The sequence below is a fragment of the Astatotilapia calliptera genome, chromosome 6, assembly GCF_900246225.1.
Source record: "Astatotilapia calliptera chromosome 6, fAstCal1.2, whole genome shotgun sequence".
Classification (NCBI taxonomy): Eukaryota; Metazoa; Chordata; class Actinopteri; order Cichliformes; family Cichlidae; genus Astatotilapia; species Astatotilapia calliptera.
In genome coordinates, this window is record NC_039307.1 from 9,236,871 (window position 1) to 9,308,565 (window position 71,695).

The 71,695-nt window shown below is 39.3% G+C and overlaps 4 protein-coding genes across 4 annotated transcripts; 1 reads left to right on the forward strand and 3 right to left on the reverse strand.

Moving 5' to 3' along the window:
- Window positions 1-12,652: 12,652 nt before the first annotated feature.
- poll (polymerase (DNA directed), lambda) lies at window positions 12,653-18,411 on the reverse strand. Its single transcript, XM_026170101.1, has 9 exons — window positions 18,362-18,411; window positions 17,061-17,204; window positions 16,571-16,868; window positions 16,269-16,377; window positions 15,775-16,113; window positions 15,449-15,622; window positions 13,992-14,120; window positions 13,169-13,337; window positions 12,653-13,064 (listed from the first exon to the last, which is right to left on the reverse strand). The coding sequence occupies exons 2-9, from the start codon at window positions 17,173-17,175 to the stop codon at window positions 12,703-12,705; spliced, it is 1,695 nt and encodes a 564-aa protein (XP_026025886.1). The 5' UTR covers window positions 17,176-17,204; window positions 18,362-18,411; the 3' UTR covers window positions 12,653-12,702.
- A 123-nt stretch (window positions 18,412-18,534) lies between these two features.
- On the forward strand, window positions 18,535-23,089 carry dpcd (deleted in primary ciliary dyskinesia homolog (mouse)). The gene is made up of 6 exons (XM_026170103.1): window positions 18,535-18,714; window positions 20,683-20,763; window positions 20,867-20,991; window positions 21,068-21,201; window positions 21,353-21,455; window positions 22,040-23,089. The coding sequence occupies exons 1-6, from the start codon at window positions 18,651-18,653 to the stop codon at window positions 22,142-22,144; spliced, it is 612 nt and encodes a 203-aa protein (XP_026025888.1). The 5' UTR covers window positions 18,535-18,650; the 3' UTR covers window positions 22,145-23,089.
- Window positions 23,090-24,147: 1,058 nt separating this feature from the next.
- fgf8b (fibroblast growth factor 8b) lies at window positions 24,148-28,378 on the reverse strand. Its single transcript, XM_026170102.1, has 5 exons — window positions 27,670-28,378; window positions 27,538-27,574; window positions 26,804-26,984; window positions 25,244-25,350; window positions 24,148-25,005 (listed from the first exon to the last, which is right to left on the reverse strand). The coding sequence occupies exons 1-5, from the start codon at window positions 27,726-27,728 to the stop codon at window positions 24,709-24,711; spliced, it is 681 nt and encodes a 226-aa protein (XP_026025887.1). The 5' UTR covers window positions 27,729-28,378; the 3' UTR covers window positions 24,148-24,708.
- Window positions 28,379-54,904: 26,526 nt separating this feature from the next.
- slc2a15b (solute carrier family 2 member 15b) lies at window positions 54,905-69,192 on the reverse strand. Its single transcript, XM_026170104.1, has 12 exons — window positions 68,965-69,192; window positions 67,761-67,859; window positions 64,563-64,723; window positions 64,327-64,451; window positions 63,902-64,047; window positions 61,841-61,973; window positions 61,470-61,657; window positions 59,107-59,217; window positions 58,187-58,288; window positions 57,479-57,554; window positions 56,164-56,291; window positions 54,905-55,307 (listed from the first exon to the last, which is right to left on the reverse strand). Exons 1-12 carry the CDS (start codon window positions 69,007-69,009, stop codon window positions 55,080-55,082), a joined length of 1,542 nt encoding a protein of 513 aa, XP_026025889.1. The 5' UTR covers window positions 69,010-69,192; the 3' UTR covers window positions 54,905-55,079.
- Between the last annotated feature and the right edge of the window lie 2,503 nt (window positions 69,193-71,695).

The window sequence follows — 71,695 nt, forward strand, 5'->3', positions numbered from 1 at the left end:
TAATTAATGCTGTAATATAATTCCCTCTATTTTCACAGGGAGCCCACACCAATTGCTATACCTCACTTTTGCCCTTGAGGCAACCTTTTTGTAACTGCGGCTAGGCAAGACTTCAACAACAGTTTCACCATTACATAATTTGTAGATTTATGAGAGCTGATAAGCCATTTTTATTACCCAGCTGAGTGCATGCCATGGTTAAAAAAAAGCTTTGAGTACCTATTAAGAATCTTTATGTGAAGAAAACAACAACAATTTAATTTAAACATTAGTATTCCCCAGTGTAACACTGTACAGGAAATTCTCAATAAAGCACAAGCTTCACTATGTTTTTAATGGTGATATTCTTGTATCTGCTACTTATCTTAACAGCAGTCCCTGCCATGATATCACAATGTTGATTACATTGCACTCAGAGAGTTCCTGCAAATCTGTGACCTCTGACTACAGAGAGCTAAGACTAAAACTACACAGGTGCGCCTAAAATATAATAGAATTGAGATGATGAATGCTGAATATGCATTTAGACATAGTAATAATAAACAAGTTAAACTGCTAATGAAACAAGGCAGCCCCTATAGATTTTATAACTGGACTCACTCATTATGCCAGCGTTGCACCCTTTCATCCTTGTCTGTCCTCTTGCCCTTTATTTCTATTAAGCACTTTTTCCAGCATCCCAAATTTTCCCCTTATAAATACTTTAACCTGGTGAACATGATCTGCTCCATCTGACCATGAGCGTTTGCTCACTGTTGCTGGCAGTCTTAGTTTAAGAACAAAATGTAAATTTAATTCTGAGGATGACACTCCACTTCGAGACATCTAATCTTGTTTTGTAAGGTTGCTTAAACTACAATTTTTTTTGTTTTACAAAAAAGCATCACAATTTATGTGTCCCAGTCTTGTTTCGGTACTAAGTGTATTTATCCCATTACTCTTTCAGTCCTTATTACAATGCATCAGCTTAATATTACAATGATTGATTTTGTCATACCTTATCTTTTAGTGCCTGTCACAGAGTGAAAGGTTTAAGAATTAGGATCAAACACACAAGAAGAAAATTAGACTTACACCAAAGCTCATAGTAGTAACTGCAGCACTGAGATTCCCCACAGCAATGTCCAGACTCACAGATGTAGCTCTGGTTGTTAACACCTTCACAGTGCAGCAGGCTCTACAAAACAAGTAAAGAAATGCAGTCACTTGTTAGTAGCTACGTCCAATAACAAAGACAAAATAAAAATTATCTGAGCCTATAACACGACAAAAAAAGTCTACAAAATGAAACTGGTTTGAACAACATGGTCGTCACTGCCACCGACAGGAGTATTATGTTCTTTAAGTTCTCCATACTTATGGATATAAATACAATTTTAGTCAGCTTACTAAAGCATACACCTTATCTGGGGTTTTGTTAATCTTTCTGAACATTTGGTTGACATAGGTTAATTATCCCCATATTTGTGACACAAAGAAAAAAGAAATATCAAAATCAATTACTTATTTTCACTTGCCAACAGAACAATGACATGTACATCTACTTTAAATCTGATATCAGCCAATATTATCTTCTTAGAGTAAAGTGGTGATACAGAATCCTGATACTTTAATATGAGAAAGAATTCAGAAGATTTAAAACAAACAAACAAACAAAATACAAACAACAAACAAATCAAAACACACACACACACACACACACACACACACACACACACACACACCTAACCTTGATTTGTCATTGTGAATATTAATAATAACACTGCAGATAATGTAGAAGCCATACATTTATACTTGTTCTGAACTGAACATGTCGTAATCACTTATGCTTGGAAACTACTAGAATTTCACTAATGTTTAAGACACATATCAAGTGTAAATGTATGAATCACAGCCAGCACAAAAACCACCCAGTATGCTTCCCAGAACAGTGAAAAAGAAAAGAAATTTAAATTCAAACTTCAGCTAAGGCCAAATGAGAATGAGGAAAATGTCAAAAATAAATAGGGCACTTGTCTCCACTTCAAGCACGTGGTTGCTTGTTTTAACAGTCAATATAGCAAACTAGCAGCGTGGTCAACAGTTAACGTTACAAAACATGTTAGTGAGCTGACTGCTACCAAACCTGTAAAAACTTCCATTGTGAAATAAACAGAGAAGACAGGTCGCTATAGAAAAAAAAAAAAAAAGGAGAGAGCATTGTAATCAAAAACCTTGAGACAGCTTTACAAACTTTTCCAAGTAGATCAGTTATTCTAGATTAGCTTAATGATTAGCTAACCAAAGTTCTATAACTGGATTTTCTATCTCTCTGTAGATTACCAGTGCAGGTCCCCGACTGAGAGGCATGATGATCATGGGTCCACAAATCCTAGACAGGTTTCCTCTACCACATGGGTCATTAAAGTCAAACAGCTCTCAAGCATACTCTCACCCTCTCACACAGCCTTCCTCTCCGTCTTTGTAGACCATACACACACACACCCCTCCCACACTCCCTCGGCCCACTCCAATCCAGGCCCAAACAGTGGACAAGGATTGCTTTACGGAAATTTCCAAGCAGCAGTGGAGAGCGAGCTGCTAGCTGAGACACTGCATGAAAATAAGTTGTGCAGAGTGGTGAGAAGTGTGTTAAGTATGAGGGAGGGAGAGAACGAAAGAAAATCAAAGAAACTCCAGACACACAAAAATGATTTGTCACACAAGAAACACCAGATCAGCACAAAACAAACTGCTGACATAAAATTATAGCCCCGATTTCAAATCTGATGGACTGTCAGCCGTTTCGGCTTCATCAACATGACATTTTTTAAAATTCAGTTCCACAGCTTTAATTCTCTGTAATAATTACTGGATGTTCTGTTCCTTAAGTTTGTTTTTTGATAACATCAGCTGTTTTCACTGACTCACAAGCCAATCTCAACCATATGCTGTGCTCCTTTGGGGTTGGGCTTTTTATTGCAATTCAGTAGAGATAACCATCTAGTTTGTTTGGGTCTTCAGCACTGAGTGTTCAGTCATCAGTGCTGCATGCAAAGAATGGGGTAATGAATGGGGAGGGGGCTTCAAGATTTTACAAAACAGTTTAACAGGAAAAAGTACTATAGTTAAGTCTTTAACATGAACATGCATGAACTAATCTGTTTTGCCGAAAAAAAGATCAGGTGATTACCACTAACTAGACCTAAAAAAAACCCCACACATCTGAGAGCACTCCCAGTTCTTACTTTTTAGTCACCCTAAGAGACTGTGAGCGAGCAAAGAATCTGGACTAGTGAGATTCCCCTGTCTCTAATCCAAGCAATCAACAGAGACAATCCACCTCTCTTATGCCACACTTGCAGATTAAAGGCAGATTTGGTTACTGTTTCTGAGATTACTGTTGCATCAGAAAATAAATTAAGCTTATTAATGAGAACTTGCTGAAATGACCAGTTCAAACATCTGCTGGTGACAATCAGACACTGTTACTGGAGATACAAGGCAGCAGTTCTTTCTTAAGTCTTGACTGCACAATCAGAGTTGACCCACTTAGCTCAGGCCAGTAGAACTTGGCAAGTCAGACGATGCATGCAAGGACCTCGCTGCCCTTTTATTAATCTGTCCTACAACAAAGAAAGGCACCCTTTCATAGTCATGAAGGTTATGCATAACAAAAAACTCCTGCAGCAACCGTAAATGCTATGAATGCACCCGAGAAAGGTGCGGCAGCTTAGGAGGAGAGTATAGTAAACCAGAGTTGCTGAATTTTATCTCCAAGTTAACAAACAGTATGTTCACAGCAGCTAAAGCTTTGCCTCAAGAGAAAACATTTATACAACAGTTTTGGCTGTTTAAGAGGTTGTTAATTTCTAAAATTACAAACTGGATTATCTATGATTGGCTTTACATCTGATGTCTTCCAATATAGCGTAAGCTACACTTTGCAACATTACCATGTCAGAAACTTCTCCTTTTATACAGTGCAGAGGTATTACTGATGCTAATTCTTTCTGAAGAGTCCCATGGCTAGGGAAGACCTTTTAAGCTTTTGAGGCTGATGTTTTTTTTGTTGTTTTTAAAACCTGATGATCGTGTTTCCACTGTTAGGAAATTATTTTACTGAAAAAAGGGAAGGCAAAACAAACATTTCAGGGTGCTTATGTGTGTGAAGAAAGCAAGAGATGGACGGGGACAAGGATCCTAGTCTCAAAGGCTGCCCTTACTTTACCCTATGATTGAGAGGGACTGCAGGATTTAGGGCCAGTTTGAAAAGGCTTTAAGTCAAAATAGCAGTGAAAAGCCAAACCATGTGCCTTTTTAGCCTTTTGTTTCTCCTACTCCTTTAAACGGTTAAGTAAAGAAACAAAGAATCGCAGACTTTTAGCAGTGATGAATACCAACCTACCACCCATTAAAACATCAGAGTGACAGCTCATGCAGGTCAAGCTTAAAGTTTTAGCTTTGTCTTTCACTACCCTGGGAAGTCTTTTTTTCGCTTTTTTTTTTGTAATTTTAATGTGTGAATGGACCTTTTTTCAAACTTACATTGTATAATGAAGAGAATAACTCTTATTATGAACCGCTGCCAAATGGTAATCAACATAATCACTTATTATAATAACATGAAACCGATACAATATACCTGAAATCACTATATTAAGTTTTGGAGGTGTGAAAGCACATGGCACATATAGTCGGGATCTTGTGCTGCATCTATTGCATCTACTAAGTTTATACTTCTGTTGTCAGCAAATTACCTGCAGACACGTGCACTGATAACATAAAGACATAAAGCATGTGACATTACATTGATAATAGTAGTCATCTGTAATTACTTTACTCCCAAAGTGCTGAACTTACTCATAATCTATTACACTACACATGTCAAAACTTGTGAAGAATTTAACCTAAATTAAGTATTAAAGCCAGTAGGATAATAATTTTCCCTTTCTTCTTTTTTCTTGCCAGTACTGAGTACAAAAAACCCTTCCTGGAAGTGTTACTGGACATAAGCAACGAGTTAACGATTCTGGTCACACAGGAATGCCCATTAAATTCAAACTTCACATTTAGTGCTCACATTATGTTGTCACATTGCTCCTGATTAATAAAACTTTGCTAGGCTCTAGCCAGCCTTTCTGTGATTGGTTGTTGAGTTGTTAGTTGGGTGAAGACTGTTTGTAACACTGTTAAATTTCAATGAAAATAAAAAACAAATATTTCCTTCATCAGCTTTTCTTGTAAGTACACAAGTGAACTGTAGCTTTCACTTGGTGAGACTTCTCACTGTGTGAAGCAAATCCAGTTGACTCCTACCTGACAGCAGCTCAAATCACTCACAAGGTAATGGGAAAAAGAATTACAGCAGACCATTGTTCCATCCATCCATCCATTCACTTCCGCTTATCCTTTTCAGGGTCCATTGTTCCTTCAGATATTTTTTTTTGAATAATCAACAACATACAAGTCCAACAGAGCACCAACATTAGCTGGCACTTTCAAACCAGTCAAGCCTGCTGTCAAAAACAGACTTCTGAAACAGAGTACCGTAAATGTCGGGCTATAAGCCGCTACTTTTTGCACAAGCTTTGAACCCTGCGGCTTTTAGTCAGGTGCGGCTTTTCTATGGATTGTCCGTGATTTTTGTCATATCGTAAGACGATTTGTTTTGTGTGTTCCGCTGTTGTACGGCACTACGTTGCCTGGCGGAAGGATCGGGGTTCAAGAGTGGTATGTTAGTCACATGTCCGTCCGCCAGGCAACGTAGTGCCGTACGAAGTAGCGCGAAAAACAAACTTCAAAGTAGCGCTACGCGTTCAGCGGGAGTCGTGGATGATGAGCGGCGATAAACTTGCAAGTTATGCCCAAAAAGCAAGTTATGCCCAACTCCACCGGTGGATTCTGACAGCGTGGAAAAGTGTGAAAACATCCACGATCACCAACGGATTTTGAAGGGCTGGACTGCTGCATGATGGAGAGGAGGACACCGCCACGGCCCTTCTGAGGGTGTTCGACTCTGACACTGACAACGAGGATTTCTTTGGTTTTGAAAGTGACAACGAAGGAGAGAAGAAGAGTGGATGACGAAGCCATCATGAGCCTGTTTGTATCCGACACTGGAGAAGAGGACTTTGGTGGTTTTAGAGCGCAGGAAGAAGAGAAAGATGGTGAATGACTGACTTTTCTTCTTGTTAAAGCTGTGTCACTGCACCTGAGCCTAAAAGGTAGGCCGAATCTATTTTTCTGGTGTGCTGTAGGCTACTGTTATGTACTACATGTGCAAATATGTACCCATAACTTGTTTTTCAAAATATTAATAAAAGTGATGTCTCCAAACAGCCATCTCTTTCCTGACAATTCCCTTTGTGCATATTCTCTTACATATGATAAGTCAACATTGAAACACCTGCGGCTTTTGGTCAGGTGCGGCTAATGTATGTACAAAACAGGATTTTCCCCTGATTTTAGCTTGTGCGGCTAATATTTAGGTGCGCTTTGTAGTCCGGGAAATACGGTATACGTTTCCAAAACAATTTCACTTACTTCCAAGATGCACAAAAACAAAAATCTGAAGAAGTTAGAGCTCCAGCACCACTTGTACTCTACAGAACAATTTCATATCTGACGAACATGTTTTTGGCTGGTGGCCTTAATCCCCACAGGGCTTAACTGCTTTGAAAACTAGTCTGTCAAACAGAGCAAGTTTCATATAAAGCTGAATACTCAATTGGGACAAATACATTCATGTTTACTTTCTGAAAAGACTTATTAATAACTGACATTGTCCTGAAAAACAAAACAAAACATACCAATAAGCTAATTTTTACAGTGACAGTTGCAGTATGTTGCTCTGGTGAAACGGGCTAGAGCAGTACAGGATATATCAAAGATAGGGTAAACCTAGACTACAAAGAGGTCCATAGGATTGTTTGAAAATAAATAACAATACATTTGCATACATTTTGCATGTGTATACCACCATGGTAGGGCTGTTCGATATAACGATATATATTGGATGACGATATAAAAACGTCTATCGTTTCATTTTACGCTATCGTTTGTTTCGTGGTGTCGCAAAATAAACTGTTTACGGCAATATTTTGTCATCGTTTTGATGGTCACTGTTGTGGCTATATTCATTTCTTAAAGTTCTCTCTTTCTTTTATATTTAATATAACCACACTACAGACGGACAAGCGCCTGTTTTTATGCTTTGTGGTTAGCAACAACAACGGTAACACCATCGCGTGTCCGCTTGTTTATGTTCCACATAAACCTTTCACAATAAAGCTCAAGATCCCGTTGAGACTTTTCAAAATAAACTGAATCACGTGAAAGAGCAGATTATTTATGAATGAGAAGTAAAAAAGAGCCGCCAGGTGCTAAAAAATAAACCTTAGACTCAAACGTTAGAACAGGCTTTTCCCCGCAGCATGCCGTGTAATAAATAGAATAGAATAGAATAGAATTCAACTTTATTGTCATTGCACATGCACAGGTACAGGGCAACGAAATGCAGTTTGCATCCATCCAGAAGTGCTTTAGTGATATAGATATATTACAATATATATTAGCAATAATATAGATATGTGAGTATATTACAGAAATGGGTCTATTATGGTATGTTATAATGTACACGGTATGAAGTATGTTGTGAATATTCTATAACTATAAGTATGTACAGGCTGTAGTGAGTACAAGCTATGTACAGGATATGAACAGGATATAAATATGAAAAACTATACAGAATATGAAATGAAATAACTTTACATAATAAATACTCACAAAGAAAACAGCGGCTGTTACAACTTATGTCTAAAAATGTATCGTTTCATGCATCGTAGGGCTGCTCGATTATGGCAAAAATGATAATCACGATTATTTTCACTGAAATTGAGATCACGATTATTTGACGATATTTATTTAACCCTTTAAGACCTACTATAGAACCAAGTCCACCAGAGCTTATATTATTTTTTTACATGCTGTAGTGCCATTTGTGGGAGCATTTCAAGTTGCTATACATCAATACAACTGTTATAGCCCATATTTTAATAATATGTATGCATTAAGTCCATAGTAATTACATAAATTGCAAAAAAGTGCAATAAACTACAAAAAAAATTGAAAATCGCTTTTGTTTTGTTTACATATATTTCTACTTGGAGAAATTTAAGAGGTTTATCCCTCAAAACTTTAAATACAATAAAGTTGCAAAAAATAGTTTCCCACCACAGGAAATTTATTTTGAGTGTCTTCATAGTTTTATTTTGGAGATACAGCAATTTTTATATACTGCAGGAAAAACAAAAAACAATCCTATGATGCAAATTTGCAAAGAAAACAGCAGGTGCATCATTTCACTGTGGGAAGTGTTACGAACAGCTGATCGGATCGGCAAAGCGTGTTTCTGGAATATTATGTTTTTGTTCCTGCAAGCGCTTTTTATGCAATTTTTGCAAAGCTATATGTGGAACGAAACCGTGACCGAGGACAAGCTGATGGCATAAGATGTAAGTACAACTCCTCCGGTTTCATATGCAAAACAAATTATTGCGCTATAGCTTACACGGTCCAGGTTCTACAGGAATTTAACAATAGTTACGCAAAACGGAGCATGCAGCTCTGACCGGCTTTAAAGGGTTAACAATGACTTTTAAAAAATAATGTAAAATGGTGTGCAACACCACTGAAGTTTTTTTTTTTTTAAACTCTCTTTTCAACCAACGGCAGTCACTCTCCAAATAACTTCTGCTTAGCTTTCCAAGCTTCCCTCGGGTCCTCTTAATCAGCGGTCTCCAACCTTTTTTGCGCCAAGGACCGGTTTATGCCCGACAATATTTTCACGGACCGGCCTTTAAGGTGTCGCGGATAAATGAGGGAGGGACTAATAATCGGCTCAGTCATTTTTAATGATCGTTGAAAGCCCAGATCGTAATCGTGATTAAAATTCGATTAATTGAGCAGCCCTAATGCATCGGTTATAACACTCGACTCCAGCTACATGACACGCAGCTGGAAACACTTCCCGCAAGACGAGCTGCCCGAGATTCACAGAATTTACAGAAAATGTTACATTTGTGTGATTTATATCGTTATCAGGACGATAGAATTCTTATAACGGGATATGAGATTTTGGTCATATCGCACAGCCCTACACCATGGTATATTTTAAATAAAACAACTAAAGTGGGGATACTTTAAATATTTAATTAACTGTTTGGAAAATACATTTTTATAAATACTCCCCCCATTTTTAGACTTAAGTAATGAAACAAAGTAACAACTTTAAATACTTGAGTAAAAGTACTTGTTGCTTGTCTGTGTCTCTCTCTGCCTATTTTTTTTTTTTAATTCTGTAACTAAAAGCACATTAAAGAATTTCCCATTTTTCTCTCTTAGGGAACTTCTGGGTTGCTTTTGCATTATGTTTTAGATGACTGACCTTTTGGATCACTTTTAAAGCATTTAACTGAATCTGAGCTGAGAATATAGTGTTGTAAACTTCCGAATTCATCATGATACGTCTATCAGCAGTGATATCATTAATAAAAACTAGTAACCCAGCTCCACTTGCAGCCATACATGCTGACAGTGGCCTCCACACCGTTTGACAGATAATATTGTAAGTTTCAGATAATGAACCTCTTTCACCACGTCTGCCTTCCCATTATTGTGGTAGAAGTTAATCTTGGTTTAATCTTTCCAGTGTTTTTTCTATTCTTTTTTCATTACTGGACAGGTGCTTGTCAAACCAAATCTGGCCATCATGTTCTGGATTGTAGACTTTGACAATAATACACCTTCCTCCATGTCTAGATGTTTTTAACGGCATATCCTGGCCAGCACAAAGAGTACTACAATCACCCGCTTTAGTCATTTTCTGTGGTCTTTCATTTCTTCTGGGGTTGCTGAGCTGGCTGGTGCATTCCTTCTTCTTAAGAATGAACTGTTGATTTGGCCACTCCTTCAGTTTTTACTGTCTCTAGAATAGTTTTATTTTGATTTTACAGCCCAATAATGTCCTCCTACACTTGTATCAAGATCTCTTTGGACTTTGTTTGAAAGTTGCAGCGAACAGCTACCAAATGCAGTTCAGTTCAAGCTCGTGAAGATGCATTTCTGGTGTGTCCATGACACTATGCAATGCATTATAGACCTCAGCTTTGGCGTCCCAACACACCAAGGGTTCTCTTTACGTTTTTATCTTACCACTGAAAAGTCATATGTTCAAGGCCAATTTTGTTTCTAAATATGTTGTGTGTCACAGAAAATACAACAATATGGTTTAATACAGCATGCCTCCAGAAGTGGGGGGAAAGTACCATTAATGTAATCTAGAACAAGGACTAATACATTTAAAACATCACCCCTGACCCCCTTTAGAGTAATAAGCCTTCTTATTGAGGATATACAGTTCATGTATGTTCATGTAATTAAAAAAAAAAATCACTGCCGATTTTATACTGTATGTGTTAAAACTGTACATCACTGTTTACGTAAAAACGAAGAAACTTAAGAATCCAGTTCTGTTCTGTTCACGAAGCTACTCCCAATGTTTTACATTCATTTTTGTAAAAGGAAAACATCAAGGCCCAAAGACTGAAATAATGGGAGCAGACTACCACGAAGCCAAGACAGTGATAATAATATATAGCTCTTCGACACAAATTAATTACAGAGTGAAGTTCACACGAGCTATTTTTATGTTGCTGGTAACTACACCGCTCTTGATCCAAGTCAGACGATTTTGTTCTGTTTACTGCTATGGCAGCAGTCAGGCATGAAGAACTGCTTTTGCTAATCGTGCTACTCACTTCTGGCTAAAATGTCAACCGCCTATCATAAAGAAAACAGACCAAGGCCCTGACTCACTGATCTTTGTGTTTTTTACTTCAACGGTGCGTTAGCTGCCGAAGCTAGCAGCCGAAGTTAGCTAGCAAACAGGCAGCTAACGTATTTCCTGACAACACGGTAAGAGTTGCAGCAGGCAAATATCAACGACAGCAGATTTATAAAAATGTATCAAAGACTAGGCGAGCTTGTTATAAAGCAGAATAAAATTCCCTATTCGGATAGTCGTCTACCTTAGCCCGGTATCTATCTAGCTAGCTATCTGAGAAAGCCTTGTTTTTGAGTGAGCAACCTTACCGTGTCGGCTGCTGCGGACTCGGTGGGGGTGACAGAGCCAACAGCGTGCAAAAACAATCCCATTTTAAGACCCGAACATTCGCCTCTCATTCCTCCAAAGGGGGCTCTGACTACAACAGAAACATAGGCATGCAAAACACTTGTTTTCATAAACTGTGTTCGACTATCTTTAAGTATTTCTCGGCCCGTATCGCGTTGCGAGGCCGCTGTAAGCACCGCCTCCTTTGCGTACTGGGCATTACAAAAAAACGATGCTAACGCAACTGGTTGCTGTCGGTGCCACTGACTGATACAGCTGTTATACAAGCCGTTCCCTAGCTCAGGCACTCCGCTTCGGTCACCTGGGTGTGGCGTGGTCACCTCTATAAGTTGCATGTGCGCAACGTGATGGGCGTTCGGTGCTGTGGATCATAACTGGTTTTGCGGATTGACCAGCGATTGGACAGTCCCAGCCAGATGGGAAGAGTCTGGCCAATCACTAATCGGTGCGTCTCCCGTGCATGGGGTTGTTATGATCCTGGGTTAACGTCTCAGTTTCGTGGGAACATACCTTCGGAACAGCCAAGTTCTTCTCAACAGCAAAATAAAAACGTCTGTGTTTTTGTTAGTCGTTTCCTTTATTTGGCCTTTTTGAAGTGATAAAAGTGATGGGAGAGAGGTTCTACGTTGTAACAAAGTTCAAAAACTCTACAACACTTAACTAGTGAATACTCTAACCAGGACTTCTTAGTTCTAAAATAAATAAATATATATGTTAAAGAAAGAAAGACAGACAAACAAGTCATGTAATCTTTTATTACATTCTGTTATCATCTGTAATATTTAAAAAAAAAATACTTAAAACATTCAACATCCTCCTGACATGAACTGAAGGTCACTTCACTCACTTAGTGACACTTATCCCACATTTCTTTTCTGAATTTACAAGCCTCTAAAACCTCTTCTGCCAGTATTAGATCACCGTTGTTGTTTAAATTTCACACTTTTAAGTTACCACTGCTACCTCACACCAAAAACATTCCTGGTTCAAACAAGAATATTCAATTTTGTGCAGTAGCCACAGACATTTTGGAGCTAAACACAGGCAACAAACAAGCTTTAGCTTTTTATAAGGTTGGACTACCACCATTCTTTAATTTGCAAAATATGAATTAGCATTCAAGTCAAATAGGGCTCTTGTATAATCTAAGGACCTGTAAAATATACTTAAAATTGTTTGAGTCCAATAATCATTATTCCTTATCATCCATCCATTCGCTACCGCTTATCCTTTTCAGGGTCGTGGGGGGTGCTGGAGCCAATCCCAGCTGTCATAGGGCGAGAGGCGGGACAGGTCGCCAGTCTGTCGCAGGGCCAACGGTGGGAGGAAGCCGGAGTACCCAGAGGGAACCCACGCAGACATGGGGAGAACATGCAAACTCCACACAGAAAGACCCCGGCCTGATGGTGGAATTGAACTCAGGACCTTCTTGCTGTGCGGCAACAGTGCTAACCACCGTGCCACCGTGCTGCCTATTCCTTATCATCATAATTATTTTTCTATAAAACCATAAGCTAATCGTCAAATCATCACCAGTCCCTTTCATGGGGATCTCTGTAGGGTATGCCCAAAAGGCTAAAAACATCTTTCTCTGTCAGTGTGGGAAGTGGAGTGCCACCATGCACCTTCACACTTCCTTGACGTACCACATCTTTGTTCAGGGAGTGCTCTGATAGGCTCATTCTTTTTGTCTTTGCCAAGGCTCTCATTGAACGGTTAAAGTGTGCCGAACCAGTGAAATACATCAGAGCACAAGCAAACTCATTGTAGGGCACTATGATGATATCCAGCCTGCGATGGCGTTGGTCATGCCCCAGCAAACGGCACACACCCATGTATTTCTTCTGCTCACCGTTCTCCTCGTGGCTCACCAGGTCATCAGTTAAAAACCCTTAAAGTAAACAGGTCAGAAATAAAGAGATTTTTATTAAAAAAAAAAAAAAATAAAATAAAATACATGCTTAAGTTTTTCCCATCAACAAAAATGATGCTTACCACTGTCACGGAGTGTCTGTAAGACTTTAGTAAAAATGCCCCTGTGGGACCTGCCATCAGGGTGAGATATAAGTACATCAACATCTCCACATGTGGCTTTTCCCCGACGATAGGAGCCACATGCTATTGCCACTAGGCCAGGGTCGATGGCTTGTGCAGCATCCCTCACCTGCACATGCATGGAAAAGACCGTTAATAAAGCACAAACGCTGTTACCTGCAAAAACATTCCACTTCTTATTGGCATGCTGATATTTTTGTGTGTTGTTTTTTTCACATTTGCTTGTTTTTGTATGTTTACTGGCAAAAAAAGAAAGTTTTTACCTGTTCCCAGCCAAATACTGGGAGGTAGCCTTGCTAAGGCATCGCATATAATTTTGACAAGCTCAAGGGAGCACACATGCTTTAGCCATCTATCTAATATGCACGCTCTATCTGGCAGCTTTGTAGGAAAAAGAAAATCTAAGTAATACAATATGAAAACAACTAGCGTTGTACTTAACGCTCTGGAGCGAACAGGTATCTGGCTAACTTAAGATGCAGCAAGTTTAAGGATTTACTTTTCCCCTTTGGGATGCTCTACTTCGTGAAAAGGCAGTCTGGTTTTTCCATCATCAAGCAGTCAAGGAAAGCTGACACAAGCTTTTTCCTTCTTCAGACCCTCTTTCTACATTTCTGATGGTTAAAGAAGCAAATCTTATTCAGATATCTCAACTCTGTTTAAACTTGACTAAACATATTAGAGTGGTGAAAGAAATAAAGATATTTCAGTCATCATCACTAAATTATACATGCTCTTAATGTGACAGATGAAGATGCATTACCACTTTTTCTATGGCTCCTGCTTCTTCTCTGGGCATTCGGTCTAGAAAGTCATTGTAGTGCTTGAGTCCTATTTTCTGAGTGTTTGTCAGGTGGGCTTTTGTATGGATATCCTCCAAAGTACGAAATCCCTGAAAGGCAAAATGACATTTTTAAGAAAAAAAAACTGTTATGTTGGCATTTGCTTACTGATTTTTTAAAATTCTAATTATTAATAAAATTAGAATAAACTAGAATAAAATTAAAGACATTCACAGCCAAGAATGAAAGTGGCTTGAGATTCAGTGTTTCCTGGAACCTTGTTCCGGTAAAATTGATTCATGAGTCATTAAATCTGATATTATTTTGAATCCTGGCACACCTTCCAGCTGAAGTCATGGAAGCAGATAAACAATCACATGGTCTCACCTGGATACAACTGTTTTTTCCCCCTCAGTCAGATCAAAATGCTGTAGTTTAGTAAACGTATTAGCGGTAAGCAAGATAGTGAACAACAGTTGCATTCAGTTGTTTTGATAAACAAGAAACTTCAAACTCACAGGCAATGTCAGAATACATGTTAGATCAGACAGTGGATCTAAATACGATGTGTCCTTGAGGCTATCTGTTATTTCCTATTTAAATATCACTTCATTTATTTAATATTTGTGGATTGCTGGCTGAATCCAGAAAGAACGGTTAACCTCGGTGCCACAGCAGCATGCAGCTTGTCCACAAAGAAAATAAGCTTACAATTGAATCTATGACTTATTTCTTAGTAACTAATTTCAACCCACTGTACTGTTACATCAGAGTTTAGGATGAACCCACTTGAATTCCTAGTCACAGCTGTACCTTTAATAAATATCGTATGGAGGAGTAAAATGATACGGATTTCATTTGACTGAAGCTGCTAATTATACAGAGTCCAGAGTATAGCCAGGGAGAATTTTTAAAAGAGCTTTGGCGTAGTAAAACTGACATCTCATAAGTGAGTAATTTTACAGTTTAGAAAACCCAATAATGGTATAACAATACATATTGTAGCTCACATTTTCACCAGAATTTGTTATTTTATTAACAGATTTATGAGAAAATGCAATGACTGTGTTGTTGAAAAATAAATTCCAAAGCTCTTTGTAGACAAACTGTCTAATGGCAACACTGTTTTTACATTATCTTAAATCTTCTGTAGTTCTGCACTGCAATCAGTCAATATGTGCAGCAATACCAGTGCGGCAGAAATTTTACCACCATATCAGTCAGGTTGTTTCATTTTTCAGGCTATAGCCCAAAATTTCAATCTTAAACGCCTTTCTGTTACCTTATATTTCATGAAATAGAAGTCAATATCATATCACTGTGTTGTAAAACATATTGTAAGACAGAAAAGACACAGACAACATAATTCACTAACAACTTTTTGTGCGGGGTACAATCTTTGTACTTCAATCTCCTATACTAATATGTGAGTTTTCACCTGTTGGTACCACAGTTGTGCAGTTTTAGTTCCAGCACCCCAGATGTTCATGAAAAGCTCCAGCACTGGCACAGCCTCACCGATGTGATCAAGCTTCCGCAAATGACCGCTCTCCATAATCTCTTCAATTTTGTCAGCCATGCGTTTTCCTATTCCTGGGATCTGACAAGCTTCCTGAGACCAATGGGAAAAAATGTAATTAAAAAAAAAAAAAAAAGCTAGACAGTCCTTGTATTATCACAGAAGATAAAACTTACAGTACACAATGACATATGCAGGTAATCAGCAATCTAAACATTGCATTTAAAGTATCTGGGTAAGGCTACCTGATATGATGTAACGGGTTTATGGTAGCTTTTCAGTGCGTTGACAGCCTTGGAGTAGCCCAGCGCCCTCCACTTGTCCCCCTGATGCGTGTAGGCCTTGGCCAGCAATTCAAGTTTGTCTGTGATGTGCTTGTTGAAGTTATTACTTTTGGACTGAGAGGACTGGGCACAGACCCACTTCCCCGATACTGGCTTCTGAGCAGCAGTATCTGGACCAAGGGAGAGGCTGGGGCCAGGAGTCTCCTCTTTGGGGTGCTGGCCAGTGATGAGAGCTTCCAGATCACTCTGAGAGACGCCGTCTTCTTCTCCCCGCACTTCCTCTTTGCTGTCTGGGACTGTCTGAGGGCAGGATGTAATGTAAAATAACTGTTTCTGTTTCTTGCGTTTGGGGTCTAAACTTTTTCCCCTGACTGCTCCAAATGATTACTAACTGAAAGACTGAAATGCACCAAGAAGCTGCAAAACAATGTTTTCAACATGATCTGGAAGTTTACCATTTCTGTGTTCTCCTCTTGATCAGTCACTGGCTCGATCAGAGTTTCTGCATCAGGTTTGATATTTAGTGACTCTTTTTTAATTTCTTCGTGCTTTGTTTCAGAGTCACTAAGTGGATAGAACATAAAATGTCATTACAATACAAAGCTTAAAACATATATTACTGTCAACGAGGTAAATGTAAAGTACAAATAAGCTGATACACATTTTCTAATGTTTGTGAGAATATCTTGGGATATTCATGCAGCAGGAGTACAATTTTACCTTTAACTTTCAAAGAAAGCATTTTTAGATCACAAACCTCTTGGGTGACAGAAGGCTGTAGCTGGCTATATCTAGCAGCTGTTTCTCACTAATGCACAAGCTCAGCCAGGTACATTTTACCAGTTGGACTCCAGAGGGCATACAATTTACTTTCAGCAGGCGCAGAGCCCTTTCGCTGTCCACATTGTCGTCCACAACAACATGAGTGACACCGGGACACAGTGAACTCTCTGTTCGTCCCCCATTCTGCTGAATTTGTCTTTGGAAAATCTGGCATCTGGCATTTCCTATTCCAGCAGGCAGAAGGTACACCGTCACTCCATTAAAAGAGTTTCCTGAGGCAGAAAATGTTAAAACAATCCCAGTAAACAAATATTTTGCATTCTGGCACAGTATTCATTTCTCTCTTAATGTAATGCAGCCTTATTTATATTTTTTCTATGTTGTGCTCCATTTAAAAAAAATAAAAAAATAAAAAAATCACTCTTTCTGTAATGTGGACGCATGCGTGCAAACACTGTAACCACCTGTGACATCACAGTCATCTGCTGTCTTCTTCAGTGGGGGTGCATCCTTCCCCTGTAGCACTTTTGCCCTTTTGACTTTAGAAAAAGCTTTCATGATCCCATGACGAGGCTCCATCTTTTCTGGTGATAGGAGGAGCAAGTGGCCTGTGACGTAAGAGAGAATTATAACACTGCAGTCTAAAGCTGGGAAACAAACACATATTTGGAAAAAAAGTAAAGTAAAATAATTTTAACAGTGATTCAGTCCAGTTTGCTGACATGAGAAAATGGACTTAATTTAGTGTGTGGAAATGTCAAGTAATTTATTGTTCCCTTAACATGTCCTTTAGTGGAATGTATAACCCATCTAAAAATGTTGCAATTATGAGAGACATTTAAGTAATTTTCTAATATTTTGAATTTAACAGCAATTTTAGAGCAATTAGTTTGATGGTACACATTTCACAAAGCCTGCTGTCTGAGTTATCAGTACTGGCATTTATAAAAGCCAATAAATGATCATTTCAGAAGAAGACACTTTAAAAGCACCCTTCACTCATGAGTGATGATAGTGTGTCGTTTGTTCTCCAGAGGACACTGCAACTTCCTCGTTGACAGCACACTTGTTTGGAATCCCACAAACAACAACCCTTTAGAGTCAGGCAGAGTGTATACTGCACATAAATACACAAAAATGTTAGGGAAATCTATTCAGATTTCATGTGTCTGAAAGAAAACAAATATTGCTTCATATAACAGGATGCAGAAATTTTAAATCTTATTCTGGTCAGAACTTTTTGTTAAAGAGATCTTAATGATGCATTGGTGTGTGAGACACATTTAAAGGGTTAAGCTCAAGGGTTTGGTAGGATGAACTTTCAGCTATGTAGCAGTTTAATAGCATTATAATCTCACATAGATTTTATACAGTACAATGCTTCACTCTGAAATGCAAAGTAGCATATAATACTCCAGTGAGAAGACATCTGTCCCCCATTACTTTGTCGCGTTACACTACTGCTATTTGACTGGTGTGTCAATTTTCTTAACCCCTACTACGAAAATAAATTTTTCTTACAGTTACTGCTTTAAAACTACTCTCTGTACAATGGATACTCTTGACAGATAGTCTGCAAATCGTACACTATCTTTAGCTGAAGCTGACGTTAGCAATAGCCAAGAAATCAGTATTTAGATTATTACAATTGTAGTATTATCTCAATATATATAAACTAAATTAAAAAAAAATCTAAAGTTTCCCTGCATAAGTGCATGTTTAAAGTTGTTTTAAACGCTTGAAACTCTAATGTTTTGGATCTTACCCCTGATCGCATGGAACCATACATACAGGAACGTCAAAAGACGGACAACGTTCAATTTAAACGTTTTACTTCCGGTTCATCGAGTATTTAAATTTTGTTAAAATGTATCATAATCCCCGAAGTGACATATTATGTTTTGATTGAAAAAAATAATTGATTCCAGTAAATTCATTGATAATTTTTTACCTATTATATAAATACTTTTATAATTTGCTTAATGTACTTATCGCGGTTGCTTTGGTTACGGGTTGAATCCGGAAGTGGCTCTATAGAAACATTTGTTTGAAACATGGCTGTGCAGAGCTGGAGTGATATCCTAAAATCGTCAAAGAAAACGGCTTTAATACATGATGGTAAGTGCAAGAAGTAAAATGTGTTTTTAATACAGAGACCTGTTTTTCTCGTTCCCCCAGAATTACTTTCATTTTAAGCATTTTAACTCAGTCATCTCAACTTCGCACACAGCGGTACCGCTAACATGTAATATAAGTAGGTAACAAGAGGTGGTACAGGTGGTATTGAACTCCATTGAGGTTGTTTTTGCTTTAAAATTACAAGAAATGGGTGTCTTTTTAGTAAAACAGCTAGGCTCCAAATTGTAAAAAATTACGATAATATGTCCAAAGTAAATACGTGCTTTTCTCTAGATGTCAACGGCAAGCTAGTCAGGCATTTGCACTGCGCACATTGTTACTTCTCTTTCTTAAGTGAGTTCACCTGCTTGACTATTTAAGCCTGTTGTTCTTATTTGTAAATTACGGTTTGATCCTAAATTTGTAAGGAAAATATACACACACCGGATACTTCCCCTTACCCCCTTACTGGCAGAACTGCCTCAATTCTTCATGCCACAGATTACATAAAGTGCTAAAAGCAGTTCTTAAAGATCTAGGTCCATATTTACATGAGAGCATCGCACAGTTGTGCAGTTTTGCTGACTGCACATCCATGAAGTTCTATCACATCCCTTAGGTGGTCTATTGGACTGAGATCTGGTCACTGTAAAAGCCATTTTAGTACAGTGAACTCATTATCACGTTCAAGAAACCAATATGAGATTACCTGAGGTTTATGACATGATGTGTTATCCTGCTGGAAACAGACATCAGAGGATGCAGCATTGTTACAAAGAGATGGACACGGTCAGCAACAACAGTCTGCTTTTAAATGATGCTCAGTTGGTACCAAAGGGCCCAAAGTATACAAGGAAAATATCCCCTACAACATTACCCCACCATCTGCAGCACAAACCGTTGATACAGGGCATGATGCTTCTATGCTTTCATGCGTTTGAACCCACATTCTGTTTCTGTTATCCGAATTACACTGCCCTTATCTGAACCTCAATGCTCTCTTGTCCAATTTTTCTGAGTCTGTATGGATTATAACCTCAGTGTCTTGTTCTTACAAGAATGACATGCACCATGGTCTTCTGCAAGTTTCAACATGCTGTGTTCAGAGATGTTCTTCTGAATATGTTGGTCGTAACAAGTGGTCATTTGAGTTACTGTGACCTGCTTGGCTATTCTCTTCTAACCTCGAACATCAACAAGCCATTTTAATGCTGAGAACTGCTGCTCAGTGGATATTTTCTCTGGATTCTCTCTAAACCCTAGAAATGTATGTGTGAGAAAATCCCAGTAGATCAGCAGTTTGTGAAAATGCTCAGATCAGCCTGTCTGGCACAGATAACCGTGCAACTTTTGAAGTCACTTAAATCACCTTTCTTCCTCATTGCGAAGCTAGGTTTGAACTTCAGCAACTCATCTTGACCATGTCTACATGCTTAAATACACCGAGCTGCTGCCATGTGATTAACTGATTGGATATTGACATTGAAAGGCAGGTGTACCTATGGAGTGGCCAGTGAGAGTATATTTTACATATATCATGACAATGATCAAAATTAGAGCTGGGTAAGGACTTAATTTAGTTGGATTTGGCATGATTTCTGTTGTTGTAGTGAGTAGAGAGTAATTTGTTTACTAATACTTAGGAATTCGCCTGTATGTTGGCTGAATGTCGGTATCTGTTGATATTGGTTCTTTTGACTAAAAATCAGTATCACAAATCAGTGTGATGAAGAGCTGATTTTTTTTTAAAAACAGGTCAATTATTTATTTAGATTTAATATATTGGTGTTCCTGGTACAATAGTTGGAAATAAAGAATAAAGAATAAACAACAAAATAAACTGACTGAAAAACAAAGATCTGAATCAGCTATTGGGACAACTGTTTTGCAGCATTGGTATTTGCCTAGAGTTTTGCAATTGATGCATATCTGCTTATATGGCTCAAATTTGACTTCTTTTTTGTGCAGGAAAAAGGAAGATCCACTATCTCTTCACAGATGGAAAAGAAATGGCAGAAGAATATGACTTAAAAACAGATGAGCTCCTCGGTAAGCCACATGTTTTGAGTTATACACAGCTGAATGGTGTTAATTTCTACAGTTTCATGCATTGGATCAGTTTGTGTCTCATAAAGCATTTGATACATTTCAGTGAGAAAATGGCGCCATAAAAGCACGCTTGGAGTTCAGGGCTTGTGGCTGGTGGAGGTTGGGGAGCCCCTTGCAGGTCCTGTTGCATCTTTGGAGTCTGATATGATCAAAGAGAACAGCTCAAATGTAGGTGTTAACGTTTTAATTAGATCTCTACTTTTGACTTACATTTGTGAAGTTCGTCTTCATTTTGTTTGCGCAGCCCATATTCATGCGTAAAGACACAAAGACCAGCTTTCAGTGGAGGATCCGCAACCTTTCCTACCCCAAAGATGTCTTCAGTGTTTCAGTGGATCACTCTGAGAGATGCATCATCATCAAAACCTCAAACAAAAAGTAAATATGCATGAGAACACATCTGTGCACCTATTTCTGTTTTGTTCACTGGTTGCATTGAAGTCCCTGCATTCTCCCTATAGATGGCACTGTTTACAATACGTTTGTCCCGACAGTTCAGCTTTGTGACATCCTTCCCATGTCTTCCCAGGTATTACAAGAAGTTCAGTGTTCCTGATCTCGACCGCAGTCAGCTACCATTAGACAACTCCGCGCTAAGTTTCACTCATGCCAACAACACTTTAATTGTTAGCGTAAGTTTTGCATACCAGCAATTGATATATATATATATATATATATATATATATATGTATGTATGTATGTATGTATGTATGTATGTATGTATGTATGTATGTATGTATGTATGTATGTATGTATGTATGTATGTATGTATGTATGTATGTATGTATGTATGTATATATATATATGTGTGTATGTATGTATGTGTGTGTATTTTATGCAATTTTATCATCAGTTTATGATAAAGTTAAAATTGCTCCAGCCCGAAGAGAATCTATTTAACGAGTATACCTGCACTGTTATTAAAAGAATATATATGTACAAAATATGTTTTTGTCCACACATTCAAAGAAAATGTATCTCTCTCTTTTGCAAAGAGACATAAGAACAGTTTCACTTTATTGTTTAAGCACTATATGCCAATCATGAGAGTGAAGAATTGTTTCTTTTCTTTTTTTTATTTCCCACGTTTATTTTTCGTGCTCACAATAATTGCTTCAATCACTTTGTGTGTTAATTTTTTCAGACTTTTTTATGAAGACACTCAATAATATGCATAAATAAAATCTGTTATTATTATTTTTTCTCTGTTGTCCAGTACGAGAAACCCAAAGAGATCTTAACCCTTGAACAAGAGCTACTGAAGGAGCTGAAAAAGCTGAAGGGGAGTGCTGACGGGGACGTCGACTGCAAAACCCAATGAATTCTGCCTGTGGGAGCCAGGGAATAATTCTGGGTTGCATTTAGAGCAGAACCTCGCAGCATCATTTTCCAGTCACGTATGAGCTCTCATTTATTTCTTCTGTACTTAATCCCTTCATTAAGATTCACTGTGCCTTGTCCCTTAGCTTAATGTCTAATTGTCTTAATTAATTTGGTGGAATTATATGTCTGGAAATGTGTCCAGCCATTTATGTTTGATACAGTGATATTTAGTAAAATATATTATCAGTAGATTTAAAAACTTTGTGGTTTAATTTTTAACCCAAATTCTTTGGCTGACAAAAAATAATGTCAGAATCTGTTTTTGCTTCTTTTTACCAAACCTACTGTGGAGAAGTTTTGTTGGGGGGGGTCACATAACCTACCGGCCTCCTTCCATTGATGTCCTTGTAAAACACTCAAAACACACAAGGCTTCATCCCTGTTCGTTCCGAGGTCACAGTTACGAGGACATCCCATTTGTGTTAAATGAATACCCTCATGTTCCTTGTATGTAGTGGGCCACCCTGAAAGCCATTACTGAAACTTGCGTTACCATTTCCCTTTACAAGAGAAGGCGATTCTGACTTAGTGGTCTATGTCCAAAGTGCCGTAGACATAAGTAAGAATTAGATGCAACTGTTTTTGCAGAGCTTTATTTCAAATTTCTATGAAATTTGTGTTTGTTTGTTTGTTTGTTTAACGTGAAGGAATGTGAAGCTGAGATTTTATATCTTTGAGAAACTGAAATGTTTGTGTATACTGTACGCTGAATGAGGTTTATTAAAGTTGGGTATTTCTCTATTTTTTTTTCTTTAATCCGAGTTCAATTAAAGAAAAATTGAAAAATTGTTGGCTGGTGAGGAATACTTAGACAGTGGACAACAAAAGAAGTAGTGTGTTTAAAGGAGACAATGGCATTTAAATATAGATTGTTTGAACCCTGTGATTCCTTGCATTTTTTACCACTTGTCCAAACCCAGAGAGCAAGTGCAGAAAGCAGAGACAAAACCACAGGTCTCTCTCCCTCACTATTGTGCTTTGTCTTCATCCAGATGGAAAGAACAAGAATATAAGAAAACATTTCAAAACCAGCTGGCCCTGTCGCTTTGTAAATTCTTGTGAGGGGCCTGACTGTCAAAATGACAAAAATAAATTCGTACGTAGCGTTTGATAGTTCGGTCTTGGTGCCAAATGTTGATTCTGATTATCTTAAACATAATGAAGGTTTCTGCTGCTGAGTAGCGTTCATTTAGAAGTCTTAATTTTCTTTAATAATTAACTGTTCTCAGAGTTTCATCTACTGTCAAAACAGCTAACAAATTGGACATCCAGCTCCAACATTGTGGGAGCTCTGTTCAGGGTCTTCTTCCTCCCCTGTCATTTGGCCTCTGATGGTCATGCTCAGCTGCTTCTGGGAAGAGGGTTTCTTTCCTGCCTCCCTTTCATTGCCGAATGCCTATTCCCAGCCATTCCCCCTCTTTCAGTTGATGCCACAGTTTGCCACACAAGCCCTGGTGCTTTTTCTGCAACCCCTCAACTCCCTCTTCGCTGCCTCGCCACCTCCCCCCCCTCAAAACCCCTTACCCCTCCCTGTGTGACTGGCTTCCTTTTTGATAACTGACCCCTCCTCGTGTTATTATTCGAACCCACTATTGTATAACATGCCCTTTTATATGAGGTTTCACAAAGGGCCCATTTGATCAGAGGGTTACGGTGTGCGATCGTGAGAAATGCAACTACATGGTGGTAACCTTTGTTTGGGCCAAAATGGTGGGCTGACCTCATCGCTTTTAATGCATAGCTTGGGCCATTCAGGCCCAAGTCTCACTTGCTGAGCACATTGAATTCAGTAGCCTGTCACAGATATTGCCTCTCAGTTATCTGGGTCTCCAGCTTGAAGAAGAAGGTGGAGAGAACTGCAGTTTTGGGGGGATACCAGCATCGCACGCTAGCTTTCCATCCCAATATAAACACACAAGAGAAAACCAGAGCAGCCTGTGATGTCGTTCTTTAGTGGTTTTAATATACACTCTACAATAAATATTTCCATCATTTGATGTAATTTACATTTTTACAGTAAAAATATATTTATATATGTAGAAAAAAAACAGGTTACATAGTCTCCAAAATGGCCTCATAAAGGCAAGATAGCATGTCAGCTGAAAGTCAGATGCTGTAACCACAGATAGCTGCCGTGTCTAGCTTCATTATACTCATTTAAACATTCTTTGTTGCTGAGCTGACTAACTTCTAACAAAGGGTTTTCATTCGTGAAATTATTGTTGAGCTCTCCTGTACTTTAAATGCCTCCTGATTTAATAAGAAAATAAGCGTTCTACAGTTTGTCTGAATTGGAAAAAAATCTAACAGATTAGATAGTCAATGTTTACATACAAGCCAGTACAAAAAACAACAAAAAATTATATATCGAATCCAAAAATGAGGCAAAAAGTGTATTGGCACTTGACAGGAAAAGTTAGTTTGCATGAAGCACATGGTTTTCTCTTGTAGTGGTTCTTCTGTGCTGGTTCATCCACGGTTCTCCCTCAGTGGTTTCAGTCCTCAGCGTCCCCCTGAGCGCTGGTGGTGGGAATGTTTAGTCCGCTTGTTGAAAGGGTGCGCGGGGACAGGGAGAGGAAGAACATCAAACGGTCTCTTCTCACTCAGCAAGTGCCCCCTGGGTAGACGCTTCATGAAGTGGGCCTCCCTCTGGTGTTGCTTGGTCTTGGAGGCCTTCCTGGGGCGGCCCTTGCGTGTAAAAGCCATGTACCAGCCCTCGTACTTGGCGTTCTGGAGTGCAGTGTAGTTGTTTTCCAGAACAATCTCGGTGAAGATGCAGTCCTTGCCTCGCCCTTTCCGCTGAGGAAAGAAAAAGACACGAGAAGCTGAGACACATTTGGACAATCTCCAGGAATCAGAAACACCATCTTTATTTCCAGACAATGAAATATCTCTCAAAACCGAATTTGTTCCGGCTTTGAATGAGTCTCAACAATGTATTGCCATAAGCTTGAAATCTGCAAAATACATTTCCAAGGAACACTTCACAATGTCGCTGTCGTCTTATGCAGCCACAGAACTATTATTTCCAGATTACCTTGCCGATCAACTTCCCCTTCTTGTTCATACATATGTAATATCCTGTCTTCACCCCTTTAATACGAATGCGACTTCCAAAAGAATCCGTCTCCACTTCCAGTTTAGCTGCATAGACAAAGAAAGCAAATGCGTATAATGAGATGATACAGTCTGGTCACGGTGCAAGCATGCAGACAAACGACCTCTGCATTTCTTTTTTCTGGGTTTTTTTAATGCATGGCAGAAAGAATATGAAAATTTATCATCAGCATTAAAGAAAATCAAAGTCTTCTAAAAAAAAAAAAATCATGACCAGTCTACTAAAGATGACATAAATTCTCTCTAAGCCCTTTTTTGTAATCCAGCAGCCACCTTTAACAAAGCATGCTAACCTTCCAAAATAGCATCAAATGATAGTGATTTTGTACGGCGTGATTGTTTTCGAATGTCTGTAAATGCTGTGCTGTGATGCAGCACAGACTGGGGATAAAGGAGAGAGTGAATACTGCGGTCAGAGACACAACCACCGAGCACAGAGCAACGGTCAGATTTGGGCCAGTTACAACAGTGACACCCACTTAGGATGTGTGGAGAGTGTATGCATGGCTGACTCTTGCTCTCTCTGTGAATGTGAGTCTAGGCAAAAGAAATTTAAAAGACAAAAGTGCACACAGGAGAGGACTGGAGAGGAAAAGGTATAAAGTGAAGATGCTGACTTCACCGCTCCTTGTAAACTGAGTCATACATTGAGTGTAAAGCAATGAAAATTCCTCATAAAACCAGCCTCCAAGTAGCAGGCATCATGCATTGAGAGGTGGATGGATGGTGGCGGTTGTGGTGGAAAGATGCCTAGACGCACCAAAATTTTGGTGACAGAAATTATGTTTCCTTTTAAGTTTAAGATCTTTTTTCCTCCAGTTAAATGTTAAGAAAAATGTCCCTGCTGAAGTCCATCATAACAGGTGTCACAGACTTTCTGCAACACCAACACACTAAGAAAGAATTCATCTGCACAAGACATAAAAGATGGCAACACTGATGCCACTAACAATGTTTGCAACTGTGGCTTCTGTTTCTACTGGCTCAAACGGTTTTCCACAGGCGGCCAAAAATGACATAATTTATGCTGCTTTTCAACACCGTCCTGCGCGCCATTGAACTTAAACAATTCCGGTGTTTGTAAGGTGAACATGTTTCGTATTTTACTGTTTTCCTGAGGTTTAAAGGCACTGAAATGTAAGAAACGATGGCCTTTAACTGTCATGGGGTTTGACTGATCTGGCCATAATACACGGGCTTGAAGAAGTAAAGTCGCTCGATCATTTTAGAGACAATAAAAAGTGATTCCCCTGAACGGATTAACATATGTGCATCGTTTAACTACCTATTTATTGCATAAACTACAGTGAGCCTAAATACATTATCGCATGCGTAAATTTGGAAAGGTTAATGGTTAAGTGAGACTATTCAGCAACTATTTAAAAATAAATCCCCAAAATATATAAATATATTTTTGTTTTTTTAACTATAAGATTTAGTCCTCCCTGCTGGTCTTATTTAGCGATCACTTGTATCTAACCGTGTGCCGCTCCGTCTTCTCCGTTGGCGTTCACCCTCTTGTTGGCCAGGACCTGGACGTGTTTCCCGCTGGTGCGACTGTACAGCTGGTAGGTTCGGGTCAGCCTGCGGCTCATCCGGTCCGATAGCCGGCTCTGCTCGGTAACGTGGTGCTTGAAATTCGGAGGGGACTGCACGGTGTTCTGTCGAGAAAAAAAACACCCCGAACACGTCAAGGCAAAATATTTATTTCACCTGTCTGGAAATAAAAAGCCCGTCAAGTCACTGAGCCAAGGCCCCTGCCAACAGTTCATCATAGCATTAGTCATTTTTAAATAAACCCAAAATAAAATTGGGTTATTATGAGTCTTTTCGGAGATGCTTTCAAGAAACCTCGTGGATGACATTTCACTCTGTAGGTTGTTTTTTTTTTTACCACCGTTGATCTTTCACCCCTTCATGACTTTCTCTTTTCCCCTCATTTCAGCCGTTCGCCGTCCACATGTGTTTTAACAATTACCTTTTAGGCTGGAGCTTACCGCTTTTCAAGATGTTTGAATTGTTGCCAATTGCCATAGCACTCATAATAAAATGTTTTCATTGTTATTGCAGCCTATTGGAGAGGTGGAGGGAGTGGGCTATAAGCTGCTAAGCACTGCGCCTTTGGTACCTGTTAAGTTTTGTTCAAATTAATTAGCCTATAGAACTTTATGCAGCGTTAGTGTCTTTTTTTATTGAAGTGAAAGTGTGCGTTACCTGTGCGTAAAAGCAAAGCGCCGTGAACTGAAGTAACCTGCGGCAAAGACAAAATCAATTAAAAGCTTTAACTTGTTGCTCAGAATGTATGATTTACACAGAGAGCTACATGAAAAAAGATGTTTTACTTACAGATAACCTAACCTCGAAGTTCTCAGCCTCATCTTGTAATAGTTCAAATATTGCTTCATGAATACTCCACTGATTCGCTGCTGGAAGCTCTCGGAAATAAAGTTGCTCCTGAAGGGGATTTCAGCTCAGTTTTATCCCCCTCTTGTTACGCATAGAAAGTGATACCCGTGGCAATTAAGAGATCCAAAACTGTCAGGGTCCCATACAGGTACGGCATCTACGCTCCATTCTACTTATAGGATAGGGGGAAAAAATGGACAATTTAAAAGCGTTAATCCAAACTTTAAAGTCCCGAGAAAGCGTCGCTTTCACCAAACCACCTCCATTAAATCCTCTTTGTGACACTCAGTTGTTCAACAATGAAGATTTAAAGTAGAATGAATCCCACTTGACTTGCTTTGCCACCGCAGTGAAGAGTTTTAGTTTTACGCACAGATCTTTACGCACCAGCGATAAGATGCGTAGCCTACCGTGGGTTTCCTAAAAAGAAAGGTGATTCGATATGAAGGAAAACTAGTGAATGAATATCACGAATACTAGCGCCGCTCAGTTTGCTTAAAGTTTTCAAGCAATGTCACCACAACTGTCTTTCTATAAGATGCGCAGATAGTAAAGCTCCTGCTTCAACCTTCCTCCCACACGTGTATTTCTTGTGGTTGCCTCCAGTCCGCATACAGCATCTGTCTCCCTCTACATTTAAATACTTTAACTTGCGGGAAAGTCAATATCCTCGGTGAGAGCAGGCGGAGCGTTCAGCCTGGAGCCAAGTTGAAACCGAATACTTGTTAAGTTACTTAGCCTGCAACTATTTGGTTGCAAATCCATAAACACCGCATTCATCAATGAGTTGACTTTATAATTAAACACCTTATGAGATGAAATATAAACTAGATCCTGTCACGAAAAAATCGGCTTATTTGCGGGTAAATTGGTAGACCTGATCTACAGAAATCTAATAAAAACAGGCCCTTCAAAATCTTTTAAACCAAGCGTTTAATCACAGTCTTACACATTAATCTTATTCACGCACATGTTTTGATCTTGCAGTCAGTGCACTTTGTTTTCTAAAAGCAGAAATGTCCCCTTGAAAAAAAAAATCCTTGGCATGTACTTAAGAAAAGCTACAGTTACATTAACCTATTCCCTGACTGCAGGTTAGAGGTTGTTTGGTGGTCCCTCAGGACACACCTCGATGTACTTTTTCATCCTACATATGTAAGTAATATGTATTCCATGTGAACGCATGACACAGAATGGTTTTCACATAACATCTAAAGCCTTTGCCATGGATACAAATGCTCTCTCACTCAAAATCACTCTTCCACAACTTTTCACAATCATGGTTTGATTTTGAGAAGTGTGTCCTGGCCCATGTGTGCTACTTGCAGAGGATAGTTTCATACACTACATCATGCACTTATATTGTAATTATTCTTTGTGACAGCAAAGCAGCAGCGTTTTCTTCAAGGGAAGATCACTGTTGCATAATTGTCTCATGGGTAAAATGGGAAACTTCAAACGCAGCTTTTCAAGTATAAAATCTACAACTGAACGAATGACCCCTTGCAATCTAACATATAAAATAAAATTAGGACTCATTTAATTAAAAAAAAAATCAGATATATTTTTATATGTCATTCTTGCTGTCATGTAACTTTTGCCTGCCTTCAAAATTTCAGGAGGATTTTATATAAAAAATGTTATATCATTTCTTTGTCACTTGGACTGATAAAGCTTCATGTTTGCTTCAGATGAACTTTGGTATATTTTTGAGTTGAATAATTTCTGGAGACTTTGTCGCCAGCTTTTTTACATCACAAGCACATTAGGAAGTTGACCCCCTATTTTTAGCTAACACATTAGAGAATAAAGGAGAAACAAATACAGTGAAAAAAGGTTTCAGTGTACAGTATAATTAATATTTTTAAGCAGACTTAAAAAAGTCAGCCCAATGTCATTTGTAGACGTGAGGAGAAATACAGAGAAATGTGAAACAAATGTTACTTCAAACCCCTCTTCTTGACTTTTTATTGCTCTTGTGTGTGCAGATAAAGCATTAATCATAAATAGAGAAATGACCGACTAAACACACAATCATAAACTGCCTTCTAAATCTCTACTGTATATCTTAGCCCTCACAATGCTGCAAGTGAAAGTAAATTTAGGTAACTCCGGCAAATCAGCCTTGATAACTACACTTTAAATCAGAATAATATTGTTAACAGTATAGTTTTACAGACTTCAGGCCTCAAATCTGATTATCGTCCTAATGAGCCAAAGCAGAGTTCTGGCTTTGACTCTTACCTGTGAGACTTAATACAAGCAGGCCCATGTTCTTTGTGCGAACAGGATGGGAAACTATTGCACCCTTCACACAGAACAGCTGTACAAGAGTAAAATATAATACATACATAATTATGTGAGTTTGGTCAACGTCTTAGTTGTAAATCAGTCATTTTAGCCAATGCAGGGGATTTAGAGGGTGAAAATGGACTGCCTTATTAGTTCCAGCGGGACACTGCAACAAGTGATTTTGCCACCTGGACCAATTCTGCACTTTGTTCTTTCATATTTTGACCCCATATGAAGCAGCGATTGCACATCCTAATATGAAATCCACATGCATGACAATTAAAGCAAGTGTTTTTTTTGTAGACCACACAATGACTTATCAGTATAGTGCACGTGACTGTGTGACCCCAGATTAGTTCACCCACGAGTCATTTAAAGAAAATTTGATTAAGAGGCAAAGGAAACCTTGAGTCCCATATCGAGGGTTTCTTTTTATTTTAAAGCCACTGTACATCACTCACAGTCAAAGTTTCTATTTTAGGTTTAGGGGATGACACAAAAGTATAGTTTATTATTTACTTTTTTGAATGTCTTGGGGTTATAGCTCATGCTGATTGTCTCCCAAAATTTTAGCTTCTGTCTTTGTTAACTTATAGTCAACTTATTTGAGCCGAAACCAACAAGAGAAGGTCAGTGCTTTTTTTGTGAGGAAAGTTGTGCATGTTTAATTAATTTTGACAGCCTCGACACATTATCATTGTAATAACTGTGAATATGAATGATAAATTAAAGAAAAAACATTTAGGATGAGTTTTTAACTTGGCTTTTTTAGTTTGTGATTTTATAAGTGCTTTGTGAGTGAACTGCCCTGAAAAAACTTCTGTAAAAAAGTAGAAATTAGGTTTAAAACTTGTTGGGGGAAAAGTGGCTGATATAATGGCACTGGCTTAATAAATGTTACCTGGGATATGTTACTTGAATATTTAAAATTACATGAGATGACTGACACAACTCCCTGTATGTATGTAAATATAGGTTTCCACTAGTGGTCTGGCAAGTTTGCTGTGTTCTGCTCCCGCCAAGAAAAACGTAACCTCTTGTTAGCTGAGAAAAAGGGTCTTTACACTTCAGTTTTTGCACAGATTAAACAAACAAGACGTGATGTTTCAAAAAGCTTTAGATGTGCCTTTAGGGGGGTTTCTGGGGTGCTTTTAAGATTTCTACCTAGCAGCAACCTCTGAAAAATGAAACCCATGTACCAAAAACTACAGCTCCTCTAATGCAAGAGTGGGTAATTAATTTTCCCAAGGGGCCACATGAGAAACTGTTGTGCAGGGATTCACCAACAAGCTTATAAAGAGATAAAACCCACCACAATGGTCTCAGGTTCTCGTGGGGACTCTTGGGAAAATGATTTGCCTACCCCTGCTTAAAGGCTGTCTCCAAAAGTGTTGACTGTCTGGTATAAAACAAACAAATCAATAGCAATATTTTGTTCTCTGCAGTTAATTTCCTGCTTTTGTGTCAGCTGTATAGGAAGTACTTTTTTATCTCTAAAAATCATTAAAGATAAATTGTTTTAAGACTAAAAGTTATACTGCTCTGATAAGCCAGTGACAAAGCCTAAGCCACGAGCTGTCTGCCAGACTTCAGCCCAGATAATATGAGTCAAAGAACTAGAACTGTTTGTTGGAGTATTTGTTGCAGTTATTTAATAGATATTATACCTTTCTGCATAGTTAACAGTAGCAAAAGGCCATCTGTGAAGTCTAATCTGTAGTTTGGTGGTAAGTAACCTATGAATAGCATAGGTTACTTACCACCAATCAAGAGTTAGCCAGTGCATACAGTCTATGGATGCAACATATTAACCCAACTTGCTACTATTTCCTGGTGTCTCAGGCTGCCATTCAGGGCATCAAAAACCAATGCTTGACTTCTCACACACAAAAAAAGAGAAAATAATGTATATTCCAGGACTTTAATGTCTGAGTTTTGAGCCAGTATTTTAAATCATTAGAATATTTCATTTCAAGTTTGAGTAAATTACACATAAAGCAGTAGAAATATTGTATCAGTGCAGGTAAAGACTGTTGACTTGACAGTTGTCCAGATGATGAAAGCTGAGCCACATAAAGTCATTGCTAAAAAGGCTGGTTGTTTGCAGAGTGCAGTATCGAAGCATTTTAATGGAAAGTTGACTGGAAAGGAAAATTGTGGCATGTAAAGATGTGCAAATAAAAAGGATGAGTGCCTCAAAGTTTTTTTGGGGTTTTTTTGCATTTCATTTGGAAATAAAGATCCTACAGTCTGGATAAAGGCTTGGTGTTTGAACTCCAGTGTGACGTTCCCGGAGTATGTGATGGTTTGGGGTGCCATGTTATTTGCTGGTGTGTTTTATCAAGTCACAGGGCAGTGCAGTCACGTACCAGGAGATTTTATGCTTCCATCTGCTAACTAGCTTCATGGAGGCGCTGATTTCTAGCAGGACTAAGCATCTGCCCATGGTGCCAAAACTACTACCACATGGCTTGCTGACCATGTTATTACAATGTTTGATTGGCTAGCTAACTCTCCTGACCTGAACAACAAAGAGAATCTTTGGGCTATTGTCAAGGGGAAGATCAAAAACACCAAAATCCAGGCTGCTAACACCTCAGCAGTGCCACAAGCCGATCGCCTCCTCGCCACGCCGCACTGATGCAGTAATTCATGGCAAAGGTGTCCCAACCAAGGACTGAGTGCAGAAGTCTGACATTTCTGCATTTTCAAACCTTTTTTTAAAAACTGATCTTAGGTTTTTGATTTTCAACACTTCTAAGTCATAATCAATATATTCCATGATGTAGACACAACCAGGCTGTCAGATTCCCTCAGTTTCAGGTTTTTATGATAACCCAATGCAACTGCAATCTGAATATAAATCTTCTTATTTAACTCGCACAAAAGTTAATATGTTTTCAAAAACATCAAACTTTTGTGTTAACTACTCCTTTAAACAACCACAACACCTTTGTCCTTAGTGTAGTATCTGCCCCTACAGCAACACAGTGCTCAGTCTGGTGCTGTAAAGTCCATACATCTCTTACATTTCACAGCAGTCTACAACAGCCACTTACAATTTAGAAACAATTCCGTCTCTGCAATTATAAACGACATTTGGTTAAGGTGACCTGTCAGGCAGTTTTGGCTAAAATTCTCCAGACTGAACATGAAAGGTTCCTCATGAAACCTGATCAAAAGCTATATTTTTTATTCTGCTTTGTTACATACCTAACTGTCTGCTGCCTCACTCCTGAAATTCTCTAGTGAGCAGCTTTTCTGGCCTCTTAATAATTTTGAGAAGAGTTGACACAGGTCCAAGTTTTGCCCCAGATCCCTGCTCCTTTGCCTTTTCTCCCAATGCTGCTTTTCTCATTTGGATCACAGTTTGCTAATCCAAAGCCTTGGTATCAGAGAGTGAGGTACAAAGACACCAATCACAGGACGCTGTGAAAAAAAGTCAGGGAGAGGAACCTTTTGGCAAAGCTGCGCATTGGTTATTCTTAGAAGAGAAGTGACTGAATGTCTGAAAAGGCCCCAGAGCAGACTACCATTCAGTGAGAGGCATTATTCCCACTAGCTAATGCAAGACATAAAAATACACACTCTTGCATAAGGCCAGCCAATGGAAAGGTAGACACCATAGATGAAGAGAAAAAGCAGAGCCAATGAGCATGTATGAGTGTGTTTGGGTGGAAAGAAAATGTGAGATGTTGTGATTCACTTAGTGTCATCTGCTCGCAGTGTTGCTCACTCCCCAAACCTCAGCGGTTTTTTAGAAGAAAAACTCTTCAACCACCTGTTGTAATTATGCACTGCTGCTTTGTTGCAACAACCTGGACCACATAATGTGCCTGTGACCACATCACCGCCTCAGCAACTTACCTTGAACTGGCTGGAGAGCATGCTGGCTCGCATCAACCGCATCTCTGAAGGCTACAATTTGTTCCTGGCACTGCAGGACAAGAAGGATTAATGCCATATGATGAATTAAAGCATTTGACTTGTCTACTGATGTTTAACTTTGGATGAACATTTAACTGAATATGACAGCTTAATAAGTTCCTTTTTGTTTTAAGCAAATCCCTGTCATGTCTGTCAATCTTTTAGAAACAAGAATATTTCTGTATTTAATGCTAAAAAATGTGGGGGGGGGTTTTCATATCGAAGCCACAATTTAGACTAACACAATCGAAATAAAGTCGTAACACATAAACAGCAAGTAATCATTCATAGCTCAGGGTGGAAAAAGTAAGTAAGCTTTTGAACTATTGCTGTTGATGTAATAGAATAACGGGGAGACCTACTACTACTGCAACCAAACTTGATGTTTTTTTCTTTAGTGCATTTTAGTGCTGCTAAAATTTGCTCTAAAACACCCACCAGTGGAACCAGTAATTCAGGGCTTAAATACTATTTAATTGGTGTTAGCGTGTGGTACTGGTAAAGCAGCTCACTTGTGTATAAAACAATAAAATATTTCAGAAGGCCCTGCTTTGCATAGTAATCAAGGAGCTACCTTAGTTGATATTCAGTTTTAATTGGGTAAAGTGCACAAAATTGTTGCAGTATTTTAAATACCTATGACTGACCAGAAGAGCGCTATCTTCCCTGAAGACTAGTGCCTTGTGTTTTAAAGAAAAGGATCTGGATATGCACCTCCACCTTCTTCTGTCTCAATGGAGGAATTAACATGGAGAGATGTGAGCCACCGGGGGAGATGCAGACTTTTGTTCATGCTTGTTTGTTTGTGGTTTATTAAACAGACTTAATGTTTTATTATAATTAATAATTACATTTATAACAGCCAACATAATGATTATTACAATTTTTTAAATTCAAATATTTATTTATTTTTTTCACTTTTAATGAGTGCTTACATTATGGTGGATCATCAGTGTTTTCTACACCACTTATTAGTGACCTCTATAAACTCCTTGAAGCATTTATTTATTATTATTTAGCCTCATTAAAGTAATCCACCAAATTAATTTTAATTAAAGAGTTTTTTTTAGTTCTTTTTTCTGGAATCAACTGATTTGATAATTCGGTTTATTTTGCACAAAAACTTCCATATGCAGGCAATCTCGTCTGCAACACATTTCAAGGATGCCCATAAGTTTTGCTTCAGGGTCGAGGTTAAACGCCTTTAGTCACCTTACTGCACTGAAAAATCCTGTACAGTTTCTTCAGGAGCATGTCTTATTTTTTTAATCATCATCTTAGAAATTAATTATTAGTGATGGAAAGACAGCGTGTGAGGGACATTAACTGTCCCTCGTCTGCTGTATTGCACCATTAAAATGAGGTAATGTGGGTGGGGTGAAGGTGGGGTGGGGGTGTCAGTCTACCTTTCAGCCACAAAGAGCAGCTCAGTTACACAGCCATGATTTGGTGAGTGTGTGTGCGACTGTGCATGCGGGGGTGTCAAAACGCCAAAGCCTGAGAAAATTGTTACAGCGAGAAAATTTGGAAAATCAAGCCATCCAATGACGTTCAAAGTACTTACTTGTGTTTTAGTGAAGTGGAGAGCTTGAATGACTTTTTAACTGGATGAAACGACTGTCTGGGAATGACCCCAGTGTGTAGAAGTGATTAAAGGACCCAGTTTTGCCATAACCCAAATGTGTTTGCTTAACGACTTTGAGTGGTGCTCCTAGTACTATTAAATAAAGCTCTCTGCTGAAGATTTTAACAACTGTTGCGTACAGCAGTTCTGTTTTGCTATTTCGCTCTGTAAACGTAGTCAGTGTCTCAACAACAATTTTATCATCCAGTAAGTCTTAAATTACACTTTTTGCTCTTGTCAGTGAAAACAATGGCCCCCACGGTGTCATCCCCATCAGTTCCCTGTGCAGGAAGATGTGTGTGTGTGTGTGTGTAGTGTGAAGTGCTGGCAGTAAGGCAGAAAGCTGGAAAGTTGTCTCTGGATCAGTCAAAGCGGTCTTCCTTCCCGAGCAAGTTGGATGTTTCTGCCGTATTTCACCCCATAACCCCCCACCCGGAATGGAGCGTGATTTACTGTCTTGTAAACACATAGGAAGTAGCATTGAAAACGGTTTAACAAAGTCAATAAAAGCAGACATGGCTCCTATCGAGGGGGCGGTGGAGGAGTCTGTGGTAGCCGCAGGCAGGTATCCTCCTCTGCCTCTCTGGTTTCCTTCGCATTCATTCATCTCTGTATCTGCATCTTTAGTCCTTATCTGTCATCTGTGTTTCTTTTTTCCTCCTTCGCTTTAACGTTTTAAAAATCCCCCTGTTTTATGCACTTTTTTCACCTCCTCTACACCCTCCTTTAAACTCCCTCCTCTTTCTCTCTTTCGCTCTTTCTGCCTTTTTTTTTTTTTTAAATTTCATGCGCTGGGCAGTGGACAGCCAGAGCAATTGCTTTAACAGACCTACCTGCAGGGCTGCTTAGGGCGGCTCTTTTATCTGGGCTCTGGAGAAAGAAGCCCCCAGCCCTGAAACAGCTGTGCAGACCTGGGAGTGAGAGGACCATGAAAAAGGCACAGAAGAAAGAAAAGAAATTCAATGGTCCTCCGGGAGTCATACCTCCCAATGCCTTTCTCTTGCTCTTTTTCTCTATCCCTCTTTCTCTATACCTTTCTCCTCCTTGTTTTTTCTCTGTCTCTGCCTTATTGTACAACATTTTTTTCAGCTATAAATTGTCTTTGCCACAGCTGAACAAATTCTTAATTATATTTATCTTCTGTCATATGTTTGATACGCTCAGCTTTACCACTAAATCGTTGAATTGCATTACAAGAAAGATAGTTACAGGATGAAATCTTGAACATCAATGAAGGGCGGGTACAGGGTCAAACTGAGCAGTAAGAAATAAATGACTAATTATAAAGATGGGTGTCAACCTGTTTGGGCATTACCTCCAGCTTCTCTGGTACCCATGAGTCCAGTGCAGGTTCAAGATTAAACCTTGCATCATCTCTGGGTGCCAAAGAAATGGAGGACAGGTCTCCCTGTCTCTGGATTTCCAGTTACTTCTCACACTTCTTTCCTTTCAAAGGCGAATGCTACTCTCTTCAGACTCTTCAATCAAATCTTTCAAGCCCTTTCATCTGTTTACTTCTGTTGCTCCCATGTCTTTTAGGAGCTGAACAGCTTATGCATAAAGCTGCAGCATCCAACATGTGCTGGGTTCTCCAATCAGCTTCTTTGTATTAAAAAAAATATCTGCATACTTCAAATCTTCCTCTTGAAGAAAATGTCTACTGCCTCTTCAATGGAACATTAAGCTTAAATGATGAAGAGAATGGTTTTAAGACTGCTGGACCAGATCGTATGTTAGGATGGAAGTTTTTCAGGAATCGGAGCTTCCTGCTGAGACTGACTTTCAGTTCTAGTTTGATTCTGTCATCGGTAAAGCTACTGACAGTGTTGCCCTTGTCATGTCTGACACAATGAATATACTGAATTGCTAGTGGAGGATGAACTTCACCATCTTGACCAATTTTAGGCTCTTGTCATGTGACCCGTAGCATCTTAAGGAGTCCAAAGTCTTGTGCCCTGGATTTGGACTATTGCAGATGAGCTGGTATTCCTCCCTTCCAATCCACTGCTACAGGTTCACTTGATTGAAGCGTGTGCTGTATGCTACCTTGATAAAAAGAAAAGAAACTAAGCCTTGCCCATGGGCTCTTCCATGGTCCACCATGCTGATATTTATACTAATGAAGCTCGCCATGTTGCTCTTGTTCTTCTTAATTCACCAATGCTCTTCCTCTTCCTGCTGTCATATACAAACCTAATTACAATAATAATAATAATTATAAAAAAGACAATGCTATGATTTGCAAATCTCATGAACCCTTATTGTATTCACAATAGAACATACAATATATACTCAGTTGTATATAGTATTTGTATTCTATTTTAACTCTAATGTATATAGTACTTTATTTTATTCTATTCTATTGTGTGCAGTATCTTATTCGTTTTACTATTATCTTCTCCTATTCCAGTGTTTTTCTCATTTTTGCTATGTAACTTTGCATTGTCCACTTTCTGCTGTAACATAACAAATTTCCCACGTGTGGGACTAATAAAGGTTATCTTATCTAATCTAATCTTAAAGACATTTTACCATTTTATGAAAAATATTAGTTCATAGTGATATTGATAGCAGTGATATATCTCCAAAAAGATGGGACAGGGTCAACAAAAGACTGGAAAAGTAAGTTTTACTAAAAAGAAACAGATGGAGGAATATTGCACAACTAATATTTTTATTTGGCACCAGGTCAGTAACATGATTGGATATGAAAAGAGCATCTTAGAGAGGCAGAGTTTCTCAGAAAAAAAGTCGGGCAGTGGCTTGCTTCAAAAAAACACAAATTGTGGAACAATTTCAGAATAATGTTCCTCAACATGAAATTGTGAGAACTTTGAACAGTCAGGGAAAAGTCTGAAAATCAACACTGGGTGCCTGTGATCTTCAAACTCCCAGGTGGCACTGTATTAAAAACAGGTTTGATTCTCTCATGGAACTCACTGCATGGGCTCAGGAGCAGTTCAAGAAGACTACTGGATGTTGTTTAACACATATTTTCATGGGATGTTCAGCAGAATTGTATCACCAGCCATAATAAACTGTCACTCTTGTGCTCTTCAGCTTCGCTCTCGCCCAGGACGTCGACACACCCAATCCTTTTCAGCATCCTAGGTGTACACAGGATTATCCATGGAACATAGTATATTTTCAGGGTAAACACATCTGTCTTGCACCACTGGATAACATATCAAAGGCAGAAAACACCAAATCACAACAAGCTGGAATCTTGGAGGGCCAAACCAGTCCTTACATTCTTGAAGTATGTTGGCTTTCAACAGCTGGTTATCTCCTTGTTCGTTATATTAACTACAAGATTTAACAGCTTCTGAAAGAGACTTTCTCCAAACATCCTTTTTCCTGACTGCAGTGATTTCTGCAGCATCTTGCTCAGTCTTCCCTTCCTTGCTCCTTGATTCAGGACAGGTGGGGGTATCACCTCGGTGCTCACATGACAGGACGTTTTCCCCAGGAGGGATTTTCTCTTCAGCTGTTTACCGAACTGTAGCATGTGAATGTGTATTTATTTGAGTTTGAGATATTAAACAATAAATAATATCATGATTCACTATTTATTGCAACCAGCTGCTTAGGTCCTAGTAATACATTTTAGGGTTGGTTAATGGTTTGAACACCTAAAGTGACCTATAAACATGTCTGCCTCAACAAAACATTATCAGAGAATCAAAACAATGAGCTGAAATAGGCTAAATGTTTTGTGTTAACATTGTGCTGATGGTGGTACTGGAATAAGATGCCCTTTCACATTTCATACAACTTAAGTCAAAATATAAATGCATACTTTAATTTTAAAAAATCAGTTTAGGATTGTTGTTTAGTTCAGTGAATTGTTTCTACGTTTAGAGTTTGGATTCAGAGTTGTATTCGGGTCACTGATGTTTATGTAAATCACCAGTGATACTGGTAACAATAACACACATTGAATTGTTTTGATGTTTGAAAGAAAGACAAAAGGATTAATTTTCCATCTCTAGAATTAATGATTTTCTGTCCCAGCTTCTGAAAACCAAAAAACCAAGAGCTGCAGTTTTGGAGCTAAACGTAATGTCCCTGATGCATCATCACCATCAGTCCACTCTGTGGTGAGATCACCATTCTGGTTTTAAAATTCCTTGCACTCCTCCAAGAGGTGGGATATAATAAAAAAAATGAGCAATTGGTGAGAATCCCTACCATTCTCGGGGGTGCTGTTCAAATAGCTTCTCTGTTTTATAACGGTTCTGTTTTAGCCTTTCCAATCCCAATTGATAGTTTTCTCTACATACCAGCCCCCCCGTGCACCACCTGCATTAGTTGATTTGTTTGTGCTGGACGCAGCAATGCTTGCTAGGGTCAGAGCTGTGACTTGGGTTCAATTGCTTTAGATTGCCATAAGTGTGTAGTTATGGTAATCTAAATGTTTTAGGATGTGTGTATGCAGGATGTGTGGGAGAAAAAGAGAGGTGAGGCACAGAGGCAGTGAATTTGTAACTGAGTAGCCATGTGCTGTGTGGGGGTTTTGCAGTCACATCACTAACATTCATTCCAGTCAATACCACATATAACCCATAGATGTACAATATATTTGGCTTATAGCAGGCACAGGCACTATTTCATGCACTGAGGAGTCAACTGGAAGTCTGTGTTTCACTTCTGTTGTTGGTTCAGCATTAAAAAAAAACCAGTGAAGTCTTTTTCACTTTGGTTTTTGTTTAGATTAAACACATGTGTTGATTAGTGTTGTGGAGGTGCCAGTAAGCAGTTCTGATAAAGAGCCAAGATTGCTGTTTTCTATGACTGTAGCGTCATATTTACCATACAAACACAACTGCAGCATTACTTCTATTATCTAACTCGAGCCAAGAAAACAAAAGCCTGTATTGCTCAAAATGTCAAAGTATTCATTTAAATAAGTGTACACGTACACCTCATTTCAGCGGTTTTGCTGTTTTTTAGAGAAATATTGATAAAATTCTACACACCATTGAATGTGCTACACATGAAGATGTTTGAATGTGTAGCAAGAGTCAGCAACTTGTGCAAAAAAAATAAAAAAAAAATAAAAATTATCAGTTCAAATAAAGTTGTTGCCAGGAAAAGCCACTTTCCATTCATTATTGTCAATTGTTATAAAGGCCACTTAATAGAAGGGACTTAAATGTTATAACATTTATGAATTACTAGTTAAGTATTCCAGCAGCATTGTTTCCTCACAGTGTAAAGCCAACTCTAGGAGATGTAAAAAGCTGACCTGTGAATTACCTGGCCCTACTCTCTCTTTCCTACTTTCCACCCTTCTTCCCCAGGAGAATCTCCACAGAGAGCGGGAGAAAGATAAAGAGAGAGAGACCACAAAATGACAAGGAAGATGAAAGGATTAGAAATATGGGCGGGAAGGGTAACTGGTCATCATGAGGGGCTACGTATGGTGTATGGCAGGTAGCAGAGTGAGAAAGCAGAGAAGAGAAGACCGAGGAGGCAGAAAGGAAAGAGAGTGGACATGGCTGGTGTTGAGTGCTGTTGTGTTTGTTTAGTCCCCTTCAAAGGCAAGCTTAATTATTTTACCATGCTGTGCCTGCAGAGACTGCAGGATTCATGGGCTGCTCTCAGCCCGTATCTCTTGCAACTGAGGTCTTAACCCTTTGGCTCCCACAAAACACTTGAAAGATTCCAGTCAAAGCGATGATCAGGCTCGGCGGCCTGCAACAAAGATCATTTGGAAATGTTTAAATTAATGACGGCCAACATTAAATTCAGCATGTTTTTCATCTTAACGTTAATAAATATCTCATTCCTTCAGCAAATGCTGGTGATGATAATGCACGGAGGTCCTGTTACAGAACATCTTCACAAACTTGAATCCCTGTTAAGGGTTGGACTGTTGCTTGCTGTCTGCAGAATAGTTTGCTTTTCACCAGTGGGTGCAACAAATCTAATCTCAAAACATGTCAATAACAGCTTAGACATTAAACCTAAAAATAAAATAAAATAATACAACGTTTGATAGACCAATTTAAATATGAGAGTAATAATTTGACATTAGTAGGATAAACATTACTTTTGTCATAACTGAATTAAATTAATTAAATGAAAACATACATTTGAAGGCACCACCAAGAGTGAATTAGCTTCAGTTAATGGGGGAAACCACACGTTTGGCCCTGTCCAGATTCCCTCACTGCCACCTCTATGATTCCAATAGAAAGAAATGACTTTGAAAACAACATATTGTGATTAAATCACTAAAAACACTCATTTTGTCAGTGACTGAACCTTCACAGAGAACTAGGTAAGCTGTTCCCCTTGTTTTTTCTCTAAGCTGGACCCAGCTAACCAAATTTTCCCAACAGATGACTCCAATAACCCATTTAAAGCCTTGCCACATGGTAGAGAACCCAGATTTGACATTATTTCAAGTTCTTTTCAATTTTAAAGATGTGGTAAAGACTCAAGTTTACTAGATATTTGACACATTCATAACACATCTATGAACATGTCATTGGACATCTGTAAATCATACCCTTCGATACATCTGGGCCATAACAGTTTAATCATGACAGCTGTACTGTAACTGGCTCTGTGTGTGTGTGTGTGTGTAGCATTTGAGATAACAAACTTTCACACTGAAGCTTGAATTTCTTCTCAGTCGATGGGAAGTGGATCTGATTTTCAGGACCTTCATCGTTGGTTATACCTTACACTCTGTTTTTTTACAGCTGGAGTATCGTGCACAAAAGCTCAGGGATTTACATTAAAACTTAGTGACTCCTTCAAATAAATTGTATAACAGGAATAGTGTCAGTGATCTTGTTCACTCAGTCCTGGCAAGCACACAGCAGATCACTTTACATCAAATGGGAATGCCACTCACTTTAGGAATTTATATGTGTTATTACTATGGTCTAGACAGTCTAGGACAGATGTCATGGAGATGTAAAATTGTACTTGCTCCATAAAAGGAACAAAGTATGAAAGAAGGTAAAGGTGTCAAGGTGCAATGGAGGAAATGTATTTCACTACAAAGACACTTATTTGTCAGTTCAGTTTAAAACAAGGCAGTTTAGTCCAATAGTGTCAAAGAAATAAATTTTTTTAAGGAAACCCTTAAACATAGTCACTGGGAAATCTGCAGGTATTTTCTATTGCGCAAAAAATATGTCGCATTACTTCTCCCCACTGGAAAACATTTTTAAACTTTCTTTTTAAAGAAAAACAATGTTTTAAGAGTCCTAACTAGATTAAATGACTTGTAAGATTTCCTGCAGTGTGACAGCACCCAAGGTGATTTCTCTGGGAATACCATTTTCTGCCCCATAACTACCAATAATACAGACTAAAGCTTGTGGAGGTATAAAAAGAAATAAATACTCAGAGGACTCACAAAGTCACTCCTTCATCTGCTGAACAGTTCCAGATTTTACTTCCCGATGGCAGCGGTTTGGGGCTTTGTATGTGGTTTGTGGCTGTAGAGATGATGTGTTCATTACATTAGACAGACTGCACTATAAATTAACAGATAATATAAAGCTAACAAAGAAACACCAACACAAGAAATGAAAAGCTCATAAATGTGCCTCGCATTAGGGGCTTTCGTATTCTACAAATATATCCTATTATGATGACTTCTGCAGGTTATAATGGTTTTTTGGTTTTTTTTTTAACCATTTTGTACCGTTAAAATAATAAGTCACAAACATGCACAGAAAGCCCAACATAGAGATGTTCACCAAGCTAATATACATTTGAAGTACTTTAATCAAAAGGTCCAGTTGTCATAAAAACACGGGAAATAAATCATCCTAATTAGGGTGCAAGGTAGGATAAATCTAATCCCTTCACCAACTGTAACTGGACAGCATGCATCTCTGTCATAACTAATGTCAGTCATACAATTACAGTTAGCCTCCACTAGAGCAAAATGCCAGTTCCGCTGAGTTCAGCTTCTCTTTTACACATCTATCTGATTTAGATCATAGATTATATTAAGAAGAAAGAGTTATTGATGCATTGTTCAGTTACCTATTTGACAGAGGACTGCTGTTTTGAAGCCTTCAGATCAGCATTTTGACATTTTCGGATGAGGGGGTAGTCCTGGGGTGTTAACAGTCAGTGACAACGCAGGCTTAGTGAGATTCATCTGTACTTCACTGTGATACTAAATGGGATCCTAAATTTTGATAGTAATTTAAAAAAAAAAAAATCCAGAAATAACGTCACCTGTCATTGAAACTGAATTGTCAACTCCTCAGACTCCTATACATAACCTACATTTTAATAAGTGAACAAGATCACTCAAAGTGGTCATGCCTGTAGTAACGCATGATTTAAACCACTTAGTGTATTTTTGAAAAGAGGTAAAAGTAGTTTGACCAAACCATGTCAGGTATGTTTATTTCTGTTGTAATGTCAACCTTTTTAATACCATGGGGTTTAACACCTTTGGGACTGACTCACCTTTGAGGCCAGTCTCATGTGGTTATGATTGTAGTCTTCAATGCTGGCACCAGTATGCAACACAGTGGTTAGAAGTACTACCTAACAACAAGCACACACTGGGTTAAACCTGGACCAGTATGCGGAGTTTTCATGTTCTTCTGTGCTTGCACGAGTTATTTCTGGGAGCTCTGGTTTTTCCCACAGTCGAAAAACATGAAAAGTTAACCCTGGCTTTCTTGGATGCTTTCATAAAGACATTCTTAACCCCAAGTGTTTTACTTCCTATTTAAATAAAGTTTGATCAAAATAGATGCTACTTGTTGCTGCTATCACAGGGTTGCCATGACATTTTGCCAGCTGATTTTGTGTCTTAATTTTGTACTATGTTGTATCTTTTCTATACTGCGTCTTTAGAAATGACCTGTAATAACAAGTGATTCTGCAGCACAGTTTTACCATCATGTCAAAATCCAGTAATGATGAAAGTCCTGCACGCTCATTTAGGCTGCCCACGTTGATTCTACTGTCACACTCACATGACACAATCACTTGCACTTTTAATAAATGTTAAGCATTAGGATCATGTTTTTGCTTCATGTCTGAAAGTTAGTCTGCTACCTGCTGCCCCCACTGTCTAAGCACTTCATCAGCTCCTTGCCCACTGGGCAGCTACCTGTAGACTCTCAGCATAACATCACCATTCATAAAACTCCCTATTTGCTGTCTGAAGCTTGTTGTTGGAGCCTAGATGCATTACTTTTGGTGCTGAGCTGTATTTAGTGCTAATTATCTAATGTTGGTGCTGTTCATCCATGTTAAAGAGATCAGTCTAAAATACTTTGTGATGTGACCGGTATTTTAGTGACACACCTGGGCTTGGAAGCAGTGATCTGCCATTTCTCGCTGTCTCAGCACAGCAGTAAAAGTCCCTGTAAAACTGCATCATGGAAAGCGACCCCTCTGCTCCTCTTCTTTTGTTCTTATTTCACCTTTTTTTGTTTTGTTTTTTTCCATCCCTTCATCTCATTTTCTATTTCTGTCTGCTACACCCCGCTTTACCATTTGCATCCCCCCCCCGTCCCCCTCTTTCCTCTGTAGTCTGCAACCTGTGGAAACAATTAGACCTTGTAAGCAGGGGCCTTTTGCCCCCGTCGTGTGGTCGGTTTAACCTGTTGCTCCAGAAGGATCTCTCCTCATAGTGCGACCACCACCTTGTCAGGCTCAGTGGGTGGGTTAAGGATGATTTGGGGGGTGGGAGGGGGGACTGTTTGTGATGGTAGGAACTAGGAGACCACCAAGCTGCTTTTAAATGTATCTCCTAAATGTTTAGCTGCTTTGAAATGTCAGTGACACAGCAAGATCACAAAGACGCTCTGAAAGAAAATGGAAAATCTTTACGAAATGTGTCACTTTCTTGTTCTCTGTCATTATCTTTTGTATGTTATTATGTTGCAGGCCTGATAGGATAAGGTTCATCCACTTTAGGAGTAAACAAACTCCTCTTTTAGCACGAGAACATCGCCTTTCACACTCTTTTCACCCTCTCCTTAACTGCCAGGAATGCTTTTAACAATTCACTGTTGGACACAGAGCAACATGGAACGCTGGGAGATTGTTGCATTCCAAAGGGGAGCATTTTTTTTAGTTGCTCTTCACGTGTCAATCAGCGACACTATCTCCTTGTCACCCTAAACCCCCCCAACCCCCACCTCTAAGACACACAAACACACATACACTGTGAACCTACAGCCCGCTTTACTGCATCGCAGTTTAAGGACATAGTCGTCAATGTGTTAAGCACCTAAGAATGCAGGCCTTATGGTGGGTGTAGGACACACAAACACAGTTTTCTCAGACTTCACACAAAGGTCTCTTCCACCACTAACATCTGTGATGTGGGTCACTGAGGAGCGCCTCTCCTTTGGTGACACACAGTAAGCACCAGATCTCTTCCAGTCCTTTAAAAAAGGGGGGAGGGAGTATAGTTTTCCAGCCTCATAAGTCATGTTATTATTTTATTCCATTGTGATTTGGTTGACTGTAAAATCAATCAAGGCTTGCAGCTGAATCCGATATCTGAAATGATAAGGAGCAAGCTGGGTCACAGAGGGCAAACACACATCTCACACAATACCAGCAAACTTTCAACAGCTCTCCTTCCGACACACAAACACTTTCAGCCCTGGTGACATTCCCTGGCACATTATCAGTGCGTTGAAAACACCTGACTGGTATGTGACAGTTGCAGTTAGTGACAGTTCTCTTTTAAAGTGAGGACTGGGGAGGTCTTGGTGGTGGGTTGGGGTTTAAGGGTTGATCCATTTGATAGGAGTCCTGCTGGATACTTGACAGGAGCTGTCAGTGAGCCGAGGGGAGGGTGGTGCTTATCGATCAAACACCCCTCCTATCTGCCACGCTGACCTTCATGTCCCGAGGAGGGGCTGCTCTGGTGGGGAGACTGTAACGGGAGATGGGTGGGAGGGGGTAGAGGGATGTCTCGTGATTGTGAAAGTCAATTCAGTACAATAACAAAGCTAATGCACAGAAAACCTGCCACAGATGAACTTACCGCTTATCCTCGCCACATGAGTTTTCTCAGTGAAATTACCTTATCATCCAAACTATACAACTGACACGAGTCCTGTTTCTGACATATAAGATTACAACATCTAGAAAATTTAACTTTATCCAGGGAAAGTGGTGGAACACTAGAAAGAAAACAACTGCTATTTTTAAAAGCTTATTCTGACCGCTAGTTTGACTTCTAAAATAGGACACTATGGGCTTCTTGAGTCTCCTAATTCATTAAGGAAGATATGTTGCTAAGGTAACTAGTCCAAAACATCGTTAAAAGTAAATGCTAAAATTTTAATATACAAAAGAAACAGTAAAACTTCAACTTTATTGATGATGATGATAACCTTTTATTTCAGACATATAAAGCAAACACACCAATAACACACATATATACGGATACCTGCATATACATGTACACGTACATATGAATGTGTGATAGGAAGAAGTACGCATATATTTATTAATCCCTACCCCGTGCTTGAAACTTTATTGATTCAAAATTTTCCTCTTCACCTGCACTTCCCCTCAGTACTTGTATACATTTGCGCCACAAAAAAGAAAAAAGAAAGGCAAAAGCAAAACAAAACAAGGTAAAACTAAATATATCAAGCTTTTTTAATTAATAAAATTATTGTTGCTAAATGTTATGTTTGTCAACTAATCAACTCAATAATTCAGGTACCAACATTTACCTAACCCAAACCCCGTACGGTTACTAGGACCGAAGTTTATCAAACAGAAATTTAGATGGAAATTATTAATTTTGTATCAGGAGACAACTTTAATTGCTTTAATTACTATTTGTCACACCATGGAGGTGAAACCCGAACATCAAAGACATCATATACAGGCTCAGTTCATGGTTTGAAAATGTTGTGTGCTTGCTGTCCACTTGTATGCACAAACGCAGCATCATATTGTTAATGACTGAAAAGCAGCAGATTCCAGCCAAAGGCAAAGTTACTCATGCACGTCTTTGCAAATTTTCCAGCCCGTTTGGAGTTGAACCAATCACATGCGCTTTGCTTTGACCTTCAGACTACGACTGTTCACACGCGCACACACACACAACATTTGAATTTTGTATTATGGGTTTTCAGGGATTCAGTAGTTTCCAGAATTAAAAGTAAACACTTAAATCATCAGGGCAGCGACAGGATTGGTTGATGCTGAAAAACGTTTTTCTTTCTTCAAAATCTGGCATTGTGCCAAGGTTTATTTTTGCTGGAGAGATGGACGCCGTGCATGAAACCCTGCAGCAGCAGAAATGAGTTCGACACTGGGACACCCAGTCATCTTGTGGCTGACCATAACCAGTGTTTAGCCAGGACAATCTTTGGCCACTGGTCATTAGAGCACCATGCTGGACCTGCTGTACCGTTGTCAAAACACTGCACTTGGCGGGGACTCCGCTCAGCAGAGTCTGACTGGGAAATATGTGACTTTAAAATTGTGTATTACAGATAGAGTCATCTATGTGTCAGTGACTTGTATGTAGGCTCTTTACCCCCAAATTTTGGTCTTTTATGGTAGATGGCATAAAAACTTTATGTTTTTATTTAATTAAAGTTGAAGTATGTGCTTTTATAAAGAAAGCTGAAAAGTCGAAACATGGGGTCTGATTTGTGGTTAATGGGCTCCCCCTACAGTCTCCTGCGTTTGTCACAACTCCATGTCGGCTGTGCACACAATGACTACATGGCTCTGTTCTCAAGAGAACAGCAAGAGTTTACTCATATCAGATGTATAATTACTATCACATCTGAATTTGTGTGCACACACTTCCTCACATGCCACTTAGACACACATCCTGCCTCTTCTTTCCTCCCTGCCTTTCTCCTTCCTGATCTATAAATACTCTGTCATCTGCAGAGGTTGGCTCTGAGAGGCGTTGACCCCGGCCTCTCTCCGTCCAGCAGAGCAGTGATTTATGGAGGCTCAGGTTGGTGCTAACCTTGCACTTGAGCACTGGCAGTATAAATGATGGTGGGTCAGTGGCACCGTGGATGGAGGGGAGAAACTCTCTATCTGTGGCTCCACCTCTCTTTCTTTCTCTCTCTCTCTCTCTACTCTCTGTCCTGTTATCATCAGTGTGATAGAGACATCATCAAAATCTCCTGGGAGTATAAATAGTGCTAGATCAGGTGACAATGCCAGCTCTGGCCTTTGATGGGAGCTTTAATTTCATGCCTAATTTCTCTCGGCAAAGCGAGGATCGATGCTGGCCTGCCCGTGCTCCCTATCCAAAGACAGAGAGCGAGGAAGGACAAATGCTCACCGCTGAGTGATGTGCAAGCACCAAGATATCTAGCTTACCTGTAAACACACATGCGTCGGTACTCCTCACAGGAAGAAAATAGGTTGACAAACGTAGACAGATACCAGGTCGAGAAACTCATGCAGAGATGCCTGCACCCACATAAAACTTAAACAATCAATACAGCTGGAACAGATAGCCTTGGAAATAAGAGCAACAAGCAAAATATAACTACACAGCTACCCACCTGTGTGTTGTGTGTGCTACACATTGCCATAGTGATAAATATGTCCCAGCTTGCAGCCCCAGGGAGGCATTGAACTCTAGCCCCTCTATAATGACTTTGTCTACCTATCGATCCGGCCATGATCCATGTACTGTAATTCTTATATCATCAGGCCCGGCCCCAGCAATAACTCCAAGTCATATTTCGGGGCCTCCCATCCACTTGACAACTTAATGATGCAAGGGTCCTTGCCGAGTTTGGACTTTTAGCTCCCCAGCACACCTCTCCCTCTCTGTTCCTCCTGCAGGGCTCTAATTTCCTTCCTTGTTCTTTCAGACTAATATCAGCAAAGGCACCGAGAGGCTGCTCTCTCTGAGGACCTCCCTCTCTGAACCACATATCGTCTCCTTTTCACCTCTGTGCACTTGCAGTATAGCACAGGGTTGGTGTCTGACTGCTGTGCATCTGTCTCTGATTTGGAGCACAGCCCCTTTCAGGCTCCTGGGGAGACTCAGCTGTCCCTCTTTAGACCCTGTTCTTTTTCTCCCTTTGAGCCAAGGCTATATTTCATTGTCATTTCAGCCCTCTCTTTCTAGCCTGGGTGTAATAGCGGGAGATATATGAGGCTTGTTTCTGCAGCCTTCTGAGCTTCCTCAGCCTTTTATAAAACACTGTCAGAGTGACAAAACAGCAGCCCTTGGGTATTCGGGCACAGATGCCCCCTTATCCTGAAGCAATTTCTCAATATCCTGAGCTGATCCTTTTAGTAAAGAGATAACATCTGGGTCCTTGGACAGGATGAGTTGGAACAGTCATCCTGGACAGAGTCGTAGCTCATCTGTATAGCTCTGTCTGCTTATACGCCATGGGCTGTCTGTCAGTTCTGTTTTTATAAGCACTGATTTAGGGTGCAGCCCTTGAATCCTGGGCCAACAGGAAACCACGGGAGCATGCGGTGCCCCTGATAGGAGGTTAAAGCGAGAATTTATCCAGTTATTTTTTATTCTAATGCTGTGTCGGGTTATGTTCATTACTGTCGCTGTTAGAAAAACTCTAATGATGTTCCACCTGGCTGCAAAGACACAAAACAACGCTGTACCTGTGAGACACGGCCCTGATTGAGATGTGAATAAAATCGAGGAGAAGAAGATGAGAGGGAGCAGATGGGGTCTGCAGGCAATTAATGCTGCATGTTGTGTTGTTATTCTTCCACTTTGTTCCTGTCCCTCACCCCATCCTTAGTGACAGCTATCCTCTTTATATGTCTGCAGAATTTCTCCTTCCTGTCAGTTCTACCCATCCCCACTGTTTTTTTTTAACTTCTTCTCATCTCCATTGCAGTCTTCCCTCCTCCCATCTTTAGCTTCCCTCCTTCCTCACACTCACGAGGCGCACAGTCTCTGTCTCCTCTCTCCCGCGCTCTACCACCACCACCACCCCCAGCCTTAATTGGGAGTCAGGGAGAGCAGTGGAAATCGCATTAACGCGGGCCCTGCCTGGGTGTGCCATCCATCTTCTTTTTTATTACGCCGCGCCGGGGCTGCTTGGGCGCTGCCGTTCGATTTGTCACCGGCCTCGTTCGCTGATAACAGGCATTTGTCATCGCCTTGCCTCCCTGTTAATGTTATCATCTCCTCCCTGACAGCCGCCCTCCGCCGGGGAGCGCCGGCGACAAAGCACATCCGTCAAGCGAATATTTCCACGGCTAAGGGGACCGCACACTGCAATAAGCCACATTAAAGCACTTATGAAGGGTGCAGGCCGAGTGTGTACGTGTGTGCGCTTGTGTGCGAGTCTACGTACCGGTGCCATAGCGCGCAGTAGATTGTGCGCTGCGTGCGCATACACATCTGCACACACACGTGCGCAGGAGCGTGCGCTCTTGTCAGTGCCGTAAAAAAGCGAGGTGGGGGCCGACAGGGAGAGGAAGAGGTAATTTGTTGCAATTAATTACGCAGTGAGCGTGGCTTTGTTGTGTAGGAGAGCATTTTATCTGTTGGAATGCTTTCTTCGCCAGGCTGTGATGCTATTTGTTTGATTTATAGCTTCTGCCAGCCCGAGGCGGAGCGAGCCTGCGTGTAAGTGTGTGTTTTCACATGTGCACAATGCTTTGGCATTATCCACAGAAATATACTGTAGTCTCGGTGACAAGGAGCCCTTTGTTTGAAAGTGACATTACATATGAACAGCCATGCTGCCCCTACTTGTGCCTCTCTGCAAGACCGAAACGCTTCTGTCCATTCAGCAGCAAATCAACAACGCCAAAGCCTGACCTTCCATCACAGTTTGCCTCACTTTTCCTTCTGCTTTTGTGAGTAAAGAAGACGTGTTTTAAAGTGCTGTGAGTATTCTACCAATCCTACAGTGATATGATGATGTTTCCAACATTGGCACGGTCCACCCCTCTTCTCTCATCTGTGATATCAAAACAGGCATTTGACATTGTGTATCCATTCTGCCTCAGCTGGGGGTTGCAGGGCCTGACAGATGGATCAGCCAGCCTCAAGGCAGAGGGAAGAGATGAGCGAAAGAAAAGCAGTGCTCCCCATCTCTCACCATACTGTATGATTCCCAAATATGCCATAGTACGTCATATGGTATGGCAAATGTTCGACCCTCGCAGAGAAAAATAGTCAGTGATGGCACTAACACACTGAGAAGTACATCTGAGCAACATTTTACCAAAGCTTCTTCACGCTATGATCACACAGTTTGAGATGAACGACTAAAGTAGACGGTCATAACTTAGTAACACTTTAGTAACATTTTAACTGACACACTTTGCGCAGAATGACGGAACCAGAGGTAGATAATAAAACACTTTGTTTGATTTACAATGTCATAACAACATTTTGACTAATACATGCTGCCTCTGTGTCATTAGCCAGAGATCACTTTTTATTTTAATAACTAAATCTGAGGTTGACTCCAAAAGAGAGTCAGTCACCACAGACACCTGTGTTAGCACATGCAGTATTAGAGTAAAACGAACAAAATAAAATATTTGTTCTTGCTTATTAATTTCCCCATTGAGAAAAAACAGCAATAGCTGGTAGCTGTCTGCAGACATATGATCTAATTCGAGTCATCAAACTGGACCTCCTTGTTATGTTTGTGGTTTCAGACCTCTTAGAGCAGCGGTCCCCAACCCCCGGGCCTCGGACCGGTACCGGTCCGTGAGTCGTTTGGTACCGGGCCGTGAGAGTTGAGGCTCAGGTGTGAAATGTATGGTTTTCAGGGTTTTTATCGGTTTTTAGCGTTATTTTGTTATCGTTTTTATCGTTATCTCGGTTTTCCTGGGTCTTTTCACGTGTGTTATGAATAAATCTTCTTTTTTTCGGTACCGGTACTAGTTTTATTTTGTTGTATTTATCCGCGACACCTTAAAGGCCAGTCCATGAAAATATTGTCAGGCATAAACCGGTCCATGGCGCAAAAAAGGTTGGAGACCGCTGTCTTAGAGCTCTTGCTGTGCAGGTAATTTTACTCTAGTCTGTACTCCAAATTTTATTGAGTAAAATTATAGTATTTAACAATTATCCTTAATTAACAACTATCTGTAATTTACCCATAGAGCCTGTGAATGCACGTTGCTAACTAAACTTGCTAGCATTACCAAAACATTCATTTTAATAACTACATACCATCTGCAGGAGAAACACCAGCCAAATTTGACAGCTATTAACATTTTTCTTAATAGCTTATATCTGTGAAACACTTGTAAAGTAAGTAAGGTCTGTTTATTTGCCCTTCAGTTATAAAAATCTTCCTTAGTGCATGCAGTACTGTAGTATGTTTTTTTCTGAGCACTTGTTGCCCATATTGAGCAGTTAGATGCCTGCTGTGTACGACAGTCTCCCTGTTGATAAAAAATGATGTTATTTGATGAAATTAGATCTGCAACTAAATAGACCTTGTGGTGACAATGTTTTCTAAACTGCTATTACAAACCCAAGAATGAACTGTGAACCTTACTGTTGAATGATTTATTTGCTAATAAAGCTCCTTTCAGCTGCTACTTTATTAACACGTGGTCGCCAAAGTGGAAAGCTATGCATTTTTTTGATTTGGCAGATTGTTGCACCGGAGGCCTCTCCTGATGCAGTCTCAAAGGGATTTTTGTCTTCTCACGGGATAAAACTAGGGTGTCTTTACTTGTCAGGCAGATCTGTAAACCACTAAATTCTAGAGATAATGAATGATTTATTAACCAATAATAAGAATCAGAATAATCCTGCCTTTATTAAAGCTTTAACTTACTGGGCAGCATTTGCCTGCCTTTCAGGCCAAAGTTTGAGTTCTGTTGTTGCCCTTTGGTGTGAATAGCTCCTTTTGCAACGTTTTTCCATTATGTCACTGTTGGGAATGATTTTGGTTGCAGTTTGAAAATCTCCGTTTTATTTGTGTATTATTTTCATAATTCATTTTTGTTCGTGCTGTAATTGCAAGTGTTGTTGTGTTAGCTTTATGGTAGTTTTGGTGAGACGCAATGATGCCACACAATATTTCTCTTGCTTTTAATTTTCCAAGTGTGGGAGTCCTTTTCCAGCATCACATCAGCTCAATGAATGTGAAGCAAATATAGCCCCCAAAAGAAGTCAAAGTATTGTGCTAACTCAGAGGTGCTGCTTAGGGCTTGATGTTAAAGTAGAAATGCACTTCTGAGTTTATGAATGGAATTTTTTCATATTAATGTTTTGTATGTTTGCTTGTTATTATAGGCAAAACACAAAGAACAAACAGACAAAAGAAATCCAGGGTCAGATGTATTTTTGTGTCTTGTAAATGATAAAGCATTAAAAATTGACTGAGCAATCTTGTGCAGCTACTATACAAGATTCTTCAGCGGTATACAAACTAATTACTCTATATAAAGTTTGCATGCATGTGTATTTGGAAGAGGATGTGTTTGTGCTGTGATCTCTGAACTTGACAAGGCCAAGGTCTGATAACTTCTTGTTAGTGATCATGATCGACTACAGCTAGGAGTTTCTCTTCGCCAGTATAAAAAGGATTTGTTTGACAGCATTCACTGGATTGACCGATATTCAGAACAAAGTCAAAGGAATTTGGGGATGATCCAAAACTGACACCTTCAAGCTCGACTAAAATATGTAGCTGCCTACACGGACAAGCCAAATGCCTTCTGGAGAAAAGTTTTATGGCTAGATTAGACAAAGACGGAGCAATTTGGCCAAAAGAGGTGTGCTTGGAGGAGAAAAGGTGAGGCTTTCAAAGTCTAAGAACACTTCACCAACTTTAAGTGTGGTGGTGGTAGCATCATGCTCAGAAGCTGTTTTGCTGTCAGTAGTACTGGTACCTTGCACAAAGTGGATGGGATAATGAAGAACTACTGTCAAATTCTTCAGTTAAAACTTTGATACAGTTGGATGTTTCAACAGGACAATGATCCCAAACACACATTAAAACTGGTTTTGGAATGGATACAGGACACTAACATTAAGATTCTGGAATGGCCTTCCCAAAGCCCCCACCTCCTCCATAGACTATGGTTAAAAGCTATTACCACATCAAGAAACCAGTTTAAATTAAATCTACCAGTTCTGTCAAGAAGAAAGATCAAATGTCCAGTACGAGTTATGACAGAAGCATAATTCTGGTTACCAAAGGCATCTACAAAAGGTCCAACCCACTAAAGGACATTTAATCAAATATTAGTGGGGATATATGTATATTTTTGAGTCTGTATGCATACTTTTAATTTTGAGTGGATTTGAGAAAATACAACATGAATTCACAACTGTGTCCCCAGTTCATATTTTCTAAAAGCATTAAAAATGTTTGCCATACAATCATTCCAACCTTAAAAAAAGAACAATTCAAAGGAGTCATTAAAAGTCCAAAATTACCATGACATTCATGCCCATGAAGAGTATGTAAACCTCTGACCATAACTGTATGCAGTGACAATTTGCACGAAGCAGCTGATCTGACAGTTCCTTGTCTGTATCACTGACAGTGTTGGTTGAGCTCCTATTCAACTGGCTGAATTCCTATTTTTTGTTATGGAAGTCGAGGGTTCCATAGCCGTTCATCAGAGCCATTTTTAGTTCACTATTTGGATACAGCTCTTCTTCACAGATCTCATTCTTGGTGGCAAACATCTGGCTGATCTCCAAGAAAGTTTTGTTCTTGGTCTCTGGAATGATGAAGAAGGTATAGACAGCCACTCCCAAGCAGACCACACAGAAGATCAGGTAACAGAAAGGACCTGTAGCAATCTGGGGTGGAAGGACACAAAAAAATACAAATGCACAGTTAAAGACACAAAACATGAAAGGTAGATTATTGGTTTTGTTGGCTTAAAGGTTAACGTTAGCATTAATAGCATTAGCATTAACATAGCAAATTTTTAAGGCAAGTACTTCCCTTTTTTTTTTTAAAGCTGTAAATGATCTACTAGGTTTCCAAACTAGCCAGGGGCTCTTTTATTGCCCTTATTGCCATTATTTTTGCTGGAAAAGACAGTAAGATCAGTAGCAAATCGGTGATGTTTTGCAGCAGGGGAAATGTTTTGGTATAAACTCTAAGGTAGGCTATAAAACAGAAAAAACACAGGACAGGGTGTTTAGCCTAGCTTATCCCAGAGACTAGAGGAAGACGGTACCTGATAGCCTGAAGACCTAAAACACTTTCTGAGAGCAATGAAGTTAGTTTGCTTCATGTGGAATAAAAACAGAAAGATTAAGGAACGTGCAATCTCATATTTTAAGATCTATGGCCAGACTAATTACTGACTGCCTCGGTCACTGTCAACTTAACAATTAATTGTCCTCTTTACTTTGTAGCTGTTCACTTGGAACGAAGCCGAGGACAATGACAGACAGCAAGGTCGGGACTTTTAATTGGCAATTTTATTGGTATTTGTGGAGTCACTTCTGTTCAGACAAAAGTGCACAGCCAGTCGTATACACACAGTAGATGTGCATCAAATGTCAAGACTACACATGTACAAAAAAAATAAAAAATAGAAATAAAGCCTTTTTACAGGTTTTTTCACTATAAACTGGACAGTATATTTAGATGGCTTTTGTGTACATTTGAATTTAGCTCTGTGGGATACAAGTCAGTGCTAACCTCTAAGAAGGGAAAGACAAAACCAATGGTGAAGTTGGACATCCAGTTGAGGCAACCAGCTACGGTGTACGCAGCCGGTCGATGAGACTGCTTAAACAGCTCCGCAGTGATCAGGAAAGGCACACCCGCTGTAAAGAATACACAAAAACATATTTTTCTTATTCCAAAAATATTCCCAACAACACCACATGAAGACAGTTTAATCTAACTAAGCATCCTGTTATAACACAAATCACATTTAATTACTTAGTATGGCTATATGAATCTATTGGGTGATGTGAAATTAACATCGGCATCTTAGTTCATCCATTACTTTATCAATACTCCCACTCAGGACTCTTCCTTGGCAGTTACTCAAAATTAACAGAAGATGATTAATGATAAACATTTCACAAGCCCAAGTGCTATTATATTACACTCCTTTTTCTACATGTACTTCATTATGTGTTCATTATTACTCACTAATCATAGACTGACAAGAGAGGAAGGTGTTTGTCAAGACAGCAAAACTCCACTTCTGAACCACAAGACACAGAATAGCTTAGCTCATGCAATTCATTAGTTTAAGATGTGCCTTAACTTTAAACATGTGATTCTTCATTGTTAGAAGTGAAGGCTATGAAGGAGAAATATGCATTAGTATAAGCTCTAATGATTAGCTTTCCGAATAATGTCCTCATTATTCTGTGCATGATAACTGCAGAGAGAAAAGTTTAATATTGTCAAACCAATAACTACACCATAATTTGTCAACATCTGCGGTATATATGGGAGGGCATCAATGTGCAAGCAAGGTTTCATTTGAAGGAAACCATATTCATCACAGCTAGCTTATGAACAATGAGCCATTAGAAGTCTAATTGCAGCAAGAGAAATCCTTGTTTGCTGAGGTATAGATTTTGCCTGTTTGACGAATGACGTTATGTAAACCAGATTTGTTCTAATCCATCATCCTCGCAGGTTCGCTCGACGTGGCTCTCATCGTTGTAAACTATTGCCTCTTAATTCACTTCACTCATCTCATCCAGTGTACAAATGGCTGTGAGAATGGAAGCAGTGTGGCAGTTAGGATTTCCTAATTTACAAGACTAATGAAATACAATATCTCCTCACAGCCAGAGGAGGAGTGTGGAGGATGGGGTGCTGATGTTTTCAAGCTTTAATGCCTGCTATTGTGCAAGTTTCCAGCAGGGTGCAGTGTTTCCTCATACACAGGATCACTTCTAGCTAATGCAATCACATGTAGCTTTGAAAGTGTTGGAAAGTTTTCATGCCAGATACAGATACAAGATTGTTTTTTTTTTTTTTTTTTTACCTGGACCTATGCAGAAGCCAGCAATAATCCCAATAACACAGCCCACACTGATGTAGCGCATGTAGGACAACTGCGGCTGTGATTGGTCAAACACAAGTCATGAGTTGCAGATAGTCACACACAGTTTTTTTTTAATATTATTCATTTATATGATGACTTCAGATGGAAAAATCTCTAAGCCTATCTAACATTTTATTTTGTTTTAAATATTTCGTCAGTGTCCTATGTTCAGCTTCAGTGAGTTTACTTTAACAGCAGTGAAATGGTCACTGAATGAAATGCTTTTTAACAAATTTGATAGTCTTTTGCAGCGAAACCTGCTTTGCATTTGTGCATCATCCTTTGTGCAGTCCACCTCTTTGGATGAGACATAGGAAATAGTTGCTAAACATGCAACTGAAAACAATCTTACAGATAAGTGTGTTTTGACTGGTGTTCCTGTGGACATGGTAGCTTTTAGTGGCATTTAGAGGTTTCTGCTAGCAAACCATGTTTGGAAAGAGGCTTAGCATGGCTTTGAAGTGAAGCTTTCACCTGATATAATTTTCTCATTTTTCACAGAGGGTGTCACTTAGAGGCTTTTTCATCTGAAGACATACAATAATTTATGTAAATTATGTAAATTTGGTTATGTCCTAAGCTCCATGTAATGTACTATAATGTCATGCAAAATATTCCTAAACCAGCAGGATATCAGATGACATGTACCTGGAAGAGGACAGACACAGTGATTCCGGCACAGCACAGTCCCATAAAAAGGAAACCACCAATCATCAGTGGTCTTCTGCCCAGACGCTCAATAGTGAAACACTAAATAACGGACAAATAAGCAGGACTACATGTGACTAACCCATAAAAATAGATTTTCAAAAAGTTAGTTGCAATTATACAAATCTTTCGTTTGCCTATATATATATCTATATCTATATATATATATATATATATATATATATATATATATATATATATATATATATATATATATATATATATATATATATTTTTTTTTTTTTTTTTTTTTTTCAATAGAGTATAACATGGCCCTGTGCACGCTACAGAATAAATGACCTTCATTAGGTTTCAGCTCACCTTCCCCTAATCAGATTTTATGCAAGCATGACCAAGACAACAGAAAACACAAACTGAAACAGTCAAGTTAAACAAAACAGACTGTGCATGACTACATGTCATAACCAAAATAACCAAAGTCATTATTTCTTTTAAGTATTTTAGGTAAGAAGTTACATGTTTATCAGAAGGGAAGGCATTTGTTTTTCCCAGTTTCTCTTTTTCTTGTGGATCAAGACTGAAGTTACCATCAGTCATACAAGGCACAGATTTATTGCAACCCCAAGTGCTTCATGGTTAATTAATCTGCTAATTCTATTTTCAGTTTAGCAGCCATTAAATCCATAACAAAACAAAAAATGCAATTTTTTATGTCAAGTTCCCAATATACTTAATTCTGTTGTATATTTTTGCTTTAACACTGGTCAAACAGATCTCAGACCAGGAAAACAGCAGCACATTATCACATCTGTGTTCCAACGTTACAAGTCCAAAATATAAAAAATCCTTGTATAATAGAAATACATTCATTTCATCTTAATGTGTGTGTGTCTACTCACCCCCAGCATCCCTGAGATGACCTCAATGGCCCCAGTTCCCACTGTTGTGTACTGAATATAAGGGTCTGCGATTCCTGCATTCCTAAAAATGTCATTTGTATAGAACCAGATCTGAAATTGACACAAGGTTTATTGATATGTTGAATCCTTTGGACTATTGATACAGCAAAAATCAAAGTTTGCCTTGTTTCCTTAAGGAGCCAAAAAGTCACTCTGCTTATCTGGTAATGCACACGATTCATCATAGTGATCATTATCACAAGGCCGACCATCACTCATGCATTTGAGATACAGCTTTTCATCAGTATGGACTCCTGACAAGTACTCCCCTTGAAATTAATTTGCGCATTCTCATTAATCACACTTTGCTGATACAACATCCATCATTGATGATGTGCGGACAAGATCGTGATCAGTGCAGTTAAATGCTGTCTTGTTGATTTAGTAACCATACATATAACATTTCATCACCATTGGAGGCTTGAAGTATGCAAACAGACGAGCAAAGCAGAAGGCCTGCACAAGCACAAACAATTCCAGAAACTTAAACAACTGGGATAAGATTTGATGAAGATGAATATAAGCTGCTAGGCTAAAACGCCTCCTTACTGAGCTAAAATCTCCTCTAATATAAGAATTGTGTTATATGAGTTGATTCATATATTTTGTTTTACGCACATGAGCACTAAAGTGCAAGCCAGTAACACTGCAGTGATGTCAGAGTGCTAAGCAAAGTAGCCATGGCTCATTTCACTCTGGAGCTTTTTTCAGCTTTTTCAGGCCAAACTGTTTGTTTAACAGAAGTAGCCTCATCTAATCACAGGATTTCAAAAGTGTTCTTGGATTATTTAGCTCATCTAATCTGACATGCCTCAGTGTGTAAACCTAACCTAGATTTACACAATGAGGTATGTACAGTTAAAGTAGGAAAAGTTAAGTAGGAGAAAATCACAGTCTTAAAATGACTTAATCTCTGGGCTTACTCAAAGCTACAATGCCAACTATACTACTTCAGTATTACCAAAACAAGCATCTGTCTTGAGAAACTGTCCTTGAGAAGACAGATGCTGATAACATAATAGTTTAATGGCAACTTCTACTTTATACAACCTAGTTCAGGAAACCGTTCATTGAGCACATTTGTGTCAAATGTCCTAGTGCCTTACACTTCCACATTACAAAAAGTGGATAAAACCTAGTTCACTTTTTAGTGGAGTATGTTGATCCTAAACAGATGCAGGTAGCCTCAGCACATGTCTCAACTTACTCTACCTTAAGAAAAAACAACCAAAGAGCGTAATCCTCATTATCCGTTTTATTACAGCATTCTTATTTGGAACTGATTTTGCTCATGCTGAATTATCCACTACAACCAGTACAAAGACACTGGAAATCATTCATTACATTCATCTGGAAAATATTTTGTTACCTGAAAATTAACTTTATGAATTTAGTTATGCATTTATTTGTCCCTTCTTTTCCTTCTTCACGATTTATCCATGATTTCACTTGTTTATGATTATGAATATGTAGTCGATGCTTTGTCGTATTCTCTTGCTTCGTGTAGAAGTGGAAGAACGAAAACAAAGCAAGAGCAGCAACAAAATAATAGCGGGGCTGCCACTTTATGATGTGAATGACAGTACAGCTACAGTAGTACTTGCAGAAGAAATAGCTCTTTCATCATTTTTCCTAGGTTGAGTGGCTCCCCAGCTGGCTGTAATAACTCTACAAAATCAGCACCACAAATACTGTAAAAGCACCATGTTGTAACATGTTGAATAATATCTGGTTGTGCACAAACTCAGTCTGTATGAATATGATTATAAGTATCCAATATTTTAAGAAAAAACATGCACATTTACTTTTCAAACTCTCTTGAATTGCTTAGTTTTACTTTTCGTGTCTCAGATTTGGAGACACTACTTCTTCTGGAGGTTTGAAGCCTTCCAGTGTTCCTGGCTGGAACAGCTGGGACTGAGAGACTCAGTGGGGTGCACCCCTGCTGCGAAATGGCACTAGCATATGAGCCTGCATGCCTGGAGCCTCCATCCATATGAAGCAATGAGTACAAAGATGTGTTTGACTTTGTGTTCGGATGGGTGGACCTTGTTATGTGAGGTAACGCTGAGGGAGAGCACCAGGAGATAATGAGGCATGGTCACATCGCCCCCTGCTTAGTCATTCAGTGGGTGTGAGACTGTGATGTATGGATGGACGGGAGGAGCCCAGCTGGGAACTCTCGCACTATAAGATCTCCCTCTCATATAATAACTGCACAGTTGTTGCACATTCAAAATGTGACAATACACACACATATAAACAAAAGATGAAAAAAACAACACAATAGTTCTCCTACTCACGGCATCAATCCCAGACAGCTGCATGCCGATGTTGACCACTGCAACAGTGAGGACCTGCCAGCGGACACAGCTGTCCATGAGGAGGCTGCAGACAGAGAGGGTCTGCATGGAGGACAAAGAGCGTTGCTCCTCCTGCATCTCTTCAACCTCAGCCTGAATGTTTCCTTTAGTACGGAACCACTTTAGGGCTACAGAACGGAGTGAAACAGGAGTCTTTTTTATTAAACCAGTTTTAATTCATCCTTCAAGTATCACAGTGAAAGGATTATGTAAAGTTTGAGAATCTGTTCTAGGCGTCTTGATCTTCCTTTGTAATAGGGGTTAGGGGTTAGGTTATTCAGAAAAGGAAAGCAAGAAATGCACTTTTTAACCTGCAATGGTGGCATGCACATCTCCTCTCTCTATTAGCAGATATCGTGGACTCTCTGGAAACCATGGCAACAGTATCAGCTGGACCATGGTAGGAACCGCCACAAGAGACAAAAGCAGAGGCCAGTGCTCTTCCTGTGTGGGGAAAAAACAACCCCAATAAAAACCAAAGACCTCACCTAAACCTTGATTTAAAAAAATAATAATATCATCATCTAAAACTATTCATTCCATCTTTACCATCTTTGTCTTTATACCTACAGTGGGGCAAAAAAGTATTTAGTCAGCCACCGATTGTGCAAGTTCCCCCACTTAAAATGATGACAGAGGTCAGTAATTTGCACCAGAGGTACACTTCAACTGTGAGAGACAGAATGTGAAAAAAAAAAAATCCATGAATCCACATGGTAGGATTTGTAAAGAATTTATTCGTAAATTAGGGTGGAAAATAAGTATTTGGTCACCTCAAACAAGGAAAATCTCTGGCTCTCACAGACCTGTAACGTCTTCTGTAAGAAGCTTTTCTGTCCCCCACTCGTTACCTGTATGAATGGCACCTGTTTGAACTCATCATCTGTATAAAAGACACCTGTCCACAGCCCCAAACAGTCAGACTCCAAACTCCGCCATGGCCAAGACCAAAGAGCTTTCGAAGGACACCAGGAAAAGTATTGTAGACCTGCACCAGACTGGGAAGAGTGAATCTACAATAGGCAAGCAGCTTGGTGTGAAAAAATCAACTGTGGGAGCAATCATCAGAAAATGGAAGACATACAAGACCACTGATAATCTCCCTCGATCTGGGGCTCCACGCAAGATCTCATCCCGTGGGGTCAAAATGATCATGAGAACGGTGAGCAAAGATCCCAGAACCACACGGGGGGACCTGGTGAATGACCTGCAGAGAGCTGGGACCAAAGTAACAAAGGTCACCATCAGTAACACACTACAACGGCAGGGAATCAAATCCCGCAGTGCCAGACGTGTTCCGCTGCTGAAGCCAGTGCATGTCCAGGCCCGTCTGAAGTTTGCCAGAGAGCACATGGATGATACAGCAGAGGATTGGGAGAATGTCATGTGGTCAGATGAAACCAAAGTAGAACCTTTTGGTATAAACTCAACTCGTCGTGTTTGGAGGACGAAGAATACTGAGTTGCATCCCAAGAACACCATACCTACTGTGAAGCATGGGGGTGGAAACATCATGCTATGGGGCTGTTTTTCTGCCAAGGGGACAGGACGACTGATCCGTGTTAAGGACAGAATGAATGGGGCCGTGTATCGTGAGATTTTGAGCCAAAACCTCCTTCCATCAGTGAGAACTTTGAAGATGAAACGAGGCTGGGTCTTCCAACATGACAATGATCCAAAACACACCGCCCGGGCAACAAAGGAGTGGCTCCGTAAGAAGCATTTGAAAGTCCTGGAGTGGCCTAGCCAGTCTCCAGACCTCAACCCCATAGAAAATCTGTGGTGGGAGTTGAAAGTCCGTGTTGCTCGGCGACAGCCCCAAAACATCACTGCTCTCGAGAAGTTCTGCATGGAGGAATGGGCCAAAATACCAGATACTGTGTGTGAAAACCTGGTAAAGACCTATAGTAAACGTTTGACCTCTGTTATTGCCAACAAAGGTTATGTTACAAAGTATTGAGTTGTATTTTTGTTATTGACCAAATACTTATTTTCCACCCTGATTTACGAATAAATTCTTTACAAATCCTACCATGTGGATTCATGGATTTTTTTTTTTCACATTCTGTCTCTCACAGTTGAAGTGTACCTCTGGTGCAAATTACTGACCTCTGTCATCATTTTAGGTGGGGGAACTTGCACAATCGGTGGCTGACTAAATACTTTTTTGCCCCACTGTATATTTAGCTATTCCATAAGTAAACATAGGGTGTCTTGAAGCTTTTTCTGTCTGAAAGTATATTGTTTGCAACGCTTTGTGCATCTGCTCAATTGTAGATCACAGAGTCTCTGCATGCATGCATCAATTCAAAATGTTATTTTTATTACATATTAGAACTATGAAAGCCAGTCAAACATCACAGTATAAGAACCTTTCCCAGTATCTCCGAGAGCCCCAGGACCTGAGCGATGAAAACTCCAAGACAAATGTGAATGCTGGGAACAAGGCCCAGGAAGCCTCGCAAATTCTTAGGAGCGATCTCACCGAGGTACATCGGCACCACACTGAGAGAAATCCCTGTAGAAACGAAGAAAGTGCAATTAATACAGTCTGACTGTGCTGGTGCAAAAATGAACAAAACACCAAATATGAACTGAAAAGGCAATTTAAAGCATAAATGACTCAGCTGTTTATAGATTATAGGAAATGTATATACAGCTATTTTTCACCAACAACACAAAGTGCTGCTAATTACAGACAAATATGTGACAGTAATAATAACAGTAATAAATATTAAGAGGAGATTATTGACATTGGAATAAATTTTAGTCAACCAGGAACAGTAGGCATGTCTACCTGAATGTACTCCTGTGATGAAACGCCCAATGATGACCATCTCAGGAATTCTGCACCATCTGCTAAAGCCCATCAGAGCTCCGCCCATAAAAACAAGTGCAGTGGATCTCACCAGAGTCCCTTTCCTGTTTGGACGCAGTGATTCTCGTTGCTCAGCTCTCTAAGTTTGAGTCTGTCACAGGTTAATAGTAATTTATAAACATGCACTCAAAATTCATAAACATGGTCACACTGACCTTCCATATTTGGTAACTAGTCTGCCCACCAGCAGTGCTCCGGTCATTCCACCAATGGCAAAGATTGACACAGTAAGAGAGTACAAGACGGTAAGAAGATGCCCATCCGGAGTCAAGCCATGACTTTCTAATAATGTCTCATTGTAGAAGTCTTTGATGTACTGGTGGAAAACAAGGTAAATTCATTTTCTAAGCAAAAAACACCCCAAATAAATCAAACCCAGTGTAAAAAGATTGTGTGCAATCAAAAGATAATGTTACCTTTTTTAGATATCTTATTTATTTAGCCTTTTATTTATTATTCTAGCACAGCAGTTTTATAGGAGCCAGAGTTCAAAATATTGTTGTTTTTTTTCTTACACTGAGCTTCGTGCAGCCATGTGCTCTCTGAAACCAGCTCTCTGAAACCAGCTCCTCTTCCTTTTAAAGCAACTTTCTTCTGACCGACTGCTCCTTGCAAACCGAAAGTTTGAAGAGGAGTGTGGAGCTTCTGTGCTCACATCTAAAGCCATGAGACGACTATAATAAATACATCCAATCTTACCAACATAAACGAGAGCCAAGAGTTGCAAAAACAGCCTGAAATAGAGCAGTCAGAAGCCTGGATTTGTGAATAGTGCAAATACTAAGTTATTATCAATTACACCGATCAAACTTTTTGAAACCTTGAACATGTTTAATGTGAGCATCCGTAACTGTAACACTACAGACATGACACAAAAAATGAAACATAAATGATACGTCACAATATATCCCCAAAAGACCTGATAAATGAAAATTTGATGTTGTAACTTCAATAATTTAAGTCAAGTCAAATTCAAAGCTGAAAAGGACTCATCGACTGCATGCTTGATGAATCTGACGGTGATGCCTTTCACTCAATAAAGTGTCCAGGATGATCCATTGCATTAAAATTTTAAGAAAAATATGAATTAAATATATACATTAATATGAATTCAAAAGAATACAGAAGAGGTGCAGGAGAGGACCCAATTCAAAAATTCTCCCTGTACTATGTGCTATGTTATCGCACATAAAAAGGCCTCAGTGAAAGTCTACAGATCTCATAAAGAAGCATACGACAGTAACAACATAGTAAGTGTCCATAACCAACAGGAAGGGAAATTTATATTTGCTCCTTTGCTTTGTTTCTGTATTGATTTCTTATACAAAGTAATGAAAATTATTGAAACAACAGAAAGTGTCATATGATGTCAGAAAGGTTTCAACTGCTGACCTGCTCCTCCTTAAAAGAGCTGGATAGAATATTACCTTGCTTACTAAAATATTACTTTCTGAATGTTGTCATATGTCTGGAGTGTTCAGGTCTGTGTTAACACAACAACAAAATCTTGGAAGTACAAACCCATTGACCCCAAAGCCAGATGATCCAATGCTCTGAGGAAGTGTTAAAACTTTTAATGTTAAAATTCATTAATTTTAACATTAACAGATAACAGAATTTTAGATCACTTGACACTAAGAAACTGACCCAAACAAAATGAACTGAACTGCTCCAGCTGTCCCTACTTCTGTGCAGAGCATTCAGGATTTGGGGAAATACCCAGTATTTTTCTGTTTTTCTCAAGAAAAAGATTGACTTTATTCTCACATCTCACTTCCATATCAGTCGGGAGTCGGCTTACGCTAGCTAAATTGCTAGCTTAGCCAAAGGACACAAGCAGAAGCAACTAAATTGGCTCCATGTCTTTTGAAATTAGCCGTGCCAGGAAATAGTTATTACATTAATGTGTGCGTTTTAGAGCATTAGAGAGATGACTTGTGACTTCATTCCATCCTCCCGTGACCAGTAGCTAAGCTAATCATCTCGTGAATCTATTTTTATAAAAATGAAACTCATGTCAAGCTTCTAAAGCCGGGCATACACTGTCCGATTTTTCAGTCGTGCGACTGTTTTGGGGATCGGCCCGAGTTTCGCCTTAATCGTGTGTCGTGCATCGTGTAGTATACATGAGGTAACAAGAAGCGATTAACACCTCATGACCAGCTCCCGATCATCAATCGTATGGTCGCAAGAAAATCAAACCTGTCTGAAATCCTTTCGGCCCTCGTGAGGGTGTCAACTCAGCCTCTCACACTGCGCATGCGCAAACAGAATTGGAAGTAGAAAGACGGAGCAGCACGGCAGTGATCTGGACACAAGCGATGGAGGCACAACTTGAAGAAATTTGGCAAGCTCATCCGAGCATTTCGATGTGGCCTCACAATATTATCACGAGCGCACCAACCGTGAAAAGAGTTGGATGGACATTGCTGCTCAACTGCAGCCGCCTGGTCAATGTTTTTCATTAGCAATTTAGCAAAGTTGATGGTGGTGGTGGTGTGTGTCAGTGTCTGTTAAAGACAGAGAGGGAGAGACAGATTTTGTGTTTAAGCTTATAAGCTTCATGTTATGGACGCACAGTGTGAACACTCAAGTCACATCAGAGCATCGGGCCGTATAGTGTGAGACCCTGCATCGTGACCCACGAACTTCTAACCCCTGCGAATCAATCGTAGAGTTTGAGCAGGAGCTGAATAATGCGACTGAAAAAAATCGCACAGTGTATGCCCAGCTTAATGTAGACAGTGCATCTGCAAGCATTTCAACATGTCTAAGCCTCCCTCTAAACCAATTACAGTTTCATTGTGGATATTTAAAAACAATAGCATTAAGAAAACACCCTGGCTGGCTGATTCCTGACCTGGAACTGATGCAGGGTTTTTATAAAATTTTTGTTACTTTAATCCACGACTATAAAACATATTTATAAAGTTTCAACAACAGATACCAAGCTCTAGAAAAACAATGCAAATGAAAGTTGGAGATGAAAGGTTTAGCTGATCCTAAGTCCTGAGATACGAACATGAGACAATACCCTGAACCTGCTCACATGCTTCTGTGGGGCTGAACACATGACTGCACCGCGGCAAATTCAACATCCAAGGAACATAATGGATTAAGAGCTACAGCGTATCAATGACATGGTAAGGTAGCTATATAAGCTCACATGACCCCACATGACAATTTATTTGTTCAGTTGGAGTGTTATGTTCAAATGGGTTATTTAACCATTGAGAATCAAATTTCATACAGTGTTTAACCATAAAGGGAACATTTGAGTTCTCACGAAAAGCATGCACGCAAATGAAATCACAAAACTAGGAGTCTTATTATGTAGACGACGATGAAAATACCTTTGCAGGAGAGTTGACAACAGCCAAGTTATAGCCATAGAGCATAGAGCTGCCAAATGAGGCCAGGAAAGCCACTGCCAGCAGAGGCTTTGTAAGATGCTGTGGAAAACACAAAGCAACACATGAGGGGAAAACCAAGCTGCAAACAGAGTTTACTGTCTCAGGGATGTCTAACTCATTTGACATTGTGGGACACAAACAGTCCACTTTGATGTGAAGTGGACCAGGCCAGTGAAACTCCCCTTTCTTTCAGTGTAAAGCAGTTTAACTATTCATTCAATTCAATTCAATTTTATTTATACAGCACCAAATCACAACAACTTTGCCTCAATGGGCATTTTTATTTAAGCTGTAAAACCTATTTAAACACAATTAAAAGTCAAAAACTTACAGGCGTTGTCACATTCAGTGTCAGAGTGGAGTCTTTGCTTGACCAATTCTGGCCCCCTGACCTTATGTTTGACACCCCTGATCCAATAGATTTCACCATAACTAAACAAACTGGAAGCATAAACAATTACCCTAAATGAATATGTTAAAGCAGCTGACTAAATGTTACAGTTTAGTTAATGTGTATTGAAAAATCAGCTAAATGATGTTTAGTTTTAAAAAGTCACCATGATCAAAGGTACCTGACTTTATTTAGAATTTAAAGCTGTACAACAACAATCAGTGATAACAGATAAGACTCATAAGTCTGTTATGACTAAAGGTAGTCAACAGCTCCTCTGAGCCATTGTCACTCCTTTTAAATATAGTTCACAGGAGACATTGCACCCCACTCAACAACAATTTATTCTGATTAAATATCTCATGTGGAGCTGCTCACATGTCACACTACTTTAAAATGAGACACGAGTAACTTCTCATTTGCCGTTTAAAAACACACACAGGCTACTTTTGCTTTTAAAGTCTCCTTTATTCTTTTTTTTTAACCTGATTTGTGGTAAATTGAACGATGCTTGGAATGTCATATGACGTGGTGACTGGTGCTATTGTACGAGTTCAGTGTGTCATGATGAGTTTTCCAAGGAACCCAGTAAGCATCTTATATGAACCATGACCTTGAACCAACGTTGTACAATGAGATTAGGAGGCATTCGCGACATAATTCCAAAATCATGTGACTAATAAAAAGCGATCACTGGAAACGACCATACCACCCAGGAATTAGATCGAAATTTTTAAAAATGCTTACACTTACCGAGGTGAGTTTTTCATTGTTTCCCTGTAACAGTTCTTCCGCCATTTAAGTCATAAATGATTATTCCCCTTGTGTGAGTTTCTTCGTCATCTGCAAAACTTTTCAAAACTCTTTTCACCGCATCCCCATTTGTAGAGTTTGAGCCGTGATCGTGTACCGGAGAGGAGGCGTGTCGTGTTGATGGGCGGAATTTCCACAGTCGTTAAACCGCCTGCAAAGCAGGCCCATCCCACAACTTTTATCGTTTCCCTTTCCCCAGCAAAGATCACGAGTGTCATCCTACACCCCAGAGTGATTAGAGTAATTTACTTTAAAAAAAACAATTTTTATTTAATAATTTGTCAGTTAACATGATTACACAAAACCTACCTTAAAAACCTTAAATTTCGTGGAATTTGATGGAAGAAATTGATTTACAGTTTTAAGATTTTATTTTTCCTTATACACCTGGAGGTCTGTTGTATAAATCTAACCTTGACTTAATTTCAAAGTTGCACTGAACTTTGCATTTTTTCCTGTTTAAATTCGTTTATCTTGTAAGTTTCATCTCCCCAACACTCACATGAGTGTAGCAGAGCTCCTCCCTTTTCCAGCTAATTACAAGTGATTTTTAAAAATCCAGTCATTGAAGCCTAAAGCACTTGCTAGTCAAATGGTAGCTGCACGATTTTACAGAAATCTATAAGTGCAGCTTTTCACTTCTGGTTAAGTAAGATGCTTTCAAAGCTGACATTAGAAGTTTAACAATGTTATGTTTTATTGCTTTATGGTAACAATAAATGTTGCTTTCTGTAACCTCCTTTAATGGAAATAGTTTGAAAAGAATTTAAGATTAAGTTTGGATTTTTCTCTTACCTTTACTGATTAATTAAAGTACTTGGAGTAAGACTTGCATTTTTTGCTTCCCTTTTGGCTTTTAATTTGAAATGTTCTATAAAAATAATTATTCTACTCAGAAACGACAAGCACAAAACCTACATTTCCAGGTGTAGACATCATTTTTTTCATCTGCTCACAGTTTTGTCCTCTACACAAAATGCAAATAAACAATGTCAGTTAATGTTCACCAAAGTGATATGCTCGACATCAGATCTTCACCTGACTGTCATGGATGAAGACCTGTTTGGTTGCCTTTTAATCGCCTTTAGTCACAGTACCATCTGCTTTACATATGATTCTTGAAATGTCTATAACAGGAGTGTCCAACTCCAGGCCTCAAGGGCCGGTGTCCTGCAGGTTTTAGATGTGTCCTTGATCCAACGGAGCAGATTTAAATGGCTAAATTACCTCCTCAACATGTCTTGAATTTCTCCAGAGGCCTGGTAGTGAACTAATCATTTGATTCAGCTGTGTTGACGCAGCGTGAGATCTAAAACCTGCAGGACACTGGCCCTTGAGACCAGTAATCGGAGACCCCTGGTCTATGGTTATTTCAAGATGAGATAATGGAGTTCCTTGCAAAAATGCAAAAGCCTTGAGCCACCTCTCATTTTTAAAACACATTTTCTAGTTCTAATTTAGTAAAAACATACCTGTGTAGAAGGACACACAACGTTACTGCAACATTATTGAAGCAGTGTGGGATCATCTTGATAAAGAACAGAAAAAAGGGCAGCCAACATCCAAAGTGCAGCTTTGGATGTCCTTCAAGAAGTTGGAGAGCTACTCCTGGAGACTACTTAATGAAATGACATTTTCAAGTTTGTTGTAAGCACAGAACAGTTTAATTGTGTTTAGAAACTAAAAGCTGAGAAGACAAGAAGAAATCAAACACAAAATATGTAAAACACAGATAAATCACATGAAGTATATTATGCACTGTGAGAAGTTTAAATGAAATAATAATAATACAGGGATATGTGAGTTGAAGTGGAGAATTTAGTCAGCAATAGACTACACAAAGTGACACAAGATTTTATTTTATTTTTTCATGGGGAGGGGGTGATGGCGACTTCACCTCCTTTACACCCTTTTGCTACCTCCATCAGATTTCTCCCTGCTGATATTTCCTGGTATGATATAGTATATTCCCTACATAGATTCCTCCAGTACACAACCAATGACCCTTTAAACATATGCTCCTAACTTTAAACCAACGAGCCAAGTTGAGACCATCATGCAGGTCAAATGACTTGTGTCATATGACTTCTAGCGCTGTGAAATTTATGCGGCATCATGCTGTTTTTGTGTATAAAATCAATTAGGCTGGGAACAGGGACATAACTCACTGGGCTGACACCATAAAAAAAGAAAAGAACAAATGTGTAATGAAATGAAATATTATGAGGAAAAGGTGTGTGCTGACACTAAAAAACACTCGATAAGACTTACAAGCTTACTACGCAACACAAACTTGATATTTGGCATACATGTTCGCACATATACATATACATTTGTATACACCAAATTAATAATGACTGTGAAGCATAATTGTAGCTTTTTTTGGTCTTTTTGTACAGTTTGACTTTTAATTATGCCATGTGTAAAACATTTGTGGGATTAGAACACAAACGCAAGTGTCTGAGCTCTTGTCTTTTCTCATCCATCCATCCATCCTTTTCCACTAATTCAATCCAAGGTCACAGGGGGCTGGAACCTATCCCAGCTGAGAGAGGGGAGAGGCTATGGACACCTGGTACAGGTCAGCAATCTGTAGCAGAGCTCCTCCCTTTTCCAGTCACGTTTCAAGTGTCACTTACCAGCTCTTGTTCGCCTCCAGTTCCACAAAATT

Bases quoted from the DNA above. Each gene is read 5' to 3' on its own strand.
- poll (XM_026170101.1), bottom strand. From the start codon at position 17,175: ATGGAGCCTCGTCATGGGATCATGAAAGCTTTTTCTAAAGTCAAAAGG. The intron at 16,378-16,570 runs GTTTGTGATCTA...CTATCCACTTAG, and splicing joins AGCCTTCTGTCACCCAAGAG to TGACTCTGAAACAAAGCACG. The intron at 16,114-16,268 runs GTAAACTTCCAG...TCCTGCCCTCAG, and splicing joins AAGAGGAGAACACAGAAATG to ACAGTCCCAGACAGCAAAGA.
- dpcd (XM_026170103.1), top strand. From the start codon at position 18,651: ATGGCTGTGCAGAGCTGGAGTGATATCCTAAAATCGTCAAAGAAAACG. The intron at 20,764-20,866 runs GTAAGCCACATG...GATACATTTCAG, and splicing joins AAAAACAGATGAGCTCCTCG to TGAGAAAATGGCGCCATAAA. The intron at 21,202-21,352 runs GTAAATATGCAT...ATGTCTTCCCAG, and splicing joins ATCAAAACCTCAAACAAAAA to GTATTACAAGAAGTTCAGTG.
- fgf8b (XM_026170102.1), bottom strand. From the start codon at position 27,728: ATGAAGCAATATTTGAACTATTACAAGATGAGGCTGAGAACTTCGAGG. The intron at 27,575-27,669 runs GTAAGTAAAACA...TCTTTGCCGCAG, and splicing joins ACTTCGAGGTTAGGTTATCT to GTTACTTCAGTTCACGGCGC. The intron at 25,351-26,803 runs GTTAGATACAAG...TTGTCTATGCAG, and splicing joins AGAAGACGGAGCGGCACACG to CTAAACTGGAAGTGGAGACG.
- slc2a15b (XM_026170104.1), bottom strand. From the start codon at position 69,009: ATGGCGGAAGAACTGTTACAGGGAAACAATGAAAAACTCACCTCG. The intron at 64,724-67,760 runs GTATTTTCATCG...GTTTTCCACCAG, and splicing joins TTGTCAACTCTCCTGCAAAG to TACATCAAAGACTTCTACAA. The intron at 55,308-56,163 runs GTTAGCACTGAC...CTTCCACCCCAG, and splicing joins TTGTCTTTCCCTTCTTAGAG to ATTGCTACAGGTCCTTTCTG.